This window comes from Mya arenaria, chromosome 6 (genome assembly GCF_026914265.1).
Source record: "Mya arenaria isolate MELC-2E11 chromosome 6, ASM2691426v1".
Taxonomy (NCBI): Eukaryota; Metazoa; Mollusca; class Bivalvia; order Myida; family Myidae; genus Mya; species Mya arenaria.
In genome coordinates, this window is record NC_069127.1 from 36,304,984 (window position 1) to 36,377,072 (window position 72,089).

General features: G+C 33.0%; 4 protein-coding genes across 10 annotated transcripts; all 4 read right to left on the reverse strand.

Moving 5' to 3' along the window:
- Positions 1–3,650: 3,650 nt before the first annotated feature.
- Positions 3,651–34,372, reverse strand: LOC128239049 (uncharacterized). 3 transcript variants are annotated; one of them, XM_052955484.1, is made up of 17 exons: positions 34,278–34,372; positions 31,592–32,607; positions 27,681–27,813; positions 27,186–27,275; positions 25,830–25,856; positions 19,466–19,648; positions 18,908–19,114; positions 18,251–18,594; positions 17,608–17,703; positions 16,385–16,489; positions 15,540–15,615; positions 14,511–14,759; positions 12,403–12,589; positions 11,090–11,192; positions 9,999–10,235; positions 9,062–9,193; positions 3,651–7,682 (listed from the first exon to the last, which is right to left on the reverse strand). In XM_052955484.1, the coding sequence occupies exons 2-17, from the start codon at positions 32,570–32,572 to the stop codon at positions 7,590–7,592; spliced, it is 3,243 nt and encodes a 1,080-aa protein (XP_052811444.1). In that variant the 5' UTR covers positions 32,573–32,607; positions 34,278–34,372; the 3' UTR covers positions 3,651–7,589. The 3 variants fall into 3 exon arrangements, with proteins under 3 accessions (XP_052811444.1, XP_052811445.1, XP_052811446.1); XM_052955485.1 differs by lacking the exon at positions 25,830–25,856 and adding an exon at positions 25,999–26,010; XM_052955486.1 differs by lacking the exon at positions 25,830–25,856.
- Positions 34,373–36,239: 1,867 nt separating this feature from the next.
- On the reverse strand, positions 36,240–43,438 carry LOC128238530 (zinc finger protein 593-like). Of its 2 annotated transcripts, none has more exons than XM_052954533.1 (4): positions 43,356–43,438; positions 41,886–42,079; positions 38,382–38,444; positions 36,240–37,811 (listed from the first exon to the last, which is right to left on the reverse strand). In XM_052954533.1, the coding sequence occupies exons 2-4, from the start codon at positions 42,077–42,079 to the stop codon at positions 37,676–37,678; spliced, it is 393 nt and encodes a 130-aa protein (XP_052810493.1). In that variant the 5' UTR covers positions 43,356–43,438; the 3' UTR covers positions 36,240–37,675. The 2 variants fall into 2 exon arrangements, with proteins under 2 accessions (XP_052810493.1, XP_052810494.1); XM_052954534.1 differs by having other exon boundaries at positions 43,310–43,426.
- A 2,440-nt stretch (positions 43,439–45,878) lies between these two features.
- On the reverse strand, positions 45,879–54,813 carry LOC128236570 (leucine-rich repeats and immunoglobulin-like domains protein 1). Of its 4 annotated transcripts, none has more exons than XM_052951505.1 (4): positions 54,468–54,812; positions 52,195–52,255; positions 51,237–51,277; positions 45,879–49,480 (listed from the first exon to the last, which is right to left on the reverse strand). In XM_052951505.1, the coding sequence occupies exons 3-4, from the start codon at positions 51,264–51,266 to the stop codon at positions 48,131–48,133; spliced, it is 1,380 nt and encodes a 459-aa protein (XP_052807465.1). In that variant the 5' UTR covers positions 51,267–51,277; positions 52,195–52,255; positions 54,468–54,812; the 3' UTR covers positions 45,879–48,130. The 4 variants fall into 4 exon arrangements, with proteins under 4 accessions (XP_052807465.1, XP_052807466.1, XP_052807467.1 ...); XM_052951506.1 differs by lacking the exon at positions 54,468–54,812 and adding an exon at positions 54,172–54,411; XM_052951507.1 differs by lacking the exon at positions 52,195–52,255 and having other exon boundaries at positions 54,468–54,813.
- Positions 54,814–61,867: 7,054 nt separating this feature from the next.
- LOC128237758 (leucine-rich repeat-containing protein 15-like) lies at positions 61,868–62,941 on the reverse strand. The gene has a single exon (XM_052953341.1). The coding sequence runs from the start codon at positions 62,939–62,941 to the stop codon at positions 61,868–61,870; it is 1,074 nt and encodes a 357-aa protein (XP_052809301.1).
- Between the last annotated feature and the right edge of the window lie 9,148 nt (positions 62,942–72,089).

Sequence of the window (72,089 nt, forward strand, 5' to 3'; positions counted from 1 at the left end):
ATTTAGGCATATCCATTAACTTCCATTGTGTTGCTTGTTTAAGAATGTGGTTTGCTGATTCACAATTGTTGTTTGTCCATGATGTTGTTATTTTGCCATTGTTTGCAGGTCCGATGATGTGTTCTTTTAATGTTGGAACAAGTTTCTTTATGAAGTACAGAAGGAATTTTCTTTCGCCTACTACATTGTCCCTTCCAGCTATGGATGCTGAAAGTCGCTGGAGCCATATGTCAAAAACATCAACATCTGTTGATTCAATAAGGCCGTTGGTTCCGTAGATGGAATTTGTGATATGTTTTCGAACTGTTATTGGATATCCCACGGAATCTTCCATATATCTTATGGCATTTTCTTTGAGATGTTTAGTGCAGAGTACATGTGTCGCTCCTGGTAGACATTTCTAAATGGAGGTCCTGAATGCTAGTTCCTCATCTGTACCGATTGTAAGTTTACTGATCTCATCTACCGCCAGCTCATCAGAAATGTCATGCAGGAACGACGAGTAAGCTTTTGTTGAAGAATTGTTGTGAGTAAATGTTGGCCCGAAGCAAATGGGTGCTTCTCCTGTTGTTCGTTTTGTAACAGAAAGGTCTTTGTATATAGTCGGTGTCACGTGAAATTCGCCTAGATTGTAAGTCTTATCCATTCCTAGGACACATCCATTATTCGAGCAGCAAAATCTCTTAATGTCTTGTATTTGTTGGTGATTGTAGAGAGTGACGAATGGTTGTTTGAATCCGTTTTGGTGTTTTACAGTCTGAACAAAGTCGGTAGTTTTTGTCATTTCTTCTACACTAATCATTTGATCGGCTACGTTTCCCGATTTTGATTTGTGTCTTTTTTGTTTGCGTTGTATTGGTTAAATTATACCAAGATGACCGGTAAAGAGCTTGCCGAGTAAGAGCGAAGATAACTTAGCGGATGCTGTCCGCCACAAGTGACGAGTCTTTAAATACCAAAATTGGACTGGTATGGGGTCACCAGGCACCGACATATCGTAACATGGTTACACTAGTTTTCACAAGGAGATTGAATACTTTACTCAAACTGAAACGGCGACGCGGAGCAACTGGCCCCAATTTCTCGAAACTTAAATTTACATTTTACTGACCGATCCAAGGCAGTACTGAACAATTCTTGATAAACATCTGTAGTTGTATATATTATATATCATGTGTATGTGTAGTGTATTGTTTGTGGTTGTTTTTTTTGCTGATGTTCCATGTTCCTTGTTTGTGACTGTTTGATTTTGTGTTCTATGTCATAGGTGTTGACCTTGTGCCATTATCGGGGTTTTTTGTTTAAACTTTCGACTACTGGACTTGTTTCTGTAGTTTTTGTAGTGTAGCCACAAACTCGACACTCACAACAGAAAATTCCTATTAATAGTTACAAATGTCGCCAGCCGATTTACCACCAAAAATATAGTTTGAGAAAGTGCAGACTATATTAATTGCAAGCTATGTTTTAAATAACCGAGGTAGATTTGACAAAGCAAGAAACAATCCTAACGCAATATCTATTTAAATAATTTAATCTGTTGAACTTAGATAAAGATAACATTAAAGAAGTATCCCTGCACCAAAAGATGAATGAACATCGAAACGTAAACAAAGAATTACTATCCACTCTAAGCGCATCATTCAATCACGTGACACAATGATGAAGCCAAGTGAATTTACAGTCGAAGAGAGATAATCCTGTAATGAGATAATGCAGTAAGTTAATCAGATTTCTCTGCCTTGCCTTTGTAAAGAAGAAGCGGGAAATCCAAGCTTAATTGATTGTCGTGCACATTTGAAGTCTACAGAGATGTTTGTTTTACTTTGTTTTAGAAAACTTGATTGTTTTTACTTGGAATCTGATGTTCTGATGGTTAGTATTAATTTGCATTTGTAGTCTTTCGTGTTTGTCTTGGGTTAGCAATGGATTGGAATGATCATTATTTCATTCAGCTGCATTTATTTAGTTTTGTCATGTATTAAACGACATCAGCAGATTTTGTATTTAAACCGAGAATGGCAGTTCCGTGAGATTCTTTTAGCCTCTTTCCATATACTAATATATGTGGGTTTGGTTAATGATGATAACATGCATAGATAACAGAAGTCACCATGGGAGTACGAGGGAGTAGGAGTGTTTGATTCCATAAATCAGTAAGTTCCATGTCAATGATTTGTTTTATGATGTACTGTGTTGTTGTTGTTGTTGTAATCGCTTGTATTATATGTGTGTTTTATATGCTTTAGCCATTTAATTTAATCTGCCACTGCACACGATTAAATCGTACCTGGTATAAGACTGTTTACGATGTTAACTTATAAATATGTTATTATTCATTATCTTATGGTTGTTTATATTTTCATGACGCTCCGATATTATATCTACCTTCGATAATGTTGAATATAGAGATATTGAAGAACACTGTGTTTGTTGTTTGAATTTTAACTGCTACATATGGTAACCTGGACATATAGACCCACCCTCGCTTAGGAATTACTAATGTTTTCTCATCTTAAAACCTGGAATGACCTAGAAAGCAACAATGATGAAAGTCTCATTGATCTCAATTATCACACAGTTTCCCTGCTTAAAACATCACGTGATAGCCCACGTGGGAATAACAAACGTGCTAAAGTGCTGACGAGTTACCTGACGATATAGAAATAGAAGAGAGTTGCTGACCATATAGACAATGAAGGAAAAAAGTTTTGAAATAAAAGATTTTATGCTAACTTTATATGATGTATATATATATCTACAATTGTTTGAAATTATTTAATTTTTCATCATTTTAATTTAGAAACCATTTCTCTTTAATCTGTTTTATTTTCGAAGTTGTTTTTTGAATAACAAGGCAAACATAGGCAAACTCTTTCTAATAAGTAAAGTTTGATTAGTATATATATATACTCATATGTAACACCATATGATGGAGTTCTGCTCGGATTGGTTACGTTCTCCATCATTGTTTGCCTTCTTACACAGCGACATTAACTTTATTGTCAATAAAATATTAATTTTTCATTTACCATCATGCTTCAATAAACCTGGGGCGGCCCCTATGGTTGATTTACACGCGGACTCTTAGATTCACTGTGCAACATATCAGCACCTTATTAATACACACATGATCGTAAATCATAATGGTGAAAACCCGTTTAAAACCCTGTTCATACAGCGTTATCAGCGCTTTGATTCTTATAAATATTCTTAAGCTTAACAGGCTTAAGTAGCTTATTTCAATTAGCCAAAATACATACTGAAAATGGTTTATTTTGATTATCATGATAAAAAAAACGTTCCTATCTAAAGTATAAAAACTCTTAAAGAAGTCAATATTACGCAAATTATTGAAATCAAAATTAGTGAGCTTAGCTTAATCCTGTTATAAGGGACAAAAGAAGTTTCGAGAAATTGGGGCCTGAAAGCAGAAAGTTAGCAGAAAGTAGTTGTGTACCATACTGATAGATATCAACCATTTACAAGATGTAGTTTGGTATTATTAACAGAAAAAAAGCAATTGTGAATAAGTCCTTCCTCGATAACTTTTGGTAAAATTCCTCTTTCAAACACATTAGTTTTAATTGTAAACAGTTACTTTCTCGGATAGGCTGACTAAAATGATTCTTCGTCAAAGACATAAGAAATGACATTTTTCAATTTTTATTGCTTTTCTACATACACCTTACTCAAAGTTTCTACAGAAAACAGCTACAAAGTATGGGCGATCAAGTGAAGAACAACATAATTAAAATACTCAGATCTACACAAACTATAAACCTCAATAACAAAGGGTTACACATGTAAACTCATCTTTCAAAAGGTTAAGGCTTGTCTCAAAAAAAGTATATCACAAAAGTCACATTCCTGCAAATATGTAAAACCAGCAGTATAAAAAACACAGCGGTTTAAGATTAGGTAAGCAAATAAGGGCCTAAATGGAACTCTTGGAAAAAACATATTCTATATTCCCTGACACATAAATCAGAACTTGCAGAATGCACATAACTGACAACACATGCATTTTGATTTAGTATCAAATCACTTGAAGCAGTATTTACAGTTGCAAGATTGATCCATGCATTATCAATTTGATGTGTTGCCAATGGTTATGCATTTCTAGTTCTGGGCTAGTATTTAATATTGTCTTAAATGGATCAAAAACGATGTAGTTAATCGGATTACAATGTACTTGTTATTAATAACTGACCAATAGAGTGAATGAAGTCAATGATGTATGACCATAACATTAACTCAATTAGTATATTGAATACCACCCCATAATTTATCTGTCAAGGTCTATGAATATGCTTAAGGTCAGTACAATTGAGGCCCTTAATTGCCCACCTATCCTCAAACCATAGTATATAGAAGTGGACAGAATTTTCATTGGTGTAACATATTACATTAATAATTTAATATCAATCGTTTAAAGAGAAATAATTGCGCATACTTCATATGAAGTATAATCTGCAATTTCCAATGACAATAATCTTTTTACTTGTAATTAAAAGCAATTGTTCACATTTAATGTGAACTACCCCCTTTAAATTAACAAACGGAATTTACAGGATTTTTTTTTAAATTCTTGCAGATTAATTTGATTTGATATGGTAAAAAATTGGGTGCAAAAGTATTGTACAAATGTACATGTTCTTGCAAAGGCAACTTTATGAATTGAAAACAATACATGAATACAATATAGTTTATAATTCATGACTGGTTTTATACTAACCAATAATACCATAATAAGCAAAAAGAAATTTCTCAAATTTAACCAACTCTTTCAAGTTATTTTGAGCAAGAGGTGTTTTGATTGAAAACAGTATATAATGATTAACAATATTGATCACATATACAGAGCAGCAAATCACAGAATCAATATCTTTAATTATATCATTAACACTTAAAATATCAAGATCATCCATTCATTTTTATCACAGACATTTGTAAACAAAAACAATCAAGCAGGGATATACAAGTATTACAGACAGTAGTTCATCCTTAGTAAATTGGAATAAATGGGAGGCCATTTTAACAACCAGAGAAAATTATGATAATTTATCATTCTTAAATGTATATTTAAAAACAAATAAGTTTGATGAAAAGTTATCTCTAGCATTTTTGAATATCCAAGTAAAAATTTTGAATGATGGCTTTGACCTTCTATTCATTCAAATTAATAGATACTTCGATATAATTTACTAAAGTCATAATCAAGTTAGTAAGGTTGCCATTGATAGTGTAATTAAACTGACTCAGTCAAACTAGTAAACTTTATTAGTGGTCAACGTTATCTGTTGTCTAATGAGAAGGAAGTATTTCTCAAGTTTTCCAATATTCTACTTCAATTAAAGCTAACTGCCACTATTTATTTTAATCGGATGAAGCGTGAGATATAAACAGTGGCGACTCCTAAACATAGCATCAAACCAAATATTTTTGTGAGTACATTCTAACAATATTTAACCATTACTTGTTGAATGACATCAAGTAGTACAAAGTCAGTTATTAAATCATGACAAAATTATGTTACAATATTCAAATAAACATTATTACAAAAGTCAAAATGTCGGATTATATGAACATGATGAAAAAATTCATTTCTATTTTTTACAATAATCAACAAACTATAACAGAGAACTAAAACAATATAAAACATAGCTGGTTATATAAAAAAGACCCTCATCCCTTCAACTATTGGTGTAGTTTGTTTAAAAAATCTTCTTGTCCAAATAAAAATCTGATTAATACAAAATGAGCAAGTGCTATGCAAAAAATTTAGAAGAATGAATGATATTTATTAGTGATTTTAACGCATGAATTTTTACGTTTTAAGCATTTGCAAGTTAGTTTTGTTAACTTAATTCAAAAAGCAAAGGTAATAATAAGTTGACCTAAGTTTTTACTTAATGTAACCCATCCATCATTAATTCCAAAAAAAATGCTACTCGGGTAAAGCTTATTTAAAAGTAACCAAATGTTAAGCATGAATGTTTTTAAACCTTTCAAAGAGAGCATCTTTATATAGACATTGTGTTATTTATAAAACAAACAAATAAAATTTCTATATAATTATGGTAAAATATTGTTTTATTGCCTCCCTTTTATATCATATCATTATAGTTCCAATATTATGCTGTTATTCATAAATGCAATCCATCCAAAATGTATATAATGATGAAACATAGAAATAATATCGAGATTAATTTCTAAAATGCGCTAACACTTCTTTTCGTCCTAATGATGGATGGCTTACCTTAAAAATGACAAGAATGATATGACTACCAATAAGCAGCTGCTAATATAATATAAAATCATACTAAGACTAGAACAAGGAAATTTAAAAACTAATGTATCAAAACTTAAACATATAAGGCAAAGCAAAATATTTTGAGCATTCCACACATTGTGTATCTTACAGTGCATGTCCTAATACTAGGTTAATAGATTAAAATTGATATCAAAGTATTAAATAAAACATACAAAAAATGGGAGTTGATGCATTGTTAAAATAGTGTTGGTTTCTTGTGTGTTTGATGATGTCCAAAACATTATGTGTGACTGTGTCTAAACAACACCAAGAGTGATAATTCCAATACAATTACATTAGTATTGTGTAACGGAACAAGCAGGCCTCCAAGCAAACATTGGCATCCATCTTTGTGGGTTTTTTTTTTAAGTCAAAATAGTGGCATAACATGACAATTATTAAAGTCAAAGTTATGGCCTTGCTAAAAACAGACCAGATAAAACTAGTTCTATCAAAAACAAGTGAGCAGCTATTTCTTTACCCATAAACCATTAACAGAGTCAAGGTAGACAATATGATTTGTAATGTACATGACTATCTACATCATTATAGGTTTCAATGTTCTATCCTAAAAAAAATAATATAAGGGTCTCATAAAGATAATATAAAAAATGAAACAAAAATATAATTGTACGTAATAAAACAAACTATTTCACTAAATCAAGCAATATCTTTCTTTTTTTAAAAACTGCAAGCATGACATTATGCTACAGCTTTAGATATATGACTCCTTGAAAAAAAATAGTGCTATTTTTATTTTAGGAAGTTTTATAAATCATACAATGATACGTCTAAAAATAGGTTTCTTGCATTTATTGGGCAGTGTCACAGCGTCAATTTTATCACAAATTTATTTAGCTTTATAAATTCAAAGCATCAATGATTAATTATTATTTGCTAAATAATAACTTAAAAATTATAGTATAAATAGCAAAAACAATTTCTCACGATTTTGTGTTTTTCATTACACAGTAACGCATGAAAAACATATGTTTAGAAAGGTACTTATTCTAACTGAAAACAAAACAAATAAGACACCATTCTTACTTAAACTGCTTCATTAAACTTAAGAGCAAAAATAAGGTTTAAATACTTAAGAACAATGAAAAAAGATACAGTTAATAATTATCACATAAATTGGAGTTACAAATCCAATTTTTCTACACCTTCAAGGTTTTTGACAAGGCAAAAATAAATCTAAGGGAGATAACAATATAGTTTTTCAGAATAGGTTACAGTCCACCATATATGGTAAATGTTGGTCACAAAACCACTAGCAGAGTGGCACAGCTTCAAACACAGACAGATGTCTATCTGTGACTGCAATACGGACATCTTTCCTCCGTTGACCTTCCTCTTCCAGTGCCTACACAATAAGAAGCAAATCAGAATTAAACATCACATGCAAATACATGTGTATAATGAAAGAAGAAAAGAGGCCACAGTTGGAACCACTTGAATGTGTATAAAAACAATAGCTGTCACAGAGACAGCGTGCCTGACTTTTTTGCCGCTTTTCAGTGTAAGGATTGAAAAGTTTTGGTGAAACATGCATGGATCACTGTTAGATTAGATTTCAATGCAATACATGATGTGCTGAGATATTAACATAAATGTGGTAACATGGAAAATTCTAACCAGAATTTTTAAGTCTAATAATAAAGGGCCATTATTTGTGAAATACAGTTATCTAACTTAGTAATTCAATTACATTGGGTGGTTGAATACCATTGTATTAAGTCTCAATGCAATACCTCAAGTAGTTGCTGAGATATTAACCTATGTGCGCTTGCATGCAAAACCTTAACCAAGGTGCGACACCGATGCCGACGCTCAGGTGAGTAGTATAGCTCTCCATATGCTTCAAATAGTCGAGCTAAAAATTATGTGAATGTAAACATGTGGATTCCTTTTTGAAAGCTATGTTATCAAGATATATGTATAGTTCATTATAAACAGGCCGTCTCACCCATGTTTCAGTTTTCTTTTTGGAAATAACTTACTTAAAATCTTATAACTGATTGCAACAATTTGTTACCGTAATCATCACTATTAAAACATTTAATCTAAGAGTTAAATTAGCCTACGGTACATGAAATTATAGATGTGTAAAGACGGGTTCTGTACAGAACTTTTAATTGCAACTTTAAATTTGATATGTTTACTACATTTATAAGACAATATAAAGCTAGTAGCATTACGCAACTTCCTCTTTTTTAAAAGTCTAAATACATAAAATCAATTTATTCAGTATTTTAACCACTAGCACTTCTTTCGACAATGTTAAATGACCAGAAATTAAATAACAACAATATGAACAAAGAATTATACGGTCAGTTAAAACACCCCTGACATTTCATTATAGTCATCCTGGGGCATACATAGGCATACTCTAGTATGCCCAGACATACATAACAAGTTTAGTTCCCCGGAAATGGCAAATGCTTAAATCTCATGATCAAGAATAAAATTAAGAATAGGTGTAAAATGCTTAAGAATGTTTTTTCGTATCTGCATTATTAGCTGTATTTTAAGGTATTTGAATTTTTTATATCAAATTCATTCTATTTGATCTGAAGAGAGTATTGTTTTGTTAAAATCTTTAAAAAACATAAAATTCAAATTTTATTTTCCAATTATAAAAAATATTTCAAGATATGGAACGCAGTGATTTTATTCATCATTACATGATATGAGTGACAACAGTAGAAGTACCCTCAGTGTAGAGTTTTAACAGTGTCATACCTGGAAGTGTTGTATGCGATGCATCTTGGCGTTGCGGTGCTGCTGATCCCGCATTGCGTTGCAGGCCTCCTCCTGATCAAGACGCTGCTGAACTGCGGTACACCTCACAGATGCATGCTGGGCCTTCACATCCTGTATAATGTACAACAGGCAATTGAAGTTATGAATGTTTATAGAGGATAATTGTTTGTTTCAGTGTAAGATCGTAATATATTGCACCAAGTGAGCACCAAAAGCTATATTTTGGGAGAGGTATAGCCATGAGTGAAATATTCATTTTTGGTGTTCAGGAGGTGAAATGCATTATAATCTTAAAATGAAACAAACATTTTTTTCTTTTTATTATATTTTTAAAAAAGATACCAAATAACATTTTACTGTTTTTCTTCTTTTCTAAGAAAGCATGCTTAATTGTATGCAAATGAAACATCATTTTGAAAATGACATCGTTGAATGTTTGTCCCGACCCTGTGCTTGCTCACGTATGATTTGGAATTGAAGGTGAGATAAAATTTCAAAACAGTAAAAAATATCAAAATGATATATAACTATCTGAAACAGTGATATATTGAAACAGTGAAATATCTTTTTTATTTCACTGATAAACCACTGGAAAGATAATATAAAAAAAAATATGTTTTTTTTTTGTGTGTATTCTATTATCTCAGCAGGTTTAATTAAGTTTGCCATCCATAAAAAAACAATAAGGACACAACTCATAATAATATGTTTGATAAGTTTATTGATTTTATATAGATGCACTATACAAATCATTTTCACCTTTCAACGATTTTAATATGTTAAATACTGATTTTATTTTGACTGTATTCTGAAGAAGTTTATGAAATGAATCAAACTGGAGTCCCATGTCTTTCATAAACATCAATCAGCTTCTGTCCTTAATGCTTGACCACTTTCCAACCCCATTAAAACTTACCGCCCTGCGTTGCTGTGTCTCCTCTATTTGTTTCTCCCGCTGTTGTTGTATATTCTCCCGTCTCTCTCGCCTCTGTTGCATTGCCTTAAGTCTTAGTTGCTCCCGATCAAGTTCCCGTTTCTGGTTCACCTCGATCTTCTCACGTATTTCCTTGCTGATGTATTTCTTCTGCTCCCTGGCCTGCTCAATCTGGCGCTGCTCCCGCACCTGACGATCCTGCTCACGCTGAAGCTGCCCCTAAACAGATAGAGAAAATGCCCAAAATGTAAAAGATGAGGACAGGATAAAAAACTACTTTGTTTTGTCTGAAACATCCCACATTATGCGTGTTTTTCTTGTTAATTACTTCATAACCACTTATTTCAAAAATGATTTTTATACGAATATGACCCCTGACCCCAATTTCTCTAAAATTTCTTAAGCGTAACAAGCATTATTATCTTGTTTAATTAATTAAGCCTTGAAATTTCTTACTTAATTTTGATATTACTAGTATATCTTTTTATTATCATGATTATCATAAAGATAAGTACCTCCTCAAGTCCAAAAACTCTTAAGAAAGTAAATATTACACAAATGACACCAAAACAAAAATAGTGCACTTAGCTTAATCCTGTTATAAGAGACTTAAGATGTTTCCAGAAATTGGGTCCTAGAAAAGCTAAGAGAGATTTCCAATCATAGATGTTTTTGCAATTTCTTGTTTAAGGCAGAACAAACTAATTAATTATGGCCAAATCAGAGAATTTCTTTCAATGATTCACAATGCATGAATTCCAACAATTAATTATTCTTCATATCAACGCTACTAAATGCTTTTTCTTTAATTTGTAATAGTAATAACTAAATGATTAAGAAGGGCAGAGTGAGCGAATTGATCGCGCCTTTTTAAGTCACCAAGATATAACACAATACATTTAAACAGTCTTAGATTATAAAGTGATTTCAGCAAGCGGGGAACCAAATTATAACATCTTGTCTGTTAAGTTGAAAAAACTGCAATCCCAAAGATAAATTGTCCATTATTGGAGGCCTGAAATGTTGGTTATAATCTAAAGAAACTTAAACACCACTATGCAACCCCCACATACTCTGATTCTTTCTCGGTGCTGGTCCTGCATGACCTCCGACATGTTGTCGTAGTTCTTTATGCGCATGTTCCATGCCTTCTGTCGCTGATCCTCACACCGCCTCCTGCAATTGGCAATTTGATATATTATACTCTATAGATTAAGCAATAAGAATCGCCCGGTGAATTTTTAATGTCCTAGGTGTGTGTGCAGACAAAGTTAATAATTATATTGCATATTGCTAAATAGGACCTTGACTCACTAAACCAAAACACTACAAGATTCATAAAGTGGTCAAACCAGTAAACTAAAATGAAGTTTTGTGGTACTAAATCAAACTGTTTTCAAGTTATTGTGCTCACAAAACACTCTTGACTGTGACCTTGACCTTTGAGCTACTAACCTCAAAACCAAAAGGAGTCATCTACTGATCAAGGGCAAACTTCTTTGAAATTTCATAGTCCTTATTCAAATGTTTTTTTGCAATTTTGTAGGCAAAGTTTTTATAACACTGTTGACTGTGATCTTGACCTTTGACCTCGAAATCAAGAGGGTTCATGTAATGGTCACTGGCAACCTACCACTGAAGTTTCATGGTCCTATATAAAACTAACCTCAATTTATTGTGCAGACGAAGTATTCAAAGCACTGTTGATTGTGACCTTGACCTTTGACCTATTGACCCTTAATACAATAGGGCTCACCAAGATGATCAGGGGTATCCTACCACTGAAATTTCATGGGTCTTGGTTTAACCATTCTCAAGTTATTGTGCGGACAAAACTTGGTCTACAAACAAACTGACCAGTTCAATAAGACTTAATGGACTTATGACACACAAGTGTGTAAGAAGTACTTCAGCTATAATTTCCAAGTACCCGGCAGAAAAAACTTGTTTCAAACAGGCAACCATGCAATCCTTATAGAAAAGGTAAAATAATCAGCTTAAAGCTGTGTTCAAAATAGTTGTGTTTCAACTAAAGCAATTTGACTATTAAAAGGACTCTGACACACTCTGTTTTTGCTTTGTTTTTAATCAGCCATTTTTCCATATCAAACAGTAACTGGCAGGTAAACATGTGAATAAAATTTTATAAATTAAGCCTAAATACAATCAATTCTCAAAAGCATTACTAACACTTTTTGAGAAAATAGTGCATTCTCTGTCACCTTTTAAAATAGTGATTAACAATAGACAATAGAATTTTAATGATGTTTTATCAATGAAACAAGCATTTCAATCACATTTCACACAAAACAATTATTTTTTAATGTCTGACCCTATAAAAGCACGACCTAGTCTCTTAAAATACAATCAAACTCGTGCCACTCACTTGAAGTCCCTCCTAAGTGATTCCTTCGTGTCAGCAGACATAGGGCGCACTGGGACTCTTTTGTTGCAATCACGGGGTGGGGGCGCAGTGGGGGCAGTGGGGGCACGGAGACACTTCTCCACACTGTTGCTGTAGTCGTGACGGGCGAATGGGTCAACATAATTGTACACAGGACTGGTCCACTCACCTACAGAATGTGATTTAATTTTTAAAAAACAACAGACATATGGCCAATTGTTAAGAATTTGTAAAGGTTAACAATGTTGTTAACATCATCATTGTTAACTTTCAAATATTTACTACTCTGGACACAAGAACATTCATTCACTTGTATCTGCAGTTTGTGTTATAAATATTGAAACAACTGATTCAGCTGTGTTTGCTTTATTTACATATATAAGCACATCATATTTTTGCGTAACAAAGTTAACAACAATGTGGTTAACAACGTTGATAAGTTTATCAAAGTTCTGAACAATGGCCCATTGTTTATCATTCATATTTTTAGCAATGGGGACATGGGTATTGCACGCATCACATCATCTTGATGTGTTGAAATCTGTCCATACATGAGAAAGTTCATGAGAAAGGTCGGGACATTACCACCAACCACCTATACCCTTTGTTCTTATATGCAGCATTCCAAAGTAAACAAACACTAACTTAGGTAGGGTTAGAGTTAATATTTACAAAGGTCAGATTTTCATAGCAAATCAGGCTATCAGGTTAATTTGTTCATAGCCTGGTCCCCATTTTCATTGCCATTGGTGATCGGGTGACCTGCCATTGGTGATCGGGTGACCTATAAATTCGCACATAATTAAGTATGACCTTGACTTTAGAGGTAGGGACAGGGATCCTGCATATGACACGTCATCTTTGGATGTACCTTGAAAAGGATAATCAACATTATCAGACTTTGTTCCTTTAGATACTTGCTTTTGAAATGTTTAAATTGATATATAACTCTTTGCATTAGATCAAATACTATGAGATACCCTTGCAAAGAACATCAGGACACTTTCTTAAGTTAACTACGTTGTTAATGTCATTATCCTTTATTTTTTCTGAAAGATTCATGGATACTTTTTATAATGCTCTGTAGTATTCCTAACAAGATTTGAAAACAAAGTTTAAGCTGTACTTGTTTTATTGAAATATATGAGCACATCATAGAATATATCAATTTTAAAAGTTAACAATGATGTTGTTAACCACTTTGTTAACTTTAACAAAGTACTGAACAATCGGCCCTTAGTTTGTCAAAATTAACAATACGATAATAGCAAGAGCATCACAAGCTGAGTCCAATGCTCGATCTTGGTTGATTATTTCAATAAATAAAGGGGCATTACTCAAGCATTATTCAAGTCAGACTTATGGCCCTTGAAACACAAATATTGTCAGTGGTAACAGGTTTAATAAATTTAATGAGAATATTTTGAGTTCTAATGACCAATGTTAAAAAAATCCACAAAGCCCACTTGCCACTGACAAAAGGGCTATGACAATACCCTGATTTATTTGATTTAGACAAGCTAAAAATAATTTTATTAAAAGCAGAGATTAGTCACCTTATCTGATATTCACTGAAATACAATGGAATATAAGCATTAAAATATATTTTACATTGCATTACATAAACCTATTGTTTGATTGTTCCAGAGGTTTAATAGTAGGTGTTTGGTTTTGAAATTTTTGTTTTTATTTTAAATACCAGTCATCAATTTAATAATGAAAATATGGCATTAACAGTACAAATAAAAACACAAAAAACATTATTTTCATAAACTGCAATAATATGATATTAGACTATGGCCATTATTCAAACATGTTTTTATATAATTGTAATGGGATAAGCTGAACTTCTCTATATTAATTTTCATGATACTGGCAAATAAAATATTTTGGAAGCAAAGTCCTTTGAAAGCATAAAATATATCCGAAGTATGAAAATGACAGTCTTGATTTGATTGAGTTTTAGTTGAGTAAGTGCCCCCTAGTTCTGGCTTAAGCATTCTTCTATTTTTAAGAATTAATAAGTAATATAAGATATTTAGCGTGATGGACCAGAAAATGAGTTATATACACTGTAAACAAGCACTTACATATGTATGGTGCCTTGTTCATATTGCGCGCCTCTAGGGGGGCCTCCAAGGCAGTCTCCCTGAATGGGCCCTTGTGGGCATTCACTATCGGCATGCCCGGGTCAGCACGCCAGTACTTCTTCCACTGTGGGCGTCGAGTCACAAGGCGGGAGGACGTACGCGGGCGCTCCAGTAGACTGGATTCTGTGTTCACGCCCTGCTCGCGTAGACATCGTGAGGTCAAGTCCTCTGGGTCACTAAAGTAACCATCTGAGACAGAAAATAATTATCATTGAAATTAATTTCACCTATTAATATACACTTACGAAGAAAATTCTATTACAAACAAGCTTATGTGGCCTTGCAAAATTATAATATAGAATAATTCACCTGCGATTTTGTAGAAATAAAGAACAAAATGCAAACGTAACAATTAAAATAATCTACCACTATGTTTTTGATCATTTATTTGATCATTAGCAAAGTTCAGCAAGCATTTTTCATTCAAATAATAGCTCATTGAAATAACATGCTTATTGGTAAATCAGATAACTTGAAAGAGAATATAACATGCGAAAATGTAATTGCATAACAACAAAGAAAAGAAACGAAAATTCATATTTTAAAAGCTTCCTTCATTCTGTTAAAACAATTTCATTGTCAAACGTCTAATATCGTTAGTGAATGGCATTCATTATATATAAAGGTTAAACATTGCTTGTACAACAAAAACCATTAATGACTTTAAATATACATCGATGAAAATACCAAATACATATATATATATAATAAAATCAAATAACCTAGTCCAATGAAAGAAATGTTAATTGGGCACCACATTATGATTAAACCATAATTATTAAATAAGCATTAATTACACCATATCTATGCTTTATATTAATGGTATATAATTATGATGAATTGTGTTGTATAATGATGAAAAAAAAAAATAATCAAAAAAAAAATAATCAAATAAAAAAACTATTATATCATAACCATAATTATTACACAATCCAAGTCAATGTAATTTTCAAAAGTGCATGTCCCTACCATGGAGAGTATCATCGTTCATTCTGCAGGCAGATCGATAGCTTGTCTCTTCTTTCTTCTCGGATACCTCATCACACTAAAAATTACCAAATAAATTGTCAGAATATGTGAGAAGCTTCTCTTTCCCATTCTCATTTATCAGAGGTTCCATTATGATAAATCTACAAATAGCACCATCACTATGGTGAACGAGGATGCTATTTCCTAGAGAGTGTCATAACAAGAAGTGTGAATTGGTGGTCTAATTGCTAAGAAAATGTAGATGTTTGTTGGTGAAAGACCGACAAATATCCTTGAAATACCAACAATATTGTCATTGAAATACCAACAATATTTTATTGCCACTGTCACAATAATAAAACAGTTCTGTTCTTAAATGTAATTGTTGAAAAGTATATGGCAATTCATGACAATGATGTCAAACAAGACAAAAAATGTTTGACCTTGATCTTTCACCAATCTGTATTGCATGATACATTTCTTATCTCATGGTGAACATTTGTGCCAAGTTATTTTAAAATCCCCCAATGCATGGCCTGAAGTTACTACAGCCAACTTGACATGCAAAAATAGAAAAAAGATTGACCAATGACCTTCAATGATTCTTATTATCTCTATGATAAATACCAATAACTTTTTTTTAAATGTTTTAAGATTTGATAGATTAAAATTTGTATCTTATGAACCAAAAATGAAATATGTAGGCTTGTACAAAGAACTTAACCTTTGGAGTCTGGAGTTTATGAGAGGTAAGTTTTCCTTAACTCAATTTCTCTAACAGTTACATTAGAAGCAGTTTCTCTTAGTATTTATTATTATGCAAATAATGTTGCCTATCAATTTACCTTTGAAGTTTCGTCAAAGCAGACAGTTTTTCGCAAACCAATTTCATCTTGTTTTTCCCGCTTTTTCAGCAGTCTCTCCCGGTCAATCTGGCTCAATATCAGCTCCTGGTATAAAAGAATTTAATAGATACATTGAGCGATAGTAAATCTTGATTTTTAGTTGAAATTTCACAGACAGATTTCAAAATCCACAGCTCCAGATAAAGTTCCTATTATAAATTACATTAATACAAATCAATATTTTTGAAGAATGCGATAGATTTTGAACTTCTGCGTATTACAAAAAACCTTGGATTTAGCACAAATGTCCTTTAAATTGAATGGAATGCTTATTGGCAAAAAACATATATTTCTATTCATATAGAAGAGTGAAGCGTAGCATATTCAAGGCCATGAATATGACCCTGTACAATTATACTTAAAGCTGCACTGTCAAAGATGGACAGTTTTGCACATAGGTCTGGAAACCAGTGTATAAGACTTCTGACAATAGATCAGATGACAGGGTTTCATATTTATGTTCTAAAATCGATGTTATATGCTGAAAAACTCATTTTTGTAGAGTGTTAGTAATGCTTTTAGCCATAAAATTTCAATTTTCAAAATGAATGTCAAAAAATTCTTTCTGATAATATGTCACCAGTATTGTTTTCCAGATATTTAAGCCAAAATTGTTTCATTCAAGACATAAATAATAAAAAAGTTTTTTAAAATGGTAAATCTTTGAGTGCAGCTAATTTATCCTTTCAATTTTAAGGAGAAATCAATAGGAGGAGTGTTTTCATATTTCAAGCCAATGATTTAGCACCAGTCATACTTAAGAACTTAAAATATTATGACTTTTTTTTACTTTTTGTTTCAGAATCAGCCGATTTGTGCATCCATGCATTCAATTCAGTCATATAAGATAACTCACTAAAGAACAGATCTCACTTGTTTCGAAAACTACCTAAAAACTTGTTTTTCTTAAAGCGTTAGTAACCCTTTTAGCCATAAAACATCAAATTTTGAATGTGTATACTGTATAATATGAAAAACTGTGATCTGATCTTTTGTCAGCAGTCTTATATCACTGGTTTCAAGACATTATAGCACTAATGGGTTCATTCAAAGATAAAAAATCAAAAACAGGGTCAAATCAGTCAATCCGTGAGAGTGCAGCTTTAAAGCAAGGTCATCACATAGGAGATTGCCATCTATGCAATAATGTGCATCTATATTACCCTTTCTTGTTCCCACTGCTGATCGAGCTCCTTCCTGCGTTCCTCCAGTCGTCGCTGCAAAACAGCCTCAACATCCTCCTGCGATCTTTTCTCACACTAAAATCACATAGAAACATAAGTGACAAAACATAATTTTTTATAATGGTACCTTAAAATAGCAATATTTAAGTCAATCAGTATAACAGTAAAAAAAAGCTGGACACACTGTTTCAATGTTTGCGTCAAGCACTCAAGGTATAGGAGGTTACTGTACCACATGAATTCTATTTACCAGTGAATCCTATTTTATCACAGTCAAAAACTGTTGGCTCTATATCTCAGGGACCAGCCAAAAAACTCCGAGCCTCCCATTGAAATTTAGACAAGCGGGAATGCTAACATCGAGTAAACTTAAATCGGTACTTTACATCAAGGTCGAGCCAACAAGGAAATTGAGCTAAGCAATATGGAACAAACAGGTTCAACTGTATTTCATTTATACTGGAAAATTAAATTTTTAAATATATATGTATAGCGCCACTCCCAAATTTCAAATATTTACTGCTGATTTTTTGTGCAGTAAAAACATTGTGTTGCAGGGGATTTTAGACAGAGGAGACAGGTAGGAAACACTAAAAAACATATTCTCCCTGGCTGTACATACCTTTTCCTTCTCCTTTTCCTCTTGCCACTGACCATACACCTCCTCCAGCCTTCTCTGGAGATCTTCAGGAAGTTTTCTCCCTTGTTCCCGACTTTTTTGGCACTCCTCGGAAAGTTGTCTCCCTTGGTCCCGTCTTTTCTGGCACTCTTCAGAAAGGTCTCTCCTTTGTTCTCGCCTTCTCTGGCACTCTTCAGAAAATTCCCTCCCTTCCTCCATCACCTTTCTACTTTCCTGTTCACACTTTCTGGTTCCCTTTTCATTTTCTTTTTCATCCAGTAACAATTTGTGCTCCAGAAGCTGGGAAGCAATCTTGTCATCAAGTTGCTGCTGGGTGATACTTGTTCCTGTCGAGAAAATAGCCAATGAGATACATTATAGACGTAATGTTTTCTGTTTGATAAATAAAAAACACACTTTAGATAATTGCTTTCAAACTCTGAAGGTTGTTGGATCTGCTACACATATGCGTATTGTAATCTGTGAACTAATAGTTTCATGTCCATACTTGAACAGTTTTTGATTTATCACTAATTTCTTAGTTTCAGCTTTTTACATTATGACAGTGCTGTAGATGCTGACAGTGCTGCTGACAGCAGCAAGGGCAAAGTAAATACTTCAATGTTCATCAGTGAAGTTGTTAAGATTTGAAAAACATACCTGGTACAACTTGTTTCTTTTCAACAGTCTCACTGACACAAGCCTGCTTTTCTATGCCCTTTTTAAGAATGAGGGGGTAAGGTGGATGGAATGGATAGCGCCAGGGACCTCCACGCCTCTCAACAACCATGGGGTCATAGTCAAAACACAGCGGGTCAGCCATATCATAGTCCCTAGGGTCTGCTGTGGGCCCTGAGGTTGGGTAGCCTGGAATGTAAAATTGTTTTAATGAGAAATTTCTATACTGAAAGAATGGTGGATGATCTTCAGATTGCATGGAAATCTTTTGCAAGCAATGATGGATGATTCACAGTTTTTTTATAGAGGACATGAAAGCTTGACACCACTGACATAAAAAGGGCTTCAGCTTACATACTTCATATCATTTGGTAAAAATCATTCAGTGCCTTTTGCCAATCTTAACCAACTTATGTCTAGCCGCAGTTGAACAAAAATAGAATATTAAATGAAAAATTAAAAAATTGGAGCAATAAGATTTGGATAAGGCCAAGCCAGAATCAGAATCTGATGTTATTTTTCCTTTAAAAAATAACTCACCCTGTTTTGACTGTTCTGGGTAGCGTTCCTCAGACATGAGAGATTCCCGAGCCTCACGCGGCATCTTTAACTCAAGCGTGATTCTCTCAAACACCTCCTTTGGGATCCAGATTGATGTGTCGACGGGAACGCTTGAAACCTTGCCATTCGTGAAACTGACTGTGATTGCTTTGTCATCTGGACCTACATGTATGAAAGGTATATTTTGGTTATATAAGGCCAAAATAAATAATACCCTGTTTGGCCCTACCAGACACACATTTTGAGGGTTGGGGTACAAAGGTATGTTGGTTTGTTTGATGTTGTTGCATTTTTACTTACTTACCATTAAAGCTGCACTCTCATCAATTGACCTCTTTGTCATTTTTTTTTCATTTTTGGTCTCAGAATCAGCTGAATTAAATTTGGCATTTATAGCTAGAATTCAGTCAATATAAGAAGAACTCACAATAGAACAGATCTCAATTGATTGGTAAACTGCCAAATATTTTCATTTTCCTTTAAAAGCGTTAGTAACACTTTTAGCCACAAAACATAAATTTTCGAAAGTTAATATGAAAAACTGCTATCTGATCTTTTGTTAGCAATAATATCTTATGTCACTGGTTCTCAGACATTTACGCAAAAATCAGCCCATTCCAAGACAAAATATATAAAAAAAGTTGTCAAACCAGTCAATCTATCAGGGTGCAGCTTTAATGACATACATGTAATTAAAAATCAAATATGTACACTGAAGAGGCTTCAACACTTTTGGGTCGCCAGTTTTTTGTGACACATTCGGGCAGGACCAATCAAAGCATTTATTATTTGTAGCATGTTCAGAAAAGGATATTCTAATTTGAGCATTCTTCTTCCTCTTGTCAAGAAGTGTTTTCTATCAAATGGCTTTATGACAGGACTTTTTGAACAATAAATATGATTTGTCTTAAAAGTTTAATAATAGCATGTAATAAACTAATATTCTGATTATAATAACTTAATGGAAGATCAGAATTTCTTCTATAAAAGTTCAGAGACTCTAAACCCCTCCCATCAGGCAAAAGACCTTGAAAGTACCGGTAGACAAGAAAATGGAAGCTCAGAAAGTGGATGTATACGCCTGTCTCTGCTAAACTCCATTAATCAAGGGGCAAAACTCAAGAAGTATAAGCTAGAGTTATCAGACTTGCCGATCAAATGTACATATGATATGCCGCTTGCTTTTTTTCGGAAGTTGTACAGATAATCACATTGGCTACTGTGGAATTTACCGCCATGACGCAATCTCTTCCACAAAAAAATGCATGGTTGGCAGTGTAGTCTGTGAGATCAGTTTACTTGCTGATAAAAAAAATTCTTAGTTTTCAAGATATGACAGAAACATTAATCATGATAATGACTCCCCAGTCAGACGACACTCGAGAGCTATGACAATACCTTGACTCATGAAAAACTTTCAAACTTAAGCTGCACTCTCACAGATTGACCGTTTTCACAACCTTTTTATGCTTTGTCTAGGAATGAGCAAATTTTTGCGTAAATGTCTGAAAAACAAGTGATATAAGACTAACTGACAAAAAATCAGATCCCAGTTTTTCATATTTACGTTCAAAATTTGATGGTTTAATTATGGCTAAAAGTGTTACGCTTTTAAGAAAAACATTTTTTCGGCAATTTTCAAAAGAAAATTGACATCTGCTCTATTATGAGTTATCTTATATGACTAAATTGAAGGCACTTATTATACAGATGCCAAAAGCAGCTAATTCTGAGACGAAAATTTAAAGAAAAGTCAAAACTGTCAATCTGTGAGAGAGTAGATTTAAAAGACTGCACAGTATAAAACCAATCAAAGGGCAAAAGCGCCTAAGAGAATTCCCCAAACCGTTATTATTTATTAGTAACTTAAAAAGCTCTTTGCGGAAGGAAGAAAAGAGTTTCAAATTGCATGCTTTAAAAATTAAGAAAGTTTTTATTCTGATTTTTCCGATTCTTTGCATACTTAAACTATGTTTTTATATATCATTCAAGTCTTCTTTTTATATGTTAAGCTGCAATAAATAGTATCAAAATAGATTTGCAAAGAAATGATCGCTTTTGAATTGTTTAAGGTCAGCAAAGTTGAAAATCATTGTCAGTGTACTATTATGTTATAATATACATCACTCTTTTAAACAGAAATATTGTATTTGCATAAATTTCATACATTTCAAAGACTTCAAAGTGTATTGAACATCAATACCAAAATCACTATTTGCACTGAACATTTTATCAATAGAAATAAATGTTTGTTTAAAAAGTTGGAAGTTTTTCAACTCCATGTAAAATAGTGGCTATTATAACAGAGTCCTGAATTCGCTTAAGAAAAATACATATTAGACAAAAAAAAACATTATATATATATAAACAATAACTATGTGAATTGTAAATTTAACAAAACATTATCATATAGTTCGGGCAATTGTTCGGAACTTTGTTAAAGTTAACAACATTGTTAACATCATCATTGTTAACTTTAAAATCCTAACTGCTCTGAAAAGTTCATGGTCACACTTGTGATCTGCAGTATTTCTTACAAGATTTGAGACAACAGAACTGTTTCAACTTAAGTTAGCACATCATAACATATTTAACCTTTTTCAGTTAACGACGATGCTGTTAACAGTGCTGTTAACTTCAACAAAGTTCTGAACAATCGACCAATTCTTGTATAAATATTTGATGCATGCATTAATGTACCAGCAGCCATTTATATAAAACTTGGATACATTTCCACAGGTCATCTTCATGCATGTTTACCCTTTTAAATGATTTCATTGGTTAATATTGATACTTGGATAAATATTGACCAATCAACGAATACTTCGGCCAGCTATATCCAAACCAAAGACTTTACCAGTTTTATGCAATTGGCTTGATTTGATTTATAACAATGTTCATGCAATCCAAGATGTTATCGTCACCTTAGTGCAATAACTCAATAACTACATACAGAAATAGAAGCAGATATTGGGTTATTGCACTAAGGTGACGTAATGTTAAATTTTAATGAACCCACCCTAATTTTGGTATCTTTTGAAAGAGTATTGCTTAATGTTAAGTATTTTTATGCTAAATGATTACTCAAATGTAAAACAAATGACTGAAAGAACTTAATCAACAGACAAATTTAAAGCAGTTTGTAATAAATTTCATAATTATTAAATATATAACAAGAGCTGTCACAGTATGTGACGAATGCCCCCGATTGTGACATTGACCTATGAACAAGGTCAGTACATGAAAAGTTGATCTTGCCTTTACATGTCAAATACATATGGCAAGTTATTTTAAATTGCCTCTAAACATAAAAAATACCACCTTTAGTTGACAACCGACACTGTTATGTCCTTATATATGCAGCATTCCGTTGTGAATAAACACCCAAGTGTGACCCTGACCTTAGAGATAGGGACACGGGTCTGTCATGCGACACATCGTCTTGGTATGTGGAACACATGTGGCAAGTTATTTTAAAATCTGTCCATACAAGGGAAAGTTACAGCCCGGACATGACAACCTATACACTATATCTTTATATGCAGCACTCCGTTGTGAATAAGCACTTAAGTGTGACCTTGACCTAAGAGGTAGGGACACGGGTCGTGCACGCAACACGTCGTCTTGGTATGTGGAACACATGTGGCAAGTTATTTTAAAATCTGTCCATACAAGGGAAAGTTACAGCCCGGACAAAACAACTTATAATCTTTGTCCTTATATGCAGCACTCCGTTGTGAATAAACACTAAGTGTGACCTTGACCTTTGAGGTAGGGACACGGTTCTTGCACGCGACACGCCGTCTTGGTATGTCAAACACATGTGGCAAGTTATTTTAAAATTTGTCCATACAAGGGAAAGTGACAGCCCGGACACGACAACCTATACTCTATGTCCTTATATGCAGCACTCCATTGTGAATAAACACCCAAGTGTGACCTTGACCTTAGAGGTAGGGACACCGGTCATGCACGCGACACATCGTCTTGGTATGTGGAACACATGTGGCAAGTTATTTTAAAATCTGTCCATACATGAAAAAGTTACAGCCCGGACACGACAACCTATACTCTATGTCCTTATATGCAGCACTCCGTTGTGAATAAACTCTAAGTGTGACCTTGACCTTAGAGGTAGAGGCATGGTTCTTGCACGCGACACGTCGTCTTGGTATGTGGAACACATGTGGCAAGTTATTTTAAAATCTGTCCATACAAGGGAATGTTACAGCCCGGACACGACAACTTATACTCTATGTCCTATATGCAGCACTCCATTGTGAATAAATACTTAAGTGTGACCTTGACCTTTGCGGTAGGGACACGGGTCTTGCTCGCGACAGGTCGTCTTGGTATGTGGAACACATGTGGCAAGTTATTTTAAAATCTGTCCATACAAGGGAAAGTTACAGCCAGGACACGACAACTTATACTCTATGTCCTTATATGCAGCACTCCATTGTAAATAAAGACCCAAGTGTGACCTTGACCTTTGAGGTAGGGGCACGGGTCTTGCACGCGACACGTCGTCTTGGTATGTGGAACACATGTGGCAAGTTATTTTAAAATCTGTCCATACAAGGGAAAGTTACAGCCCGGACACGAGATATTGAGCCGGACACACTGACGGACGGAAGGACGGACGGACGGACGGACGGACGAACGGTGCGATTTTAATATTCCCACCTTCCGGGGCATAATAACTGAAATCGGAATGCAAAAATTTCTCAATCTGAGACAAAAAATAAAAAAAATGTCAAAACTGTCAATCTGTGAGACTCACTGTGCAGCTTCAACTGTTTTTATTAAACCCTTTCATAATATTGACACCAAAACAATATAGGGAAACCATAAATCAAAATTGTACATCAGATCACTTAAATGATGTTTACCATGCACATGTAATTAATTTTACACAGGAAAAAAGCATTAAAACATTAGGACACAATATCTATAGCTTTCTAACAATTAAAAACACAACATAGATTGACTCAATATTTTAAGTACTTTCTTTAAGGTCAAATTACCAGTAATGTTACAAATTGTAAAAGTCAAATAAAAAAGTAATTCCTTCTATTTTATTGGTAAGCTTTTTTTTAATTCAATGATATTTTTTTATCTTGTGATACAATAAAATACCAATTAAAGCTAAATTTAAAAAAAAGATGGAATGTCCATTTTATATCATTTTGTAATATGAACAAACTATACAGCTAAAAGTGTTACCAGTAAGTCTGTTATATAATTAAGTTCATTATGACCTATGCAAATAAATCAAGTGTGTCATTTAATCTCATTTCATTTACTTAAGATTATAGCTTATATTAATTCTTAGCTGACAGGTCGATAAAACCCCCCAAATAAATTACCTATAATTTGCATTATTTATGATAATGGCGCAGTACATATTAATGGAGTCCTGCACCCCAAGCAAATGGCAACACTTCTCTGTTGATTTTCTGTTGAAAAAGGGGCATAACCCAACAAATATTAATTCCAGGGTTAAGGGCCTTGCTTGTACAATTATGTATTTGTGGCTTAAGCAACATGTGTACCAAGTTTGTATTTAACCCAAATATTTTAACCAAGTTTTGCACACTAACTACGCTGATGCCGATGATGATAACATTATGCCTGGAGGCCATGATAACACCTTAACTGTTTTACTTCGAGCTTAAAGGAATATAAATTCATTGTAGTTAAATAGCAAAAACAATTTCATAAACAACTAACTACTTCAGGGATGTAAAAAGGATAACATTTTAGTTCTCTCTTTTTTTCAATGATATTAAAGGAATTAAGATAATTACGTAAACAAGTCTTTTAAAGCAGCTTTCTCACAGATTGATTGCTCTGACAACTTTTTATTTTGGTCTTGGAATGAGCTTTTTTTTGCTTAAATGGCTGGAACCCAGTGATATAAGACTGCTGACAAAATAGCAGATTGCAGTATTCATATATTCGTTCCAACTGGATGTTTAATAGTTAAAAGCATTACTAATGCCTTAAGAAAAATTAAAAAAAAATCAGTTTTCCAAACAATTAAGATCTGTTCTATTGTTGGTTATCTTATATGGCTGAATTGAAGGCATATTGATGTCAAAATCAGCTGATTCTAGGACATTTTTTTTAAAAATGTCAAAACTTTCAATCTGTGAGAGTGCAAATTTAAGTAACAGTTTGTATTAAGGGAAGATTGAATGGAACCAAAGCAGTGAAAAAGAACAGCCTGCACCAGAATGATCAAGTTACTTTTACACCCCAGATGATTGCTTTAAAGAGTAAAATCTGTCTAGTAAACTTTTCTAGGTTTATAACTACTGGGACGAATATATAAATTTACCCTGAGTTATAGCAACCTCATAACGTCCTGTAAAATGAATGATTAAACAAAATGTAAGTTCTACAAACACCGTAATACCTGCGTATACAAACATTATACCATGTTTGCACATCTATAGCAAAGCAATTATCTAACTATAGAATTGGATGAAAAGTTCTGCACTACTGACCTTTCATAGATTCTTTGAAATTTAAGCAAAAATAGGTTTATTTTTATACATGATCAAAATCAAATTATAAAAACAACAAATATTTATCCTATTGATACAGATTTAAATACTAAAATCATGGAATTCAATTGAAAAAAAGAACAATTTTTCGGACCAATTTTGTAGCCATTTTTGGTTACTGAAATCAGTCTGAAGCAAACTCTAAAAAGTGGGTCCAGCCAACAAATTGTCGGTTTTTAGAAGGTATAATAATGCTCCCAGTATTCTTGATAAAGCTGCCCAAAGTGTTCTAAATTGCAGGATACATATTCTAGCATCCTTCATAACAGATAATATCTTATCTTGAGTTATCAATATTCAGGGTTTTTACTTCCGAGTCATACAAGGTGTCATTTCTATACATGATGATCATCCCCTTAAGGCAGGTTTCGCCAAGGTTTAAAGTTAACTTTGGAAATTCCATTACCCTTGCAAGTGTTTTTATCTCTTGTTTATGGTATAAGCTAATAGCTTAAATTCTTCTCTTTAAAAAAAAGCCAGCAGCAAAACACTCTCAGGTAAAAGTAAATGAATCACTGAATATATATGTCCTTCAAAATATCACGTCTGGCTCATTTAAATACATAATAGATATAAAGCATAAAATCAATTTGACAATATTGGTATTTGGTAACCTTTTTACCACATTTCAGAACTTCTGAACCATTTTCCATAGAAAACAACCTAAGATGTATTTGGACGGTTTACAATGTAGATCACAAATTAATTTTAATTTATTAGCTGTTATTTTAATTGAAAATGATGTTACTCTTGGGAATCTTAATTATTTATACAATAATACACGTCACTGCCGGCAATTATTTTAAACTTTAATATACAAAATACACATAAAAACACTACAATCAATTATTACTATTATTCAAAATTTTATTAACTACTTTTACTGATGGCAAACATTCAAGGTTGTTTTTTATGGAAAATGGCCAATGCTTTTAAAAATGCTTTTTTCAATAAAGAAGAACAATATGGTAGTTGTTTATATAGTTGTTTTCAACACATTATAATGATGTCTTAGAAACAGCATAGTCATGTATTAGGACATAGGAGTCTATAATTTCAGCACACATTTGTATAAATAACTGATATTCACAACACACTTTCAAATCTATATTCAAACATTAACGAACCTTCAGCATTTCGCTTCTCGTGTCCCTCAATAACGGTTCCCGGTCCGTACCTCTCGCCCTCCGGTTCCCATGGGGCCAACACTCGGTCACCTAGGTAACAACAGATGATGTTTTTCAATAATTGAATTAGAAAGACATTGTGATAAGTCAAATAAATTGATTTGATTTTATCCGAAAAAATTCATTCAAAATAATTAAGCTTTTGTGTTTGAGTCGAGACTTTAATCGTTATAGCTATTTTAACTCCTTGTAATATTATAACCAAAGGTGCTTGTCACATTGCCTGGATACAGTAATACATTATTTTTTTATTTTTAATATTTTTTTATATTTTTTTTTATTATTTATTTTGGTCAAAATAGTGAATATATGTCATTTAAAAAATTATTCCACAATTTCATGAAAGAAAATTAGTATAGTATATCCCATGTCATCCCAAACTTTATCAGCATATTATATTTCACCATTAATGATGATCATATGATTTAACATTACCAGTGAGTATGGTATGTCTGCGTGCATCCTCGTAATCAATGATGTCATAGACATGCGTGTCCTGGTAGACAGTATCTGTGTATTTCCCGTGCTTGCAAGGACCGAAACCCACCAGGAATTTGTCTGACATGATCTGAAAGCAAGAATAAAATGACTGATGAATTAAAGCATATTTTAAGTTTTAAGTTATACTATCAAGCAGATTCCAATTAATGACCTTCCATTCAACTAAGAAGGTGAAAGGGGCATAACTCATCAATAATTAAAACACATTAAGATTTTTTATACAGGCCATTTCATCATCGAGCATACCACAAAATATATAACTCTATGATCAAGAATTTCATTTAAATATACTTTTTGTGTCACAAATTGAATTGAAAGACTTTTCTTGCTATCAAATACCTTTTGCAATTAAATAACTGACATCATATTTGAAGCTCTAAGTTTAGAGAAAGATTATAAGTACATGTATCTTCCATGGCCGAGAGTGTAGTATAGGCTCATTCCGACCTGAGCATAGGGTGTTTTGCCGAAATGTGGTTTACAGAGTTTCCATAAAACACCCTGCGCGAGGGTCGGGATGAACCTATACTACACAAGCGGCTATGGTAGATGCTTTTTCTCCCACCTCAGTTAAACAAAATTATATAAAAATGTATTTTTTTGCTGGAACTCTTTTGTGCTTAGTGAAAATAATTTTGTATGGATATGCAATAATTCGTGGTTGTCATGGATATGCGCGCCATGATTCAGATTATGTTAATTGTCAAATCGGCCTTTAAATAGTTCTTAGGAGAGTGAAGCATTACTTCTTGAAAGGTGCGTGAAAACTGTTTAATGGTGACATTTGAAGCTAAAAATGATTAATAAGCGTTCTAAATATTGCCACAAGACAAGGTTTCCATGATGATACAGACGACAGTCTTCAACAAGGGAGGTAATTACAATGTGGCGACCATTAAAAAGGAGTTCCATATGAGCATTTTATCTTCGCCCCTGGGCAAGAGAAGAATTTCTAGTATGGTTAAATTATTGGATCTACTTATCTGAGGTGGGAGAAAGTTTTTTACTCACTCAAAAACTTTGATTTGAAAAAAAAGTCACATACATGTGCGTCAGTTTAAGCTTTATTTATTTTACAACGGTTGTCAAGAAAGCTATATGAGCTTATGCAAGGTTGCCTCAATGTTGTCCAACATGAGTGTTGTCTTAAATTGTGAGGAAAAGCAAAAAGCCCTGTCTGGCCCAGTTTCAATTCAATTTGTTGATTAGGTTCGTAAGTGGTAATTTTCAAATGTGGCATAGCAGACCTAATGCAAACAGACAGATTTGAAAAATGTATTAAAATTTGACAAAATTGAGCATGAAAATTTAATTATAGTCACGGGCGGTTTCAGAATTTGACATTAGAGGGGCGTAACTAAGGGGCGTAACCTTTTTGACCTATTAAAGTGCCTAAAACCATGAGCTATAAATTTCAATACTATTCAGCAACATGTGTCCTCAGAACCGAAATTTATTTAATTTAAAGTGTTGGCTTGTGGGTACTCCCCAAAGAACATTTTATCGAAATGGTGCACTTGGTAGAGCATATTTTATTTTGAAATAAAAAGTAAACTTGGACGATAAAAACATGCTGCTGTCTCTTAAATATTATCTAACAATGTTTTATACTTGACTGCTACCTACTCTTTTTACGGCCAAAGTTTTACAAGGACAGTTTAAATCAGTTTGATTTGTATCTTGGATTAGAATTTCAAGATCAATCTCTTGAAATAGATTTGTATGCAGCAAATCTGCACAAAATTCTTCGACACTTGAAATATGATTGATTCGATTACAATGGTTAAGTATTATATGCACGTATCTGCAGTGATATCAATTTATACTTAAGAATGTACTTCATGTAATTATGACAAATAACCAAAGAAAATTATTGATTTCATCTAGTACTAGAATGTCAAATAAAAAATTCATATATATTTAATTTTTTTCTTGCTTGAAAAGCTTTATAAATATGTATAAAACTTCCACAAAATATCTTTGGTTTTTATCTTACAAGACAACATTTTTCCATACAATATTTCAGCCAAACAGCAACATGTGTTTTAATGAAAATACGGGCTAACTTGAAATTTTTTTATCCCATTATAAATGTTGCTTTGTCAACAACATTACACCTTAAAAAAATGCACTGTTCACCATTTTTACCAAAATTTTTTTGTTGGAATGAGCCAAATTTTACGTAATGTCTCAAAACCAGTAATATATGAGACTGCTGATAAAAGATCAGCTGCAGTTTCCAATACTGACATTCAAAAATGAATGTTTATGGCAAAAAGTGTTACTAACGCTTTAAGAAAATTATATCAAATTTTGGGCAGATTTTCAGACAATTTAAACTGTTCTATTGAGAGTTGTCTTTTAATATCACAGACCTATATTATACAGATCTGTGATTATATGAATAAACTGAAAGCATTGATGCCAAAATCAGTTGATTCTGGGACAAAAAATTAAAAAGTTGTCAAATTGCTCTTTCTGTTAGTGCTGCTGCTTTTTAATACAGCCAATGTATGTTATAATAGATACTGGTTCCTGAAACTACGGTAAGTAGAACATCAATCTGTAAATTAGTTTTGTATATGTTTACACAATTAATAACAATACCTGGTAACAATAGAAATGATGACCATGGTTACCATGGTTGTAACAACATCAATTATCGACATACAGTGGAATTAATGAAGTATACAAAGGAAGCAGTAATAACAGCTATTACAATACTTATAAATAAATCAATCAGAACTTATCCATAGTTTTTGCGTCTAACCTCAAATCAATACTCCTGTAATGGAACACCTTAATTATTATGCAAACTCAGCAATTGGCGTGCTTAAGACAAACTTCCCAATAAAATATTTAAGCGATTAGAATAATGAATTATAAGATTCCTCTGACCACCTAAGTAACATCATATAAAACCCTTAATAGCTTTCAAAAATGTTTTAACAACTTCTCTTATGAAACACACCAATTTGAAATGCAGAAAATGTTTGAGATATTCTGTTTAACAGCTCTTAAAAACACTTAAATTAATTGCAGAATTTGCCTGGTGAAAGTGAAAAAGTTCTAAGTGAAATTTGATACGGGAGTGGATAAAACTCTTTTCGACCACCTCTTCAATTGTTTTGACCATAACTTCACAACATGAATTTGTGAATTATATATGTTGCCTGTCATCTAAGTATCATTTTTCTAGTAAAGATCACCATGACCTCGACATTTGATGTACTGAAGCCAAAATCAAAAGGGGTCATCTACTGACCATGACCAAAGTGCATCCCGAGTCAAAAGACCCTACACCAAGTCGTTCGAAAGATATTGATGGGAAAACAAATTTAAAGCTGCTTTTTCGACACATGATTCTGAAAGTTGATTGATAATCGAAACAAAAGTAGCACTTGCTACAAAACTTGACATTTTTCTACGACGGTCAAGTATTACAAAGGGTGAAACTACATGAAACAATGACACACATCGTAATTTTTTCTTACAACTTACTTCTTCATTTTCTTTGCTCTGTTTGGTTAATAAACAAAGAAAATAGCTTAAAATGCGATCCAAGTTTCACAGAGGTTAAAACAACACTTAAAGTCTTTGTGTTCCTTTGTGAAAATTTAATGGAATACTTAAATATTAAACGTTTGTAGATAACTTAAAGTAAGTAACGCTAAGTAAAAGCTAAATAAACATACTTATATTCAAGGTTATAAATATTCTGTTAAACCTCTCAAGAAAATTTAATTCAATCCAAAGTTTTAAAAGCCTTAAAGGGTTGATTAAAATTGATTGAAATCTGAATGCCAAGCATTCAATAATTCAACTCAACTTCATCGGTAACTAACCTGACTTTTCACATTGGCTTTGTAGAAGTATCCATCTTCCATTCGTCTGGCTAGAACTGCCTTGTTGAGCAGAAGGGACCCTGCTGCTGGTGACAAGCCAGACATCTCAATTGACTCTGTCATGGCTTCTTGGGCCTTTATCCAGCCTTTAGCCGGGCGGTACCTGCTCCAGGCGTAGGGATAGTAGTAACGAAGGGGCATACCCAGCCAATCATACCAATACGGTCCCCATGGGGGAAACCAATTTTGGGGGGCTTGTCCGCCTAAAACTCTGGGCGCATAGTTTATGCTTTCATCAGGGTCAACTTGAAGGGTGGTAGCAAGGCTACATCTCTGAATGTTTGGTCGAATGGTACCGTTAATTGTGCGTATGATTCTTTCTTGAGCGTGATCAGCTCTGTAAATAGGCGTTATTCTTTCAACACAACCATGAGTGGTAAGGGTTACAATGTGAAATGAACCATAGGACTCGATTGCCAAGTCCTCAAGAAATTCTATCGCAGCACTTTCTGTGGAGTCTTCTGTCGATAGATAGATGCAGTGCAAAGGCCGCATACCACTGATACTTGCAACATGTTCTAGAATTTCAACTGGGTGCTGATCGGGCAGTCCATCAGTAACAAGATACACTGCACCACAGAGAGGGTCCTGCAAGGCTGTGAGAAGAGCATCTCTTGTATTAGTGCCTGTCTTGGCTGAAATTTTGTTTATCCATTCTTGTGCGACAGAAACAGTCTGTGGAGTACAAGTTACAAGCTTGTCTGACCATTGGTTTACTTCTGAATTAAACTCTATAATGTTAAACGAATATGGTTTTCCAGTGCTAGCCATTTTCTTCAGTGTTTCTACTAATTGCTCCTTTACCATTTCCATGCCTTTGTACATACTTCCTGATGTGTCGATACAAAAGGTAACATTTTTCTCCAAAATCTCCCCAAATATTGTGGGGATTCCCCTAGGCTCTACAAATGTCGATGCCATGTTTTCAGAGTTGCCTTGCAGTCAAATGAAACACCCTGCAAAAAAAACATACATTTTATTTAATAACTGTCAGTTAATGTTAAATGTTTTGAGGAATCACTGAGATTTAATATTCCTGGTATTTTGCAAATTATCATGTCAGTCTCCTTCCATTAATACACATGCATATAAACTACATGTTTGACTTCATTTAAATTTCAACACAATGCAATAGATATGAAGAGTTTATAATGTGTGAAATAATTAACAATCCCATCTGTTAAGCCATTCAATACTGAGTTTTGAATCTGTGTTCAGTGTTCAAGGAACAGTGGGTTTGAGCCCACCACCAGGCATGTTATTTCCCTGGTTTAAATGTACTCTGGTGTCTGGAGCCATTGTCGGCAACCATGGTACTTTAGTCTGTTACCCTTCATAAATACTGTAGAACAAGATCTCCTTTTAATAAATATGCATAAGGCAGAGGAGACAACTCCTCTTCCAATTAATTTGCATGTTACAATTAAATCCTCTTTAATAACCCTGTATTATCGGTTGCTTTTTTCTACCGGAAATAATGGTATGAGCGTCCTTGTGGAATCAATGAAACTGCCTCATTTATTATTCATAAATTTTAACAAGATTTTCCTAGCCAAATCACCCATGGTTCACAACAAAGCATATTACATAGTAGGAACTTGTGTACAGTGAGTATCCTACTATGACCTGAAGCAGGATGTCACATTTAAACTAACAGTAAACGTTTATAACTGGTATGATTGAAGAATAACCAAAGTTTACTTATTATGTTTGTCTTGAGTATTACCACCATAAAACATTGTTTAAGTACGAGTTATTTATACCATCAATATGTATTATATACTACTGTTAAAATATAAAAGGGGTCCAAACTAGACAAGGCTGAAATGGAATCTGGGCTGAAATTGACCAGGCTGAAGTGGTAACTGTCAGCCTTATTGACCAGGTTTACATGCACTTGTACTAAGGCATTATCGACATGTACACTGGACTTCTACTGTACCCCTTTAATAAGGATGATTAAAAATAAATGGTAGGGTGTCAGTGTGACGAAGTATCCAATTTCATACCTAGCTACAATAACGAGTGTTCAGGGATACTTTATGATTTTTACACTTCTTACATACATGTATGTATCCGAGTTACACCTAAATTTGAATTTATAACTGAGATAATTTCAAAATTGTCACTGCTAGGATTCTTCACACAACGCCCACTTGCTACTTTCAGCTCGGAATGGTGGACGTTTGGAGTCTGCCACGGTCATAAAATCGTGAAAAGATTCATTGACGGCCTTTTAGGTGGACTAATTTCATACCCAAATGCATAGTTATTGAAAGTAATGACTATATTTATTTATTGTTGGGTACAATCAACAACAGGGTAACCTAAGCTATATATTACAGCTTTTGACTAACAGGTTTCTTTTAATAAAAAATCTCATTAGTAAAAACTTTGATTAGGATTTGTTTCGAGCATTGAAAATTTCATTCATAATGCTTTAATGGTGCTCATAAAATTAGAACCTTAAAAGGGTTCATAAAAAATAACTTTATTAATTATTAACACCAACAGTAATTAAACAATTAACAACGGATTAATGGAGTTAACTGAACAGATTAACCGTCTGGAGACATAACTTGATTCAATATAAAAGCAATTTCAAAACAAAGAGTCAAATTCTCACCTCGGTAATTGGATCTCCTGCTGGAGACAATAATCTTGTTAAAAATCCTATTTATTTACGCAAGGCACCTGTCTCCAAGGAAGCCATTGTAACCGGAAGTCGATAGCTAAGTGTATTTCGCGGCGCGGTAGACCGGTATCGAATCAAAATGAAGTTAACCGCAGTGACCTCCCTTTACATACGCTTGTTTCTTAATGCGTGTCAAAGGTCTATTTCCTATTTGGTTATCTTAATTTAGTTATTTATTACATTATATTTTAAATGATTACCTGCAAGTATATTGTTACTTGGGGTAGGCATTTGTTTATACTTTGCAGGGAAACACAAGAAATGTAAAATAAGCAGAAAATTACACTGAACACCTTTTCTGTTATAACTAGTAGCTAGTTTTAAGAATTACGTGGTAACACGAAAGAATCATTGTCACCCATATTTTGAAAAATTTATATTAACCAATTATTGTCCCAACAATGCAATTATGTTGATTGCATCTTGCATAGCCAACTTGTTACATTATGTAAACAGTTGGCTAGGTAAATATATCATCTTGTGAATTTATGGAAGCAAGTATTCTTAGAGAAAAAGTGTATTTGGCACACATTAAAAGACATACACTCTTAATGGGGTGCATTCACAAATTTTATGGCGGCTTTTTTTTTACTTGTTGAAATTGAGTTATTTTAATCACTGTCATAAACACATTGGAAAAGCAAAAGGCAGATACTCAGTTGAACAGAATTTTGTTAGACAGGCCAAAAAACTTTCAACAGCGATTTTTATGAAAAGTTTCGGTGAAAAGAGCAAATTTTGTAACATTTACCAAAAAGCTTTATCATTGAAAGAAGAATGTTGTTAACTTTACAAAATATTTTTTTTTGTTCAATTTCTGACCCTACAAAACATGAACAAGTCCATTTAAACTGTGGATTTAGTTTGCTCCATATAATTGTATGTTCAAAATAATTTAAGGGCACATCACTCTTGAGCGACTTGGCAGCAGCTCACAAAGATCATATAATGCACTTATTCACTTCATGACGATTATGAATGTACCATTTAATTTATAAAAACAGTCTGTTGAAAACTGTGTTGTCGTTTTACGCCTCAAACATTTTACAACTGACTACCCAAACCAACCCCTGTACAGACCATATCTGACTTAGTTATCTTCCATGATCTTTGTTTTCAGGGTACAGATATCACAGTCTGGTGTGCTTCATGGAAGGTCAATTACCTCATCTCCATGTGGCAAAGTGGCAAAATGCAGTATCATTAACCAGAGTGCTATGCATACCACATTAGATTTATCATCATCAAACCTCCGACGAATGAGAATGGGCAAAATGCTACTAGAGTTTTTCTTACTGCAATTTTTAAAGTGACACTCTTATTCAAATTCAATACATACACATGTATAACAAACATCAATTTTGACTGATACACCTTTAAATACTTACTAAATAATGCATTTATGGAAAATATTAATTACTGATAACAAGATTGTAACCGTGTATTTAATAGCAGAAAGCGCAAAAATATTAAATGATTTGTGAATGCCAAAATATTTACTGTGAGCTACTATAGTCTCATAAGGTAGAAGTATCGTGTTTTATGTCCATTTCTTTCAAATTAAACTCGGTATCCTTCATAAGAACAATTGTTCATGACATTTATTCATCCTTTTGGAATATTGAATCAATATTATTAATTGTGGTAAATCTTATCTGTGAGTAAGAGTGCATCTTTAAGTGGATCAAGGGAAACAACTCAATAATCAATAAAATGTATTAAAGCCTGTTACGGATCTTGAAATACATGTACGCATTGTCACAAGTAATATGTGTACAAAGTTTCATGTAAATATTTCCACATAAATAAATGAAATGCCAAACAAATAGGGACCACAAATATGCAGTATTTCATTATGATTCAGTGTCGCAGCTCTTACAACAACAATAAAAATAATTTCTGAAATTTTATTGGATATATTCATAACAGTTCATGTATTATATAAACATGAATTTGCTATTCCATGATTTTAGTTAGGCTTTTCATAAAATCACATTTAAAACATAATTTGCCAATTGTTCAGAGCCTTGCTTAAGTTAACATCATTGTTGTAAAGTTTCAAATCTTAAATGCTCTGCAACTTTCATTGAAAACAAGTTTTGAGACAACTCTTTCAGCAATACAATGTACATAGAAGATTTTTTCCTAAAAGTTAACAAAGATATTGTTAATCACGTTGTTTACTTTTACAGAGTTCTGAAAAATCATCCCATTGTTTATTTACAATTTTCCATCCAAACTCTCGAACAGCATAATCATAAGGCTTTCAAAAGTAAGCTGCAACACTTGATAAAACTATAGTGCCTAAATGAGGTCCAGTAGACTATTCCCAAGTGCTTAAATCTGTGCATCTCCATTTTCAATATCTTTTAAAAATAAGAATCAGAAACAAATATCACAGACACATAAACATTATATATGATCAGACACATGAATCCTGATTTTAAAAAACAAACAAAAATAAGAGCGATGCTGAGCAAACACAGTCTGTTGCTAGTCTTTTCATAAGAAAAAGGGCAATTACTCAACTAATAATAAAGCCAGAGTTGATGGCCGGGATGTAAATGTACATGTGCAAATTGTCTCTTGCAACATATGTGCCAAGTTTCATTTAAATATCTTGATCAGTTTCTGATGTATATCTTCGGAGCAATGACACCAAGGCCATATCAATACCTCTTCTGTTTCTTAAAAAAACAGTGAAGCTAAAACTGAACATATTCAATGTTTATGGAAACTGCCATTAATTCTAAAATACTTTTATTTATTTTTTTCTGTTTAACAAGCAACACATAGAGATGGAAGAAAAAAATATCAAATATAAACATTCATCTATAACAACCACTTAAAATAATTCAACAAGTATCGAAAGATTTTTATGACATATTACAAGAGAACCAGGAGTCGGTTCCAATACTAGTCTCTTTTTCTCAGTTTGTCAAGAAGTATAAACTTTATAAGCTATGCTTTTGTTTGCGACTTGATTCAATATATCCGTATTAAATGAAAATGTTGGTAATATATTTAATGTGAACTTTGTTGATTAATATATATGCATGATGAATAAAATATAATTAAACTAAGGGACATAATTGGATAAGTATTAAAGCTAGAGTTATGTCCAATGCTACAGATACCAGGATTGTCAATAATCATTAGTGTACTAAGTTTCATAGTAACTTCTTGAACAATGAGTTGTGGCCAAAATGTAGAGTTTTTCCATGATAACAATATGCCGCTATACCCGACAACACCAAAACTATGGCAAAATGTCAACTTTTCTTCCAAACAAAGACATGCTTAAAATTAATGTGTACATCGTGTGATGCTCAGGTATCTTCCTCCATTTTCGTTTTGCGTGTCTCAGTGACCACATGTATGGGTTTCGGGGCCACATATGAGCCCATGCCCGCTGCTCTGTCCGCCTCCGCCTGGGTGTACGGCTCAACCTGCAGCGCCTTGATCCTGAATAACATTATAATGCTGACGTATACATAATCATTTAAATCCCTGAAACTGCAGGCCCCGATTTCTCAAGTGAGTTACGCGTAAGAATTTTCGTGAAATAGGGGCCAGTTAATAATAACCCTGGAATGCATTTATTTCTATGGTCATTTATAGCACACATCCCAATGAGGCATTACATAAAAACCTATCTATGAATATGATTGAGTATTCTTGTCTAAATTGAACATGGTACATGATTAATAGTATGAACAAAATTAACAAGAGCTTAAGGGGATGCAAATGTTCAATTACACTTTTTAATATATGATTTCTGAAAACAATGTACAAATACAGGCAGAGCTCTACAATTAATTTGCCAAAAGTGATGGGCCTCGCAGTACCAATAATTGCAATGCAGCTATAATAATTTTCATTAATGTTAATACGTGTATCAAGTGGATGAGATTATCTCATATGTTTTTTTCTCTCAATAAAACATTTTACAGTTTATATATTACAACGAAACCAAATGGGATTATCATCCATCTGAAAATAAAAATCAACAAACAGTTTAATGGAGCAACAAACCTTCTTTTATGTGGTTTTCCTCTGAAATGTTCTTTCAATGCTGGTTCGTTGATGAAATATTTCCTGAAATAGACAAAGTTATTTATTTATCTTCTGATTAAAATGTGTCACAATCTGCTAAGACCAGGCAACACAAACCTGAAGTACATGTAACGTTAGAAAGTATAATTTTCAAAACACAGATTTTTTCAGAGTGACATTGGTTTATTTAACTGTCTCTTTGTTAGTTAACAGTAAAAATGAAACCACTGTCACACTTACAAAATCAGTGTGTTGAAAATATTGTGATTTCTCGCCATTTTTAACTGTGTCCTGACCTTCTCAAATTGCGTCACAAATGTGAATACACTTTCTCGTTAAGTGTTAATCGTGAACCATCAAGTGACTCACATGTTTACTTTCAGTTAACAGTCTTTAACCAAAGTATATAGTGTGCATGAAATCATTCCTAATTTCAATCCGCAAATTATTTGTTCTTATGTATTTTATTATGTGATCTACAGGAAAATCATATAATAAAAACTAGAATTGACATATGATATTGTAAGTTACATAATACTATAATCTTTCAAATTCATAATAATTTTGTAGGTACATGTATTTCAATTCTTCATATAAATGCCATTATAAGTGATTAATTACCGGTAGGCAAAAAAATGGTAAAGGTTAGGGTTACAACCTTTTCAAAAACAGGTAGGGTAAGTAGGGTTTTTTTATTAGGGTTACAACCTTTACAAAAACAGGTAGGGTAAGTAGGGGTTTTTTTATTAGGCTTTATATATATACATGTAAGAACGTAATTGTCATCATTGGAGAATGGTGTTAACGTATTCTTCAGTATAAAGCTTTGAAGGTTTTAAACTTGTTTAAAGTTGTGTTTTTTTGTATTTCTTTTTACCAACTGACTATAAAAACAGTAGGGTCGGCACCAATTTCGTCGGTAGGGTCAGGTGACCCAAACCAAACATATTTATATAGGCCTTTATAATTTGAATAATAACAAATAGTTGTACAATCAATGTAGACTTTCATTGCATGACAGCAGGGCTTTTTCTATAGTACCCAAGGGTCCGACTATCGGACCCATTCCCAAAGCAAAATATAAGATATTTTTCCCAATCTTCAGAAAAAAATCCCAATCCAAAAAAAAAAAAAAAATTTTTTTTTTTTTAGAAATTCTTTTTACCTGTACTGGTTCATTTTCAACATCCTTATAAATTATGTGATGTGAAGTTTTCTGGTAATTGAACTCAGAAATCATTGATTTTCATCACATTCAGAGATATGAAATATTATCTGTCATGATTTATTGCAATAGATATTAACGCCCCAAGGATTGATATTTCAGCCATGTGGGTCTTTTAACCCTTTACTTCATAGATACGCAATTTTACTCATCTATCCATAGCTTCATAGATACGGATCTTAACGTTTTATCCATAGCTTCATAGATACGTAATCCTACGTATTCGTAATGTAGGGGCATTTATTTTCATACCAGATGCTTGTTTATTCGCTATAAATTCATATTCATAAAGTATAAACATCGATAAATACAATTCACTAAAAAAAACACTATGTTACTATTTAAAGAATTTCGGAAAATCGCGAAATAAGGTCACTGGTATCAAAGATGCGTAAAACGTTGACTGCGCAGGTTTGTGGGCATTCCTGTCTCGTTTTCCTCGTGGAAATTTACACAATACTGCAAGTTATAATTAACTACCAATAATACAACAATATTTTATTGATCACGCGCCTGACGTCACAGGTCATGGTTCGAAAACGTGTCAAAATGTCGGACATGTTGGATAAACAAAAAATCATCTGGCTTGTATAAACAAAGGCCATAAATCATTATATGGGACATATGTGTCACTTCTGTTTCGCTAATCCGGTCATAAAAATGCGCATCTGCTTCTACAAATTGAAAGTAAGTACAAATGTGTTATAAAATAATGACTATCCCTATTGTTAAACTTTGACATGACCCAATTTAACATCGATCAGCTGTTGAAACACGTGTTTTCGAATACACAAGAATGCAATGTAGAGCTAATTTCTGCCCTTGTTAACTTCAGTTTAAAACAACATTCCTGAATAATGTCATTTATATTTCAGTGTTTGTCTGACGAATTGGAACATTCTGGCTTCGATTAAAATGAGTTTGAGTACGACGTCGAGATGGCAAATTCGGACCTCGGCGTCACGCACACAAGGATACGAGAAATGAGGATTTTTAAAATCAAACCCAAATGACAATACCTGGACATGCAATAAACGATATAAATTTAGTAAACAACAACATGCAGGCCTCATTTAGTAGTTGAATAATAACTTTATTTGTTCATTGTAGTGTTTAATAACCGAAAGTTAAACGTACTGTGACTGTTGATCAACTTTTATTTATTTTCTTCTGTTTCATATATATATATATAAATATACCGTGCTTCTCTGTTGTGGATTATTTTTTAATTCTGTCCATCTTTGTTTCAATTCAGGTTGCATTAAATGAATTGTAAAAATATGTTGTTTATATAATATTTTGTGTTATGTTTGATAAATAAAAGTGTAATAAAAATTAATTTTCATCAAATTTGACATATTTTTCTGTTTATTTATGAATATCATGCGGAAATAATTTAGATAACAAAATAAAATTTATATGACTGGATTGGAAATTTAATTCTCTATAAACTTTACATTGATGACTTATTGATTTAACCAAAAGAAATACTAAGAAAATAGGTTTGTAATACATGAGGGTTAAAATTCCAATAATATCAGTAATCTCCTATGAAGTAGGGGTACTGATATGAACTGATAAGCCATACACTGGCAGCCTGAAATGGCTTAGGTTTACATGAAGTAAAGGGTTAAAGGGAAAATAAACTAATATTAGATAATTTCCTCATTCACAGGAGACTAGACAGCTTTTTCTTTTCACTGTAAAATTTCCCAATTTCCGCATTTTCACGACGCAAAATTTCCCAAAATGTCTAGGGTCTTTTTCCCAATATGGGCAGAAAAAGCCCTGGACAGTTAGATGATATTGCACTCCATGGCAAGTTGTAAATTATCTACTTCCTAATGGTACAGTCTAGATTATAAAGATACATGCAGATTAACAAAAGAAAGTGAAACATATTAATTTTAAGGAATTTTAATGTTTAACCTACATGTAATTGACTGTAATGATCAAAACAAAAAAACAACAACATATGATTTGAGAACAGATAAAAATGTTTTGCTAGACATTTTGGTGCTTCTTTAGCAGGGGAATTTGTGGCCACGAAGCTATTGATATATCTCCTCATTCCCCAATGGCATTCATAAAGCTAATAATTTTTTATTGGTACACTCGCATTTGCTACTTCTAATTTTGAGCATTTAGATTATAAGATAAACATAATTATGCATTAAAATGAATACATTACTTTTGTGCATCTATCTAAACTTTGTACCTTTAACAACTGCAATTATAGATTAGTTAATCAGACATACGCGCAGTGAACACAGTAAAACTGAGCTGCTCCTGGTTTATCGTAATCCACTTCTTGATTTAGCAGCTTCTGGGACTTTGCAGGTATCATATCTTCATGAATCTCGTCAATGTCTTTCGTCTTCCTTTTGGTGCGGTATTTTTCTTTGAGAGGCTTATCTCCCTTGTGTTGTTTCTTTCTGGCTACACGCCCCATCTGCAATTATAAATCCAATTTTAAAGGGACTCACTCATAGATTTTATGTTTGATATTCAAAAGGTCTTAATAAGCTTAAGTTAATTAAACATGATGATAAAGTGATTAAACACTGCTAGGTTTAAAAGAAAACCGTTGTTAAGATAAACAAATTCGAAGAGAAAATTTAAGTGAAGAAGACTGCTACTAAATTTACAGAAAATGAATGACAACAGCATCACACCACGAACAGTGATGAACATTTTAGACATTAAGAACTCATTGAAGACAGCACATAATGATAGGAAGATTGCAAATTTACAATTGATTGTACTGTAAGACATTATATCATAAATCAGAGGTAATATATAATGGATAATTGTTTGTTTCAGTGTAAGATTGCAATATATATTATCCCTTTGTGAACATTTCATAAGTGCATTTCAAACACCTTTTCTTTTTATTTCATGCTTTTAATTCAACAAAATCAAAATTCAATTGATATTCAATTTGAGAAATTTCAACCAAATGACATCATAACATAAACAAAATTAAATGAAGGGTCATATCATATTTTTCCTGGAATTTTATGTGTTTATGTTACAACTTTTACAATGAAAGGGGTAAAATCTGAGAAAACAGTGAAATTATATTTATATAAACTTACTTTTTCAAACGGTGAGTTTATCGAGATATAACCTACTGTTTCATTTCAATAAACTACTGAAAAGCATGAAAGTTAATTTGTCCTCACTAAACAACTCAGAAGAAATGTAAACATGGCGACCATTTTAACAAATATGAGTGGTGTAACTGATTGTCATAAAACAAACTGCTCAAAAACCTGCTCAAGCCTTTGTAGACGTGATTCCTATCATAAATATGCATTTGTCATTTTTGAAGTATCCCACTTGAACATATAGGGAATGTTTTCCCCTTTATATAATATGTCTTTGAAGTTCTGAAGTTTAATGAAAATTGTAGGTACTTCTTACCACTAAACACAGTCGGAAAGCATTTATTTAACTAACACTTTCAAAATATTACACCACAGCCTCCAAAATGTCATAAAAAAGGTATGTTTATTTCTCATATCCTTCAATTAAATAACCTCCTTCTTCTTTGTAATGTATCTTACGACTTACAATAAATCTTATCTTATATCCGAAATACCTGTCCGAAAAATACCCCTACATTGCGAAATATCTGTCAATCGATTAACTTGTAAATATTACAAAATCATGAACTTACAATATATAATATTATTTAACAAGTATCCGTTTAAATGGTTACCTACGTTGTATACTACTTTTTAAGTTGATGAATATCACGATTTAAAGTTAAGCTGAGAACATCCGTGTGGTGTTGGCAGCAGACAACAGTTGACGAACTCAAAGACGCAAACAACAGTTAGCTAATGTTAAAAATATCCTACGCAGTAATTAACAGATAACCGAAATATCATAAGAGTTATTTAAATCCCAGTAAAACATTCTGTGACTTTATTGGGTTACAGACATAAAAGAAAACCAGTGTTACCTTTTTGAAAATGTAAATACAAGTGTTTGCTTATTATAGTATCACCCCCAATCAATTGATTGAGGACCAGCCCGCTGGACAACTTGACCGATGAACGAATCTTATCATATATATGATCCGAATCAAGCTTACCATTTAGTGTAACAAACGTAGGGCGCTTTGGAGTACTCAAATGGTCCACGTCAATAAGAGGTGTTTCAGTGTTTCAATAAGGCGACATTCTCGTATACCAAAGTGATGATGCTATGCGTACCACTTGTTTATTACCCTTCGTTTATAGATTTGTAATTATCAAACCTCTGATGAATGAGAATGTGAGGCGAGGGCAATAAAAAAACATAAAAGGTGGCCACGCCCTGTATGTGTTGAAGAAGGGTAACAGTAATTATTTATAGACCAGTATGATAAAACTTGCTAAGAAATAAATTATGGCCAGTTGTCAGCCGTTTTTAATCTTGCCATACCTGAACTGTTATGTGATTTCTAGGGAATGTAAATTTCCAGAAAACTAATACTCGCTTTATGGTGTATAACGTTTATGGAAGTACTGAACGAGTGTGTTCCAAGTTTTCAACCAAACAGAAACACATTTCTTGCAAATGCCTTCGCACTTGTTTTCTGTTAAGTAAGACCCATTACCATACTAGTTAATTTGAAAACAGATCGCTCGTGGTTAGCCTTTATGGGCGTTCGTTGTCTTTCATTTTAATTTTCAATCAACTCTTTATGAAGCTTGGTAAGAATGTGTGTCTCTATGAAATATATAACACGTTTGATCATGTGTTATTCTAGGTAGAATGCTGGTAACTGGGTCAGATGTTCGAAAGAACTTTACAGGTCATATTTACTATCATTATTACTGAATTACAATTAATTTATTTGTTCGCAGTTTTTTTCGTATTTTTCCATTAATTTATTAAAAAAAGATTACTAGGTATGTGTACCTAGTAGAATTCATTCCTTATACGTGATTGGCTAGTCGATGTTATCACGTGATATTACCAAGTTAGGCCGGTATAAAGCTTAAATATTCCAACTGTATCGGGTAAGCCTTCGTAGCAATACGACTGCAATTTTGGCGACACCGGTTCGAACCCGGACTCCGACTCGAGTGTTTACATTTTGGCATTTCTTTACAATTATGATATCAAAGAGTAAAACATTTTATCAAATAAATGTCCTAAGATTCGTTACAGTTGGTGCCAATCTGGTGTACAGTCCCTTTTAGACTTGTCTCACTTTTAAAGCTATGAAACTCAGAGGAACGATATAGGCCCGTATGGTCAGTTATTTGTGACCAGAGTGTTGAAATAAGTGTATCCAGGCTAATTATATTTATGCGTTATAGTAAGATCACCGTTAAGTGAAATAAGTAGTATAGTTTCAATGACGTATGTATGTATGTATGTATGTATGTATGTATGTATGTATTTCTTTAGTCCTTGCGGTAAAGGATAACCCGTGGAAAGTGCAAGCACTTATTTCCAACGGGGTCCTTTGTTTTTTTCTGAAGGGACAGCACGCTGAAGAGACAGTGGTGGGATACAAGGAAGTCCGGATGCTATACCCTAGCTCTTTGTCGAAGAGGCTCCTTTTACGTGCTCGGTGTAAAGCACCGATACACGGGGTACAACTTTCCCGGGTTAAACCAGTACTTACTGAGTACACCACTTTTCCAAGCACTACCCTTTAAATGCCGAGCGCCAGGCAAAGGAGCTACTTGTACTAACTTTTGAAGTATTTCGGTATGACGCGGCCAGGGATCGAACCCACGACCTCCCTCTCTGTAGGTGGACGCTTAACCACTAGGCCACGGAGACGGTTTATATGTCACATGCTAGCTATTTTTCTAATCATATTTTTTATGCCATTTATTTGATTTACATGTTGTTCTATGTACACTATAGTATCGTGTTTAATGTAAGCATGCGATGCTTTTGTACAACACATATTTGAATTATATCTCTCATCCAGACCGTCTTTAACAGGTTGTTACAATTTGACTGGTTCAGGCAATTACCTTAAAATATGTTGTTGGAAAACCTCGTGGACCAATCCCTACACGTTCTTTTTTATATGAAATTAAGAAGTGTTACATCGTACTGTTTCTATTTCACTGTTTTCTTCATTATAGGTAGTGTAAATGTATCTTTATGCAAAAAATATTATTAAAATCAATGAACTTGGATTACCTAAAGGTAGGAGAAGGGACGTCTTTGTCGACGTTACAGTTTAAAAAAAACGTTGAAACAAAGCACCGCATTTTTATTTGAAATGATTTTATTCAAACAATGAAAACCACAGCAGTTCATGAGAATAATATAATATTTACAACGAAAATATTTTCTGAATCATTCTTATGTCCATTTAAATATCCAAAATAGACATGAATACATACATCACAAAATATAGAGTATTAAATAATTTTGTATATTTATATGATACAAGTTTTAAAGGGACTAGACACCAGATGATACCATTGCAAGAAAAAAAATAGTCAACAACTCAAAAAATCGATATCGTTGCTTACAACGCATTGAATCTTACTTATTGAATGTACAGTCGAACCCCGTTGGCTCGAATATACATCGAGCCTCGAAAAATTCGAGCCAAGCTGGATTGTTAACCTTCAATATAAAGAAACCGGTCCCAAGCATCTAGTTCGAGCCAACGAGGAATTCGAGCCAAGCGGGTTCGAGCCAACGATGAATTCGAGCCAAGCGGATTCGAGCCATCGGGGTTCGACTGTATCTCATCGCTTACGACGCACATGTATTTTTCGCAGTTTTTGCGTGTTTTTTCCAATTCGAAAATTACTAGGTTCATCCAAGTAAATTAAAAAATAGCGTCGGTACATTTATCTGTACTAATCACGTGAATTTCACATGCTAAATATGCACACTTTAAACTGGGAAACCAATATATATATATATGCTCAAATTGACAATTATATGCTTGTTTTGAGTGTATTTGCCGATTTTGGGACGATCTGGTGTCTATAAGGAAGTCCAATTAATATATGCATGTGACAAAATACGTACATGTAGGCAAATAAAAATAAACAATCAAGGTGAAGGTGAACATGTTCTTATAAATGTTATTAAGAATTGACATTTAGTAAGCTTGGTCTTATTTTAAGAGCTCTTTAACAAAGATACATATTAATAAAGTTCCTTTCTGTTAGTTGAATTTAATAAATAATATTTATTTAAACATTTCTTTCTATAATCAAATATATCAGTATTGAGAATTTCATCAAAGACGTGGCTAAAACCAAACTCATCTTAGACTAACATATTTTCAACATTATACACTCAATTCATCCCTGATAATCATTAATCATACATCAATCAAAACAAAAGTTCAACTTTACAACTACTTGATCATTATTATATATATGCACATTCTTCCAGTTAGTTGCAGAAAAACAGCAACACATACAACAATGAATTCCTCACCACTTGGCCGTGTCTGAACAATATGTCATTCAGTTATACACACTTTTTTCTCGTGTTTTAAGGCACACAAACTAGGTTTTATTTTGGTTTTACGAACTGTTTATTTGTTGTGAAAGTTTCAAAACAAAATGAGATAACCAGTTTTATCGTTTGTTTTTCGAAATCCAAAACTGGTTTTTGAGACTATCGAAACAACCTCCGGATGCGGTTTCGTCGGATCGTTATATCCGAAAACAAGCCCTTGAAAAAACAAAATGGCGAACAGTGATACAACACATGTGTTCAAACACTATTTAGTTTGAACAGGCAAATCTGCGGTCTCATTGTTTTAAATTTAAAGATGCACTCTGTGACTCTTACTCCCATATAAGACTTACCAAAATTTATTCAATTGTTTTAATATACCAAAAAGGATAAATAAATGTCGAAAACAATGGTTCTTATGAAGGATACCGTGTTCAATTTGAAAGAAAGGTGCAGAGACACGATATTAAAACCTTATGAGACGTTAGTAGATCACAGTAAATCATTTAGCATTCACCAATCATTTAATATTTGTGCGTTTTCAGCTATTAAATACACTGTTACAATCTTGTTATCAGTAATTAATATTTTCCATAGATGCATTATTTAGTAAGTAGTTAAAGGTTGATTACTCAAATTTTATGTTTTTTATACATGTTTACGTATTGATTTTGAATAAAAGTGTCACTTTTAAAATAATGGCTACATGCAGGGGCTCCATCATGTTGTTGAAGACCGTGCATTTGTTACTTCCAGCAAAACTTTCGAAACAGGTTAAAACCAAAACTGAAACTGCATGGTTTGGTATCAACAAAAAACGCCCTTAAATAAAAATAGTATCTCCCTTTAATGCTTGCAAACCTTTACTGAATTGTCAAAAATCACCTTAAGCGTATTATTTAGTTAAACAATATAATGTATATCCTATCTTTTGGGATTATAGAAGTGTTTTGTAAATACATATACTCCATATTTTTTATCGAAACAAAATGAAGGTTGAAAAAAATAATATGATGACTTGAATACTTTTAATAAAAATCATCATTGAGTCCTATGGACACCCAGGAAGCGCATTCATCAAAAAGTGTTTTAAAGTTTCATTACTTGAATCACAGTTTCCAATTAAAAAGTTAATACTGGCGACATTCCAGGACTGCAAATGGGACAGGGCACATGAACATTCGATATGATTGTCCCGGAGGTTCAGCGTATTTAGTGAGCGCAAAGCGGTGATGGAACTAGATATCGTACGGAGAAGGTTACTGTTAAGCTGTAAGTAGTACAATTTAGGATTATTTTTGAAAGCATGCGAGGAAATGAATTCTAAACTATTTTTATATAAGAAGAGATGGGTTAAGCCTGTAAGGGTTTGTAAATCTGTATCATAAATAGCATCAATGTGGTTATGTTCCATCCGAAGTTGTGTTACGTGTTGTAGCTTGTTGACAGCATCAGGTATTCTACTGAAATTATTGGAACTTAGATACAGAATTTGCAACCGATTGTTGGCTGGTATGGAATCACCATTGATAAGGCGAAGTTTATTATAACGCAGATCCAAGAATGCGATTTCGGGAAAATTGTGAAAAACATCTGGGAAGTTCTTTAGATCATTTCCACCTAGAGAAAGTGCTGTAACAGAATTAAGACTCTTGTTGCACGGTTCAATAAACGTTGAATTTAAATTCAGGTAATGATTATTGCTAAACGCTAAACTGTTTAAGTTCTGAAGATGACAAATAGTAATAGGCATCCTCTCCAAGTGAGAATATGATATTGTTAATGATTGCAAAGTTGACTCCATGCCATGGAACGCGTCTGTGCTCAGTCTAGAAAATGGTATGCGTTTTATGGTCAAAGTATCAATTGCTCTTAGAAAACGAAACTCATGAGGCCAGGTGGTGAAATGAGATAAATCGGCAAAGAGTGTCTGAAGAGTACTCCCGATTACACTAATGACTCCAGAATCTAAAGTTGTCAAAGGATTTTGATCAATGTCTAGGTAAGTCAAGTTAACAAGCTGTTTTAGCGCTTGTGGTAAAACTGAAAAACTATTTCCAGCCATATCTAGATAAACGATGTTTGCGCCAATACAATTAAAAGCATTGCTGGACATGCTATTCATGTGGGTTGAATACACTTTCATGCCTACCGTTATAAATTTTGACAACGTTATGTTACAAAATGCATTTGATCCTATCGTGGTGATGTTGTTTTCTTGTAAATTGAAATAGATATTGGAGTTCGAACTGATGTTACTGTGCCTGAATTGTGGAATTGTTTGTAGATTTCTGCCCTGGCAATTAATGTTACTACCGGAACAAGTACATGGAGCCGGAGCTATACAGTCGCCGTTCAGAACAAACGAACTGGGCAGACTTGGAAGCATTAGCACCAGAATCTGAAAAAGATAGAGGGTATTTGTTGGTTTCAGTGTAAGATCGTATTTTATTTCACAAGTATCGTAGTAAAACATATTTTCACGAGTGGTTGTTTTTCTATTACCTTATTAACGGTAAGTTTATTATTTTCGAATAAATCTTTATTTAAACATATGCTTTAAAATTATTCAAAATGACAAAAGGAACATGTTTCAAGTTTACAGATACTGGTATATAAATAACACAATGTAATCTACAATAAAATAAAATAAAATCATAAAATATAATATTAATGATACTAAGTACTGCTAATTAATTTTGTCTGCTGATGGTATAATCACTTAAATGTATAAATGGACACTGAATAAAATTATTTGCATTTCTAAATTGTTTCTACCCACCCGGCCAGCAAATGATGTTATGTTGTTTTTTCTTAGGACTGATATATATATATATATATATATATATATATATATATATATATATATATATATATATATATATATATATATTTCAGAAGAGTGAATAAAGACAAAAAAGATTTTATTTTTCTTTACGGTGTAGACGGATATGGACATGAAATAAGGTCAAATATATATTTACTTAGATTTGAAGCTAGTTTCGTTTCAGAAACCTCTTCTCGAATTCTGAGAGATCGCATAGTGATGGTACGATTATTCCGATATCAGAAGTGGCCAGACGCTACTGATGTGGCCTAGCGAATATGAAGTCACAGATTCAATCTATTTATCTTACAATGTGAAAAATATTGCCAGTAAGAAGCCTTATCTCTAGTTTAATATTGTCTTGTTGTTTAATGCTGGTGTCAAAAACAATTTTGATAAGTGAATCCTTGTTTTACTCACGATAACCAAAGCGAGGAAGTAGATTTTATTTGAGAGCATTCCAAGTGTTTTTGTTTTTACTAGTTGGGTGTAGTTTCAGTTATCAATGTAATCGGTCAAGTTATTGACAATAAGGTCACATTTTAAAGCAACAACATTGTTAACACTCTCCTTGTCACATTTTCTTCTAAATGTTAATTAAACTTTATTTAATTAATTATTGAAAACTAGAGTTTCACCAAGGTTTTATGTTTAAACCTGCTGATCTTTTTCAAATTAGTTCGACATGTAATTGAGATATATTCAGTTCAAATGTCAATAGGTTTGGTAACAGATGTGGCATTTAGAAAACATATACGTTTTTCTATGATTATACAAGTAATCTAGTAGCTTACTCAAATTCCTTGTTATGAAACGCGTCCAAATTATTAAATACACGTTTCATTTAAACTGGACTAGAACTATTGCCTTCAGATTATAATAAAAATAATTTTGGAAGATTGGCGGACGAAGAACTTATTAGCAACGATCATTAGCGCACCGACCCTATCGTGGTATAAAAAGAGGGATAAAGATGAATGCAGAAATGTGAGTTTGGCTAGTGGTCATCAAGCTTGTCAAATTTGTTTTTTTTTCTGGGCACTCCGGTATCCCCCACAACTCAAGACCGCACTCTCGCCAAACATCGTGCCATAGGGAGTGACTAAGTTTCAGTTATCATAACTTTCTTCACTATCCTTGTAAAATACATACTGTTTAAACGAATGCAAAAAAGAACGCCTTTACACCGTAGCAGTCCGATAGCCATTTACACTGCCTTTACATGTTTTTTTTCTAAACACGATAGTTATTTCTCTAAATAAGGAATAACGAAATGGTGGTATTTGGATTCTTCTAACTTAATAAAGAAGATAAATAACATGTCGCTTACCACACGGGTAAAGTTGTGAAGAAGGCTCATTTTGAACGAGTCTAAAAGAAAAAAAGAAAATAGCTACCCCGCAAAATCACACGTCAAGTATTGGCAATAGAGGTAATATGCGTATATTTGCTGTCAACATCATATCAGCAGATAATGTAGACAGAGAAAACGGAATTTATTATCTCGGGGTATATGAATTATCTTGACGTCATGTGGTTTGAAGTTATGGCGCAGTTTTAAGCCATCCGTAAAGTAGGGTTCGCGTGCGCTCGGGTTTCACTGGCGGTAATGCCATCATTTATCAGTAAAGCTATTTTTATGAGTGTATGGTCTGTTTGTGGTGTTTGTATTTGTTTATATGGTCTGTATGTTTGTTTCTCTAGTTCATTGTCGTTTTGGCCCTTACACTGTGTCTCAACAGTTTTTTTTTTTAATTTTCGATTACTGGGCTTTTCCGTGTACTTTTCATTGTAATATTGATGACAAATTCATGTCCAAAACCCCTTTGCCATGTATTCCAAGAGAAACACATATACAAATTATGTCATATTTACAACCGAACTGCCTAAAGCGTTCTTATTTTGTCTGTAACATTGTCTAGTGCTCCGTTACCAAACGTATGTTCCCGCTTTTCGTATGACCTGCTTTGTATCCACTTTTGATCAAATAGCTTGCTTAGAGCTAATAGTTGTTTGTTGCCTAAGAGTGTTTACTAATTAATTATTGCCCAAAGTTGTTCTTCCTTGCTCCCGTGAAACAAATTGGTTTTATTCACAGGGGTTATATTTTACTTAAAACAAGCACCATCATACAACACATGAACTGATGCATTTTGGGTATACAGCATCTTCCAAATTTTCATTGAGTCAATATACGTCATTGCTTTAGTTGTTTTACACTTTGACAGAGAAAACACATTTTTTAACAGAATTGAAAAAAAAATGTACAGAAAAGAATCTTTTTCTACCTTTATCATCGGGCGTGTCGGCGAACTTTAAAAACTTTGGTCGGCGGCAATGACTTGCAAACTGCAATAAGTATTCATTCGTTCAGATACTAATAAAACCATACACAAACAGGTCCACTGGTCCAGATAATTTGCAAGGTGGGTATTTCATATATGGTAAAATGAAATGCTAAATAGTTTGAATACAATTTTAATAGAGTGTTTAATATAGGCATGTTTACAGATAATTTGTCTGAGGGCTTTATTGTACCACAACATTAAAAGGCAGTATAAATAGCCCTAATAACTAAAGAGGTATAACTTTATTAAATACTCTAGGTAAACACATATTCTTAGTAATAGATAAGATAAATGGGCTGAGCATTACTTCGTATAAATTGAAGCTCAGAAGGCTTTAAGAAAAATATGGTCACTATTGACAACGTTTTTGTACTTCGTGGACTCATTTATCATATGATTAAAAAAAGTAAAAACTTACATTGCGGATTTATAGATTTCAGCAAAGCTTTCGATAATGTGGTTAAAACAAACCTATGGTTGTAATTAATAAGAATTGGTATTTTTTAAATGTTATGAGAAGCATGTATGGTCGTATTAAATCAAGAGTTAAATTAAGCAATATTCTCAGAATTGATTGTTTTTGTATGGTTATCTCCTTTGCTTTTTGTCATTTTATTTAAATGCCTTAGAAGAAATGCTTTTACTAAATGGCTATGAGGGATTGAGATGTACATGTTAAAATTTGTTGTTTTTTTGTAAAATATATGCTGATGACATTGTACTATGTTCTCAAACACTAGAGTGATGCAGAAAGGTTTTGATATTGTATTTAAGTATTGCAATTCATGTACATAAAAATAAAAGTAAATGTAATAAAAACAAAGGGTATTGTTTTTTAGAAAATCAGGTTTATTATCCAGGAATCTACATTTTAAATAAAGTGGTCAAATGTTAGAATTATTAATGCCTTCAACTATTTATGAATTGTGTTTACTGCCAGTGGTCCATTTAATCAGACCTAGATAACTCTTGCGGGTCAGTCAAGGAAGAATTGTTTTTAAATTTATGAATATTTATACAATTTTACAAATATAAGTATAACACATAGATTATAATTATTTGACTAGCTAGCATCACCAATGTTAAATTATGGCTGTGATGTCTTGGTTTTTCACACGACAATCAATATTGAACGTGTTCATATTCACTATTTATATCCCATTTAAGGTGTCAAAAGATCCACACAAAATATTTTTTTTATATGTAGAACTTGGTAGAGTTCCGTTAATTGTTGGAAGATGTTTTAGAATAACAAAGTACTGGTTTGAATTAATCGAATCTCAGAACAATAAGTATGTGAATATTGTATATAAAATACGAAAAAAGACATAGATTTTTTAAAATAATAAGTGACATGTTATCATCTTTAAGATTTTATACAAAAAAGAGTGCTGAATTTCCACAAGAGATTTATGTTATCGTGAAATAAGCTTAAATATTGATTTAAAACATACTTAATTATATGTAGTTATCAGTCCAAAGCATAGAAAAGCATTAAGTAGATAACGCATATCTTCTCATCATCTTGCAATAGAAACGGGTAGATGGCATAGGGCAACTAGTGTACTATACAAGGATAGAAAATGTAATGTATGAAATAAATTAGACGGTGAGTTTTCATTATATTATTGAATATCTCTATCCAATGATTTAGATAAGTATTTATTGATAAATATTACTGGAAGAGACCATGTATGTTATGTCTAGACAAAATGAGACCGCATTACGAAAACTGTTTACTTGTGCTTATAAAGCTCTTCTACGTAAAGTGTAATGATGCATATGATTTATCAGTTTATATATGTTCATATTTGTGAACAATAACAAATTTCAGTATATACACTCCGATTTTTAAACTGAATAACCCCTTTTTATTGTATATACAAAATGGATATTATGAATGATTGTAATACTCACACTACTATTTTTTCCTGATCTGTAGATTTCATTGATCAATACTAAAATAACAGTTTTTATTCAAGTCGTTTCTGTTTCCTGGTATCCGAAATTAAGGAAATTTTCGTTAACTAATTTTAATGTTATATACATAGTCTCAGTTTAACTTTAAGAATGTACTGTTAATACATTATTAGTACTTGTAAAGCAACTATTCGAATAAATCATCGAATTCGAACACGTTTTATAACGGAACATGATTATGATAATGTCTATATACATATATATAATTAATGACATGCAAAGTGTATACTCACATAAACGATTTATGTAAGTGATATGTATCCAGATATGTAGCTGATGTTTGTCGTAAGCTGCTAAATGTGACCGTGAGTCATCGATGGCTATTCTTGTTTAATCCATCGTAAACCTGTTAATCGATTATTATTATCAAACACTTATTATCAACTGGCAATCACACAAACTAATTGAAAATTGATATTCACCTTGCATCGCATATCATTTATGTGTGTTGCATTTGTTAAGTTATGTGAATATTGTGCATTAACATCGTTCTTTTTATAACGCAATGTAAATCTTTTGGTTTTTGCGACTGTTTAAGAAACTCAATCCAGTTACTTCATTTTTGTCACGTAGATATATACATATATATTTTAAACATATTATACAACTATGATTTCTTATAATTGACTTTTAAATAACATGCATTCTATTTAATGTCTGCCTTTCCACGAAAAGCCCCGGCTTGTTATCATCTTTTAAGGTATGTTTGATATTTCATATCTGACGTTTTCCACGAAAACCCACCTTTTGCGGTTTTTCGCTGTAACCCCGTTTTTTGCGGCTTTTCAAAGTAAACGCTCTCCTGTTATTGCATATTTGTCACGGTAACATTGATAAATATTTTGGACGTGCAAAAGAACTTGTTATCAACTTTTAAAGTATGTTTGATATTTCATATCTGCCGTTTTTCACGAAAACCCACCTTTTGCGGTTTTTCGCGGTAAGCCCGTTTTTTTTGCGGCTTTTCGAGATATATAGGATCTGACACGAGTTGTCATTTAATACAAGATTTTATTAAACGAGTTCATGAAATTTGTTAGTAAGCGAGCCTCTGGCGAGCTTACTTATAACTTTCATGGACGAGTTTAATAAAATTCTTGAATGAAATGACAACGAGTGTCAGATCTGTTTTATCACATGCTTAAAACGGTGTTTTTATTACCAATTAAGTTCCACTTTCTGAACCGATTGTTTGACAGCCAAAGTACTCAGAGTAGAATGTCAACAATGTGCCATATAAATAGTTCCAAATTAAAATGACAAAAGTAGCTAGCAGTTATCAAGTTTTAAAATCTGATAAAGCGCTTAACAAGTCACAAATATAAAAATGTGTAGTAAAATATCCAACAACATGAATAACGAACGATTTTAACCAAAAAAAACCAATAAGTACACAATTTGGTGACGTCACACTCAGAGTACATGCATTTACGCGGTTTATGTGACCTACATCGGTCTGTCAAGTTTTACTGTGTGCACGGATTTAAAAGTTATTAAGTTATTCGCTGTCGCTTTCTACGATGATTTTGCAGCGTTTTCTTGGTGTACATGGTGTTTCACAACATGCAGATGATAACGGCGAAGCCTTACTTTGTACTGCATGGATGTTGATGTTGAAAAAGTTAATCTCCACCAGGAATGTTTCCAGAGACCATGATGTTCTAGCCGCCATGGGATGTGTCATGAGATGTCTGTGCTGCGGAATTCGTATTTGTGTTTTCGGTAACCGACAGCTAATTAAATCGGCAAGCAAATGGCATTGATTGCATATTGCTTGTGTTGGTCAAGATGGAGATGTTTGAAATGTTCTTGTGGTGTTTGTTACTATTGTGGCTGTATTTGTTGACTGACTGGATATTTCTTTGACTAGTAATCTGCATTATCTGGTTGGCGGAACATTGCTATCAGAAAGTTTTTGTACAAGATGCTTTCTGGCTCAATGATTCGTTAGCCATTTCTCTCCCGGAAGTCTTACAGCTTCATTATTACGGTAAGTATTTGTTGGCATTTAAACCATTTTGTTTACAAACAATGCGGAGGGATATCTAGGTTGCATGTGATTAGTCTGACCAATAGAAATGTCTGATTAGATATTTTACACATGTTTAAGATAAAAATATTCGTAATGGGTATATTACACGGGAAACAAAGGTAAGCATGTGATAAAACGCTCTCCGGTTACGTCATGTTTGTCACTTTACACAGAAAACCTTTATACATTTATATATAATTATAGAACTTCCATTTTCGGTAAACAACTTTAAAAGTACACTCTCGACTTTCCAATAGACCATAATCCTTTGCTTGATACTTCATATCTGGCTTTTCTAAAAAAATGTTCATATTCCCCAATGCATATATATTATATGAACATTGAGCTTATTGACCCATGTATACGAATGTTCCAAGGACATATCCCCCAAAGCAAATACACACAGGCACATTGAGCCTATGGACCCATGTATACACATACATGATAATTGAGCCCAAGGAACCATGTTTCCGAATGGCCCAAGTTCATTTCCCCCTAACGTATATTCAACAAGAGATTTTAGCCCAAATACCCTTCCGTATGTCACGATAAATATGTCTTAAACGTTTTAAAAATTGACTTTTCTTAGTCTTCTTCTATAACTAGACTGAGCTAGTCGTACATATGTATCAAGAAACGGTAGATGATTTGAGATCACCTAGATAGGGACCGCTAGTTTGTGCTCATTTCCAAATATCTAAAGCCTAATCCTTCTGGTTCCGGACATTAAGACTTTAAGTTTGTTATAGCCCTTTCTAAATCTGCCATATACTCATCTACTAAGTTGCTTTGACAATTTCTCAAAATAAAGGGAAAGAATCTTTATAAACTCAACGATCTTCCACCCTCGTTCGTATTTAATTAAAAAATTCTTGAATATGCAACCGGTGATGCCTTTGCGACTATTTGAATTAGATGGATACAAAATCATTAGAATAAATTCATAAAAAAACTGTTTCCAAACATGAGAAAAACTTTAAACTTTATGAATATGCCTAATTCATATTCGGTAATTTGGCATATTACGACCTTGAAAATAAATAATTTCGAAAATAGCTTTCACATTATGATCAAATTAATTGTCAACTACTTGTAAACATTCGTCGTCATATCCACGTGCTTTAGTCACTGTAAATGCGAACACTGGTAATAACAACTGTCTCCGTCAAATGACGTGTTTCTGAAACAATCCAATAATAAATATACAATGAAAAATACAGAGACGAACCCAATAGTCGAAAATTCAAAAAATAAACCCTGTTAAGATGAAAAATGAAGTTTGTATTAAATAGAAACCTCTTTATTGCTACAAATAACAGCTTATAAGGTTTAGAGGTTTACATTCTGTGTTGACATTTCAAACAAGACCGTTATGAATTACATGCCAAAACTCTCGGTGTTTCCTTTCTTTTTATTCTGATCTAGTTCTAGATATCATTCAAACTTTAAACTATTGTTGATTAGAACAGTGTGAATTGGGTCAATTCTTTGCAGATCGGTACAAGAAAAATATGTATCGTTATAAATCGCAACATTTACTTACTAGTTTTCACTGACCTTGTGAGTGCAGTTACCCAACATTTGTGAAATGCTTTTGTCTTTCTGCGCTATGTGTCTCATAATTTGTGTTTGTTTTGAACTGCTCCTTATGCCTTTAAACAAGCTCTTGGTTAAATGTAAGACTACTGGACTTGTCCCTGTAGGTTCTGTTGATTTTATGTGTTATGTTATATACTATAGGAGCTACATAAAATAGCATTAGTATGAGGGCATCGATGCATTACACACGACTTTATAGTAAAACATGTTGAAAGTTCTGCATTAACCACTGATTTAAGGAACAACCTCAACCAGACATAGGTTTGCGTCAAATCGTTTCTATTTAAGTCGCGTTTTGTGCAAAAAAATGTTGTCATTTTGTGATGAAATTCATTTATTAATAAAAATGTATGCCATTGCAAGAGTGACGGCCAGTCTCAATGAAAACAAGGCTACTGTCTACATGTTTTGCAAAAAGTTTGTTCTATCTAAGGATTTCTTTTCCACGATGTTTATCTGACGACCAGTGTGTCGTTTTGCTATTGTTACATCGATATATTTTGCTAAATTTATATTTGTCTGGTTCCTTGCGTACTGCTATTCCATAAAACACGTCATGCACATTGCGAACACTATAATATCGTTATATATTTCTCTATAACCGTTTATTTTATCTTTGTGAATAATGATAATAAAACAAGGGCATGTGAACACTTTAAATGTAAATAAAAAATGTAAAGCCGGTTTTAATTGCAGCATGTTTGTTTCCTGCAGGAAAAACACAACGAATAACCAGGTGACCACGTGAGAACATCGAGAAAGTGAAACAGTGATGGACCAGTGTGCTTATTTCAGTTAGAAACAATTATGACTGGTTGTAAAAAAAACTCAAAACCTTCACATTTTGCATTTGTCAGTTTAATTTAAAGCGTTATGAAATCTTTTATAATAGCCAGCAGTTTTTATGTTGCCATTCTTGTTTGAATTGTGTGCATGAATCTAAATTCATGGAATCGAACTCGTAGAATGGCGAATAAAGCCTATCGTAATGCTAAGTCTTCTCTAAGTTCTCAACCCAATAAACCTGCAGAAACATATTGCATATGCCTCCGGATTGTTCTCGGTTATGTACAGGTTTAAGCTAAAGGGTAATAGGGGGATGCTGCGCCCTATTATTTTTGGTAGAATGCCCCTGCCCTAATGAGACCAGCATGTGCACTATTCTGTATCCTTAGAATTGAAGCTGTAGATAATCAAAGATTTCCTTCGTTTAGCTCAAAAGCCTTTTAAACGACTATAAATAAATACAAACTTAATGTATCTGGCATTTAAAACCTAAAAGTACAACAATTAAACACATTCTAAAATGTTTCTGTCAAATTTATAATATATATATATATTAAGATTCCTCACAGCTCGTTACAATATATCCTTTTCTCTATTACCACCCTATCATCTGCGCTTTATAAAACCTGTAAGAAACATATCAACATAGATCTTCTGAAGACAGATCGCCGATGGTGAGGTTTTTAGGTCAGTCGTTGTCCTTGATCCGATGTCTTTTTTCAACATTATGCTTGTAAATATCTAGTATTAACATTTTCAACTAACTCTTTATGCAACTTGGTCGGAACATATGTTTTTATGCTATCTAAGACATGCTTCATCATGTGTCATGGTCATGTGAAATTCAAGGTCAAAATGTCAAACGTTCGATACCACTATACAGGTCATATATATTGCCATTGTAAATATACTAATGGACTTGGTCAAAACGTTTTCTTAAGGCTCACGAGCAGGACTTTGACACTCAGAGAAACGATATAGTCCTGGATGACCATTGTGTTGTACATAGTATAAAATTACCTACGAATTCAATTAATTTATTATGTATTGCCTATAAATATATAAACGCGTTATAGTTTCATTACCTTTTTGCAAACATGGGCCCATGTTTCCGAACAGTCTCAGGTCAGAATCAAAACTCAAAACTCCAAATCTTCTTTTCATAAAAACTTTTCTTCTACGAGACCATTCATTCATTCATTTTTTGTGCCTTAGTATAATCACCTGTAATGTCACGACGATTTTGTGGGTCAATTGACTTCATGATGATTTGACTATGTCTTCAGCGACAACTGACACCTTTATGTCAAATGCTAGCTATGTGGACATTTTTCTTATTGTATTTTGTCGCCATCCATTTTATTTTATGCAAACTATAGTATCGTTTTGAATGTAAGGATAGGATGCCTTTGTACGACACACTTTGAGCCGATGGTTCAGAACTATGTTCAAGTAAACAACATCATAAACGACATCATTAATAACTTTTTAACTTGACATAGTTGATGATTTGCTCATTTATTTAAATACAACACAGCTGAACCAACTGTATCATAGCTTATTTCAAATACTGCAAAACACAAGTGCTTTCTTTATTCTTCCAAAGCAGTAATTATTTTGATGTCAACAACGATGACGTTAACAACATTGTTGACTTTAACGAAGTTCTGCACAACCGAACTTTTGAGTTATATCTCTTATCTAGAATTTATTGTACTGGTTGTAATAATCTAGTCAAAACGCCTTATTGGATGTCTTTGACGACGTTATAGTTTTGGAGATATGTTGAAACACAGCAACGCATTTTCGTTTAAAATAGTTTTAATTGAACATAAACCCACATCAGCAGCTGCTAAAAGCAATCAATTATTTAAAAACATAACATATTTTGTTAATCTTACTAATTTCTATCTAAATATCCCCAATATACATGAATTTATACATGACAAAAAGAGCATAAATTATATTCATATTTATTTATATTAAAATATAATACAATTCGTAAGACTATAACGTCAATCGCATTGATTCAACCTTGTGGAAATTTAGAAAAGAAAAAAAAATGAGAATGAAAAAGTAGAATTGTTTTTATCCTCGAGCCTATTATGTTAGTCGAATGATCTTTGGGGTTAAGTCCATTTCACACGTGCAATGTATATTTTTCACAAGCAACGAGAAGTGATACCATCCCTAAGACAAACCGACTAGCGAAATATTTCTTATAATTCATACTGAATTTATTTATTTATAATACGCATAACAATAGTTCACTTAAAAACACATTAGGTTCAACCATAGTATTAAGGAGGTATGTTTTCGCTTCAGTTCTAGATCAGAAAACAAAGCGTGAATAATATTTAGTGTTTAAATCTTAAATAAATTTCGACGGAAATTATGAAATAAGAAACTGTTTGTACGGAAAGGGCCTACTAATATCGTATAAATAATCAAACTTTTAAGTCTTCTATCATCAGGACTACCTACACAAACTAAGCTAGGTTTTAAATCCAGTACATGCAATACAATATTCAAAGATAACACATTAATTTCCTCATTATAATTTATTGTAAAAAATAACTTTGATACTTAATTAAACGATAATACTCGCCATCATCTTGAAACCAATAATGATTTTAAATTGTATTCAAAAGAAATTTATTCGAAAATCATAAGCAATAAAACTATCGAAACCAATTAAAATCAATAACATGTACACAAAATTTGATTAAGTAAACAACAGAGAACCAGAAACAGTGCAATGTAACATTATCTACGTTCATGTGAAAAAAAATATTTTATCTGTCCCTAATATCACGATTATACGTAAGTCATATCTCAGTCTTAACCCTTTATATCACATAGAATCAAAAAGAATTAAAATGAGAATGAGATTGAGATTTGAGTATATTTGTGATATTCGGGCCAGTTATGGCACTTTCCCAAAAATTGAACAAACACATGTGATGTCGTCTGCGAAAAAAGGTCCTGTTGTAGTATTGAAGTTAACAAAGAAAAACGTTTTTTAACAAAGAGATAGGATTACAAGCAAAGCTTATACGATATGAAAAAGTTAAACTAAACAACGTTTTAGATATGTGAATATGATTGCCTGCTTACATGGCAGGCAACCTCGCAAAAATGGATACGTCACTGTTTCCTCCACAGAACTAAATTTCGTTGATGACGTCACATCAACACACAGATCACCATTGAGTGCTATTGGCAACCAGGAAGCACATTCATGACATAATGCTTTAAGGATTCAGAACTTGAACCACAATTTCCATATATAAAGTATATACTGCTGACATTCCAGGACTGCAAGGAGGACAAGTCACATGTACAATCGATTTGATTGTTCTGGAGGTACAAATACCTGAGTGAGTGCAAGGTCGTGATGGAACTAGATACCGTACGGAGACGGTTGTTGTTCAGTTTCAAATCATTCAATTTAGGATTATATTTAAAGGCATGCGAGGAAATAAACTGTAGACCATTGTCATTTAAGTAAAGAGTAGTTAATGCCTTTAGGTTATGAAAGTCTGTATCGTAAATTGCATCGATGTGATTATTTTGCATTTCAAGTTCTGTTAACAAATGGAACTTATTGAAAGCATCTGGTATTCTACTGAAATTGTTGTAAGAAAGATATAATTTCTGCAGTTTATTTTGTGCTGGTACAAGGTCACTATTGATATATTGAAGAGCATTATGATTTAGACTTAAGCTTGTTAGTTCGGGAAACGTTTGAAAAATATCCGGAAAATCCCTTACATTAGAGAAAGAAAGATCAAGTGTTGTAACTAAAATAAGACTTCTGTTACACTGGATAATCATTGTTGCATTGGGGCTATGTAAGTTATTATATTTGAACATTAAAGAATGTAAGTTCTGTAATTGACAAATGGCAATTGGCATGTTCACCATGTGAGGAAACTCTATTCTTAGAGTATCCAAAGTAGACTCCATACCGTGGAACGCATCTGTACTCAGTGTATGATATTGTATGAAGGATATCTCAAGAGTTGTAATTGCTCTAAGCAAACGGAACTCACGAGGCCATGAGTTGAAATGAAGTAAATCGACATGAAATTCTTTCAAGTGCTTTCCAATTACACTCATAACATGATAGTCTAAAGTCGTTAAGGGGTTATTCTGAATATCTAAGTATGTTAAGTTGACAAGCTTTGCTAGTGCTCGCGGCAAAACTGAGAACATATTGCCACGTAAGTCAAGGGAAACAATGTTGCTGTCAACACAGTTAAAAGCATCGTCCGACAAGTTTGTCATGTGGTTTGAATCCAATTGCATATTTACTCTTGTAGAGTCCGAGATGGCTATGTTGCAAAATACATTTGGTCCTAAATGTGCAATGTTGTTTCTATTTAAATAGAAATAGATCATGGAATTTGAACTGATGTTACTGTTCTTGAATTGCGGTACTGTCTGAAGGTTTTTGTGATCGCAGTAAATATTACGTCCGGAGCAATCACACGGTACCGAAGCTACACATTCGCTGTTCAGAACAAATGAGCTGGTGAGACATGGAAGCATCAGTACCAGAATCTGGAATATATAAAATCAGTACATTTATTTAGTTTATACTTCTTTTAGTTAGATTGTGCGAAAGCTGAGAGCTTAAAGAGTCAAGTTAGAGTACATTACTGGTGTCCGTTTGAGAGGCCATGTGAAGTAACCACTGGTAGTGATGAAACCCACAACCGGCGGACAACTTTACCATTCGACCACTCTCACTCAGTTATCTTTAAAACGTACTTCAAATATTACAACACAAGCAGTTGATTGACGTTGACAGTCACTTGTACATTACTGACATAATGAAAAACTGCAATATACAGCTGTAATGTGTTCATAACTTTAAATAGTAGCAGTACTCATTAAAATGCATTATGTCTTTATATATAAACATAACATTTATATTAAAATGTAATTGTGTCACGCTTCACAAACCACGTGACACCGACGACATCAAAGGTGGTAAAACTTTATAATTATGTGTTTGCTATCGCATGCATATTTGGACAATTATTTAAAAATGCAGCATTAAATAAGGAATAAATCAATTGATGTCGGTTGAACGAATATTTGTACAGAGAAACCCAAGTTTGACTATATTGTGACCACAAATTATACAACAATGGAAAAGAAATCATGATTAAGACACATAACAGGCTGAAAAATATCTGAAATGCTGGTCGAATTGTTGTTTACATATAACGTCGGTGTCAATAGGTATGTTCACTATGTATATGCTTGGATAAGGACATTTACGTGTTCTTTTGTACCATACATGCAACCATCGTTCTAGCTAGACATCACAAGAAGGCATTTATGAAATACATAAAAAGCATACAACTTGATAATTATAAACTTTAAGATAACATATTGACGACTCAACCTAAAGTATTTCGATCAAAGTTTAAGAATATCTTATTGCGCAAAACAATCAAATCTGCACACAATTGCATTTTGGAAACTTAAGAACTTTCACAAGATTTTGTTCAAATATGTGGCATTTAGAAATACGACATGCGGACGACGAGCATGGTAGGGACGATCATTATACGCACCTGAACCTACTTGAACTAAAGCAACAGATAAAGATGTACGCAAAAATGAACCACAAAGCATTGTAGTTGATTAAGTTCAAATGTGTTGTGAACTCAGAAGGTCATTTGTAAGTAAGGCAATATTAAAACTATGATAGTGTATTTCGATTATTTTAATTTAAATCTCTGTTTATAAAAACAAACATGTATCACATCACTTACTAAAGGGGTTAGGTCGTGAAGACGGCTCATTGTTTACTGTGTCTGAAAGAAAAATGAAAAATATGAATAATACCGATAAATAAATGAGGGTTTATGTTCAAGTTATCTTATAAATTATATCACCCGGGCCACATTAGTGTTGTTCACCACATATACTCGAAAATTGGCATTACTCGGTCTTTACACTCCCAAATTGATATACAATAAATTAAATTACAATAAATTAGTTTTACATCGGACTCAGGAGTAAATATAAAGGGGTATTCGGTGCGCAAGGAGGTAGGGGTTAGACACCCTACATTCTAAAACAAGTCCAAGTCTGTTTCTACATAAACTTTAAAATATTGTAGCTTCTGATTTAGAGAAGAAAAATATATACATTGGACAATATTTAATTGACTAAAGTAAAGCATCTCTCAGGGTGTTTTTTTCCTAGTTTTGAACAGGCTTTACTGTAGCCATAACAGGAAGTGTCAGACGTAGGAACATATTGTGTAGAAGCTTACTGATTTTAAAAAGGCTTATTGTAATGCTGCTTAAGTGTTTAATCTACTCATTATATGCTAGTTTAGCTACAATGGAGATTTTTTAGACTGGGTTGGCTGCTTGGCTTCGATGACCATGTATGGGTTTTGCTTGACACGTTCTATTCTCTAATAGTTTATAGCCATACTATAATTAATTGGTAACTAGATTGGATTCATAGAGTCTCATTTACCTTCTACTCGGTATATTTGGGAAAGGCAAATATGCTATGACCTTTTGGCATATAAGTTATTTTTGCAGCCAAAATGTTATGGAGCCATGCCGTGGTTTGTTTTGTTATGAGTGCCTTTGACTTTGACCACAATATTGATTGTTTTTAGTTAGAAAATTAACGAATGAGCAATCATGCAAAGGGTTGTCGGACAGATGCTGTGTTTACATTAGGCAATATGGGATCGTCTATGAATTTGCAAGGGAACAATTCGAGCCCTAATTGGTTCTGGGGCACTTAATGGGCTTAGATATATACACATTGTTGCAGAAACGTTTATGGGTTGTTAGGTACTAGGATATTTGCATATTAGGTTGGTAAAGTACTGTATAGGCTTTTAAAGTGATAATTATGGCTGGAAATATTTAAATAAAAATAAAAATAAATAATAAAATAAAACACTAGATAGGACCAAGTAGCGTACCAAGATATGTGATATTAATAAAATCATACTTTTTTATTAGTAATGACTTTTGCAAATAAAATAAAACCAAACGTTATGAAGTAAAAATAATAACACTGTCGATATTAGCCTGACTTACATGTTGATCTGCAGATAGTTTTGACCTTGACATTGACATGGTTTGTTGTTTGGGTCACATAAAGAGCTCTCGAAAATTGAAATATTTAAACATAACATCATTCCTGAATTGGCACGTTAAGGCAAATATAATTATATCTCCACATTTCAGTCTGCACCACGAATTTACAATTTATGATGTTAGGTCCAATTCTGCCGAGCATATTGGTAAATATAATTAGTTGTGCTACATTTTATTACACATTTTCCAACCAAATCCACTTATTGCCCCTCACCAGTAGAAACTATACACATTGACGTGCTGATTTACGACAAACGAATAGTGTAATACCTCTGTCGTCAGGAAACCGGTAACTATATCGGCAGCAATGATGTGAAATCTGGAAACAATATATATATATATTTGTGGTATAAATGTATAAATACAACTTTAGATCCTAAGAGGTAAAGGAATCTGGAAAAAGTGTTCCTCTGAGATTAAGGCATCCTGGATGGGCGATAATTCGGTAATAAAAACAACATGTTCGAAAAGATCAGATAGGGTTTGATCCAAGTTGGCAATCGTTACTTTTATTGATAAAGGTATTTTCATGGACGAGTGGACTATTTGTGGTGTTTCGCTAATTTAAAATTTGACAAATCGTTAAATTACCGTTCGTTAAATATAAGCCGACGAGCCTTGAATTTTCCAGCAATTTTCCAACAACGGTAGCCATTTTGATCTTCGATTAAAAAGCACCTTCTTTAGTATTCGTTAATGTTACGATTTATTTAACGATTTCGTTGTCGTATAATTTTCTAACAAACAAACCTTAGAGAAAACAATTAAACAATGAAGTTAAGAAAGATTTAATGGGTTTCGTTATTAATAATTAATAATATCGTTAAAGTTTGAACGAATGTACGAACAACTGGGTTATTCTGTATTATTGATAATTCATTGATACATTTGACAAATGTAATTTTGTCAACACCCGTAAAACCATACATACATAAAGGCAAAATATCAACAATTAAGCATACCGTTATAAGTTATCTTCCATGTGCGTAGTTAACCTTGTTTTTCTGAAATGCTCCGTATCTGAACTTCGTTGCCTCTGTGTCATCGCAAAGGCGTCTATAGGCGATGACTTTTTATATAGTGTTCGGTTTAAGGCCCACTTTGATCAAATGATAAAACCGACACTAATATAATTTTGATATTGAAGGTAAAGAAAGGATTAGGTAATTCAAAAATATATTGGAATCAAGTGCACTTCACTAAATGTTTTAGCCACAAACTAATTTCATCCGGCTTTAATTACCTGGCGGCGAAAAAAATTAACTTGGGGGCAAATTGTGACAGATGTAGTAAGTTATTGGTAATGATAAGAAACGGCTTAAAGTATGTCGCAACGGACGGTCCTCTTACTATAAACGATCTCTGATAGCGGTGGGAACTGAACGTATGCACATCATTTGCACCTTTTTGACCTGACAAAATCTAGGCTTGCGGAAATAGCATTAGCATTTCATTAGCACAGGGGTCCCACTTGTAATGCACCTGAGCCAATGACATTCCTGATATTAAGGACATAGTTGTACATGTAAGGCAGTTGACTACTACTTATGCTTAAAAGAAATACCTCAAGTGCTCAGGAATCTTATTAAGAATTAAAAGTAACTCAACATAATTTCAAACAAGTTGGGTAGAGTAGTTCTAAACCTGTTCATTTTAGTACACAGTGGCCTAATGCAGCAATAATTCAATTAAACGCACTATGACAAAGTGCATTGCAATTTTTTTATAATATTGTATTTTCAGTTTTACTTTCAAACCGATTAGTATTCCTGTGTGCAGCTGTAAGTCCAATTAAAACATATCGTGTGGCTATGCTATTTCCTGAGTTTGCTTGTCATTGAGTGTACTCTAGAAATGGTTTGGGAACTTCTACAATGCACAAGTGGTTTTAAAGAACCTAAAACTAAACGCTTCAGTACATAAATGCTATGTATTTTTCTAGGTTCAATAGTTAGCAAACACGAACAACATCAACGTAAGACAAAGGAACATCAAAGCAATTGTTACTAAAACATATTTTCTCATATTTTACTAAAAAGCATTACATTTTAATGCATGAGTGTTACAAGATAAGGAATTATACTTACTTTTCAGCACCTTCTTAAAACACTGGTTGCCTTTTCAATCTTTACTTTGAATACTTTTTGACCCCAGCTTGAAATATTTTAATATCAATATTAGCCATTTCAGCCTCTATATTAAATACAGTTCAACCCATTTTTTGTCAGTTAGGAGTTGTTAATTTTAACTGTTTTGCAAGAAACTTGAAAGTGATTTGATAAAAAGTATTATTAAAAGAACATACACTCATCCACAAAACAAGTAAAGAAATTTTGATGATAATTGTCATTAATTGTTTTGATTTTAGTTTTTACTAAATTTATTTTATGATATTCTTGCTTTATTGCGTAAATCAACATACGTCCATTAAAGTAATTAGCACATGGTTAATAAAATACAATTATAATATATAAATATTAACTTTAATATGATATGATTGAACTCAAAATGCAATACCTCACATTTTCGTATATATCATGTTGTGTTTGGCTTAAATAACACTTGTTAATTAAAATTTAATAGGAGTATTAGTTTTAAAGTAATATATTTGTGATATAATAAACTACAAATACTTATTTAGATAAATAAAGAAAGGATACTATTGATAGGCGTTTGTTTTGATTTGACATTTCTCATTGTAATTATGTTTGACTTGTGCGCTGAGTGTGGGGAAACAGTCCGCCCTTTACAGCACGTATTCTGTTGTGATAACTGTGAACAGTGGCAGTATCGGACGTGTTATATCAATAGCTTTCTAATAGTAAGCTTTTTCCTGCCATTGTTCGTAATAACATTAAGCTTTAAATGTAAAATTAACAATCTGCTTGAAGGTTTAACAGAGATAGTGGCATGACAGTGTTATTAGGATGTTAAATCTTTGACATAAACGTTTTCATATCATAATTCAATATAATGGCATATAACAAGAGCATGTAATTAATGGTTAGTAGTGTGCAATATAATATTTTATTCGGTACTTTAACAAAGTTACAGTAATGTAAGATTCTGAAGCCTAGTTACCCCATACAATTGTAGTAAGATTCGAAAGGGGATTGATTGATACACATTTAAAAAGTGAACGAATGTATACTATACAAAGTTATGACCATACTTTTGTTTTGTTTTAAATAACAGAAAAAGGATTGAGTAAAAGCAAAAAAATGTCAAGAAGGATTTACGGAACATTCTCCATAGTTTTCCAGTAATGAACAACACCGATCAAAACATTCACTTGAACTGCTTTATTAACGGTTACGTGGTCGAAGCTTTATGTTAGAAGTGTAGTACCATATGGCTATTTCAGTGCAGTTTACTCATAGTTACAGATGATATGATCAATAATGCATTATCTATATTATCATATTTTTTGTGGTTGTTTTTTTTAATCCAGAAAATCATACCATTAATGGATGTGCGAGTGCCAGTGTTGGAATGTTTCATTTATTCCATACTTTAGTTGCATAAATTAATACAATGTATAAAGCCAAAAATACAAACATTCATGAACAATATCAAATGGTTAAGACATTGAATTTACAAGCTCTTATTTTTAAGACATTACATTTATGAGATTATGAAAATCGCCTGATAGTTTTAGAAATTTTAAAATATCATACAGAACTTTTGTACTCATTGAAGTGTCTTGTTTATTGATGACAAAATAATGTTCTTAAAATAACTGTTTCTTAGCTCTCTGTGTTTTGGATAGTCTAAAAGAAAATGATTTTCTGTTTCAAATAAATTCATATTACATGATTTTCACAGTCTCTAATGTATTCTTGATTTTGCAATACGTTACAAAACAAAAGTTTATTGTTTTAGTTATGATCTTAACAAAGGTGAAAAATCAAGGGGTTGAAAATTCTTCATTTATTAGGGGTTGAAAAGTGTTCGTTATTTTATTGTTGTTTTTCTGTTGTTGCTGTTTTTAGGGGGGAGGGGCGGTGAAATCCAAGCACTTTTAAGGGCTGAAATGACAAAGGGGTTGAAAAGTCTTTGATTTCACATATAAAAAAGGGGTTAAAAAGTCATCAGCCGTCATTATTAAGTGATTCCAAAGGTTTGAGTTTCTTTAATACATATATTTATGTGAAACTTAATTCCGAATAAGATTATCACCTTAAGTTCATTGTCATGCGACATCAGTTCTTAATATATTTGTTGTTATTTGTCTATACAGAAGTATAGTAGTATGGAAATTGTGAGATCACAGACTGGTATAAAATTAAAATAAATTAATGTGAATGTGAACGGCAGTGAATGTATTAGCACACTTGCCTTTTCTGTATGCTCATATTTGGTCATTAATAATCAAGGACAAAAACTTTTTCTTCTTTTTTGCCTAAACAAGAGGTACACATGTTCAATGCAGCAGTTTTGTTTCTTTCAATGAGGCAGTCCGTTAATCACACTTTTTTCCTGATGAAAACAAATTAACCTTTATTTTCTTTAATTATTTTACAATTGAGCCGCATCGCGCGATTTTGGGCCTTCGGACATATATTTGCTATTGTTATGTTTTGAGGTTTACGAATGAAATGGTATTTCAGGAAGAAATGCTGAAAATGTCATTATGATATCACTTATATTGCATAAGATACGCGTGCTTACAAGTGAGACCATGTATTGCGCATTTTGAATACTTAATTTGACGTCATTCACATGATGTCGTTACCAAAGCACATAATTCAAATGACGTGCACAATTAACGTATCAATATAACAACTAGCTTAGAATTTAAATTATTTCTTAACACAATGCAAGGAACATAAATTATGATAAAAATGATAAATCCTGTTTGTATTTTAAATACATTTGGCCGTTTTAAACACAGACTATAAATGCAGTCAAAATATGTCGGGACGAAATCCATGGTTGCTATGGAAACATGAGTAAACCAATGGTCATAAATCGTTAAGAAAGTGATGCACCAATGACAAACCTTTAAAAGGAAGAAGTCTAGAAGAAATTGATATACATAGAAAAAAATCATTATATTTGGCACTTTTATTAATGAATATTACATTGTAATAATAATGCCCGAAGGCCCCGATGTGATTGTTTTGCATTTCAAGTTCTGTTAACAAATGGAACTTATTAAAAGCATCTGGTATTCTACTGAAATTGTTGTAAGAAAGTTCTGCAGATTATGTTGTGCTGGTACAAGGTCACTATTGATATATTGAAGAGCGTTATGATTTAGACTTAAGCTTGTTAGTTCGAGAAACGTGTGAAAAATATCTGGAGAATCCCTTAGATTAGAGAAAGAAAGGTCAAGTGTTGTAACTAAATTAAGACTTCTGTTACACTGGATAATAATTGTTGCATTGGGGCTATGTAAGTTATTATATGTTGAACATTAAAGAATATAAGTTCTGTAATTGACAAATGGCAATTGGCATCCGCATCATGAGAGAAAACTCTATTCTTAGAGTATCGAAAGTAGACTCCATGCCGTGGAACGACTCTGTACTCAGTGTATCAAATTGCATGAAGGATATCTCAAGAGTTGTAATTGCTCTAAGCGAACGGAACTCACGAGGCCATGAGTTGAAATGAAGTAAATCGAGATGAAATTCTTTCAAATGCTTTCCAATTACACTCATAACATGATAGTCCAAAGTCGTTAAGGGGTTATTCTGAAAATCTAAGTATGTTAAGTTGACAAGCTTTGCTAGTGCTCGCGGCAAAACTGAGAACATATTGCCACGTAAGTCAAGGGAAACAATGTTGCTGTCAACACAGTTAAAAGCATCGTCCGACATGTTTGTCATGTGGTTTGAATCCAATTGCATATTTACTCGTGTTAAGTTCCAGACGATTATGTTGCATAAGACATTTGGTCCTAAAGATGCAATGTTTTTTTCTATTCAAATGAAAATAGATCATGGAATTTGAACTGATGTTACTGTACTTGAATTGCGGTACTGTCTGAAGGTTTTTGTGATCGCAGTAAATATTAGGTCCGGAGCAAGCACATGGTACCGGAGCTACACATTTGCTGTTCAGAACAAATGTGATGGCGAGACATGGAAGCATCAGTACCAGAATCTGAAATATATAAAATCAGTACATGTATTTAGTTTATATCAATTTATTTTAGTTAGATTGTGCGAGAGCTGACAGCTTAAAGAGTCGTGTTAGAGTCCATTACTGGTGGCCGTTTGAGAGGCCATGTGAAGTAACCACTGGTAGTGATGAAACCCACAACCGGCGGACAACTTTAC

Coding starts and splice junctions, on each gene's coding strand:
- LOC128239049 (XM_052955484.1), bottom strand. CDS start 32,572: ATGGCATCGACATTTGTAGAGCCTAGGGGAATCCCCACAATATTTGGG. Junction 27,276..27,680: donor CAGACATACCATACTCACTG/GTAATGTTAAAT, acceptor GTTGTTACCTAG/GTGACCGAGTGTTGGCCCCA. Junction 18,595..18,907: donor AAAGAAACAAGTTGTACCAG/GTATGTTTTTCA, acceptor TTTTCTCGACAG/GAACAAGTATCACCCAGCAG.
- LOC128238530 (XM_052954533.1), bottom strand. CDS start 42,079: ATGGGGCGTGTAGCCAGAAAGAAACAACACAAGGGAGATAAGCCTCTC. Junction 38,445..41,885: donor TTTTACTGTGTTCACTGCGC/GTATGTCTGATT, acceptor TGTCTATTTCAG/GAAATATTTCATCAACGAAC. Junction 37,812..38,381: donor GGAAAACCACATAAAAGAAG/GTTTGTTGCTCC, acceptor AATGTTATTCAG/GATCAAGGCGCTGCAGGTTG.
- LOC128237758 (XM_052953341.1), bottom strand. CDS start 62,941: ATGACAAACTTGTCGGACGATGCTTTTAACTGTGTTGACAGCAACATT.
- LOC128236570 (XM_052951507.1), bottom strand. CDS start 51,266: ATGAGCCTTCTTCACAACTTTACCCGTGTG. Junction 49,481..51,236: donor TTCACAACTTTACCCGTGTG/GTAAGCGACATG, acceptor TATCTTTTTCAG/ATTCTGGTGCTAATGCTTCC.